This window comes from Cenococcum geophilum, assembly GCF_001692895.1.
Source record: "Cenococcum geophilum 1.58 unplaced genomic scaffold K441scaffold_66, whole genome shotgun sequence".
NCBI lineage: Eukaryota > Fungi > Ascomycota > Dothideomycetes > Gloniales > Gloniaceae > Cenococcum > Cenococcum geophilum.
The window spans coordinates 733-72,821 of record NW_027137624.1 but is presented as its reverse complement, the minus strand read 5'-3'; the positions used below and the strand labels follow the sequence as shown (position 1 = coordinate 72,821).

Below are 72,089 nucleotides of genomic sequence, written 5' to 3'. Positions count from 1 at the left end.
CAAAATATAATATAAGGTTAAGTAAATAGGCGATACTAAGACTACTTAGAAACTACTAAAGAATCTAAAAAACGCTATAGAAAAGGTATAGGAGTATTAAAAAAGATTAGGTTAAGTAGTATTAATAAAAAAGGATTGCTAAAGAATAAGTTACCTAAGGGGGACCTAAAAAGAGCAGTTGCCAAGCTACTCGGATTTATTTCCTTCTCTATTAGAGGAGAATCCGTTTTTTTATTACTAAGTGTATAATTACAGCACCTGTCGTACCAAACGCGTGCCTACGCGTTCGGTACGCCAGGTACGCGTTTACGCGTTCGGCGCACCAACTACCCGCTTACGCGTCTGGTGCACAAGCACTGACTAATTAGGGGGGAAGGTCGCATCAGTATATAGACCACGTAGTCTGCTTTAATATAAGAGACAGTCACTATCCAAACAAGCATACAATACTACATGTATTTCGTGCCCGTGGATACGACTTACTCGTGCTATTAAGTTAGTACGAACACTGATTAGTGAGCGCGCACAGATCAGCAATCACTCAATACCTCCCCTAAGCGATACTCGACAGCAACCACCCGTTTAGACTCCTAGTACGACCTATTAGAAGGTCGGAAGTCGGGGATTACAGAACTATCACCAACTCTGTATACTTATTTAAGTCTTAGTACGGTTTACTAGAAGTATAATAGACGCAAATACAGACCTATATAGAACCCCTACCCTTAAACCTCAAACCCCTATTCCTACTATACCTCCCCCAACCTCTTTTTAGACCCCTTACGGAGACCTCTTACCCTTCTACAAACCGTTACGGACCCGTTAATTACCTTTACGGACCGTTATAAAACCTCTTACCCTTCCGCGAACTATTACGGACCTACCAACCGCCTTTACGGACCACTATAAGACCTCTCCTACCTACTATATACTACACTATATAATATAGTATAGCAGACCTAAGAAAGCAAGTTAATAAAGGTTAGAAAAAGTAGAGGTAGGGAGTTGACCTTACGTCTATACCTGACGTCAACAACTATATTAAATTTAAAGTTCTTAAATATAAATATTTTAAGCTTATAAACGTCGACCTATAAAAGCAATACTAGGAAGACTTCGCGGACTTTACGGAAGCTATCTTTAAAGTATATAACCCTACTACTATCCGTAACCTATAGACCCTCTTACGTAACTAAGGTGTATGGATTAAAAGGAATAAATAAGTTACTATTATATAGTCCTTATACAATATAATACACGAGAAGGACCAAATAGAATGGACTAAAGAGGAAATCCTAGACCAGTTCCAAGAAACTAAGGAACTCTTTACTTCTTCTAAACTTAATATAATCGCTAGCCTTATACCTAACCCACTTAACTAAATTTATCCTATAAACCTAAGCAGTCTTAGAATTAATCTTACTGGCTAAAGTATACCCAGTACCCAAATTATAGACCGTAATACCCCCGCAAACCAAAATACGGACTAAACCCCTTCCGTTATTTAAGTTACAAATCCGCAAGCTATATATCCGCAAACTATATATCTACAAGCTATATATCCGCAAGTTATAGATCCGCAACCTACCTAAGTAAAGACCTATAGCAAGGAGCTAGTAAACTTAACTAAGCTCTATACCAACGAATCTAAGTATAGCGGTAAAAACGATAACTTTAACTTTAAACTAACTATCTTTACGGACCTCTGCCAGAAGGCTAATATTCCTAAACAGGAATTTAGCCAAGCCTACTCTACTATGCTGCGCGGCCTAGCACTCAACTACTACTACACTAACCTTAAGAGTAACCCCCTTAGTGTTCCCTTTAATAAGCTATATAAAGCTACCCGTAACTACTTTAAAGGACCAGAATATAAGCGTAATATCCTTACCTAATAGAATGCGACTAAGCTACAGACTGTAATCAATAAGAATACTAAAAAATTGACTATAGAGTGCCTGCAAATTCTTATTAAAGACCTCCAGTACCTATAGCACGGCCTTAACGCTAAGCTTTAAATAGATAACTTCCTACATAATAAACTTATTACGGCCTGCTAGGAAGTAGAGCCCTATAAGTACGCCTACTATAAGCCTACAGATACCTTAGCTGGCCTTATTAATAATCTACGCTCCTCTATTATAATGTATAAAGTCTTAAACCTACTAGGCAGCACTTAAGCCTTTATTACGGATATTTAATATCCGTAAACAGACTTAGACGTCTACTTTACGGACCGCCGCTACCGCTAGCAGCACCTGTACCGACTAAGTCTAACCCATAACCCCTATAGCAACCCCTATATAAAAGCATACCCCCGCAGACAAACCAGCTAGAAGTGCTTTATATATAGTAAGGAAGGATGTTGGTCTATAAGGTATACCTAGGAAGAACGTAATAAGTCTAAAAAAAGACTTAATAGCCGTATTAACTAGTTTATTTTAGAATATAAAGGAGAGAAAGTAGAAGAGCCCCCTAACAAGTTAATAGAAGCCCTTATAATTAACTTTAACTTAGACGCTTAGGAATAAGAGACCTTAGAGATATTCCTAACTACTTTTAGACCTTTTACAGACAGCTAAGCCTTTAATATTACGACCGCATTAGCCGACCGTTCCTTTATATACTTAGTTACGCCTAAAAACCATTCTATAAGTACCCCCGCTATAGATATTATAGATTATAAGTAGGACCTATTTGCATATATCACTATAGAGCGTTATACCTCTAAGGAATTCTACGGTGTTATAATCAACATAGGTGCCTCTAAGAAGTCTACCGTAGGCTACGGACAATACCTTATATATAGGACCACCATAAATAACAATACGGATATTAATATTACGTAAACTAGGGCCGTAAACGTCTAATTCGGCATCAGCTTAACCGCATTAATTAGATTAGTTAAAGTTAAGACTTTAATTGGCCTAGTTAACTTCCACATAGTAAAAGCGGACACCCCCTTCTTACTCTATCTTGTAGATATAGACAAGTTATAGGTATACTATAACAATGTCACGGACACCCTAATTGGCCCCATAACTACCCTAGGAAGTAAGCATATTACCTTACCAATTACACGACAATTTAGACACCCGTTCCTTATATAGGGAGAGACTTTATAGACCTATATTTAGGAATCTTTCGACTATAACCCATGCTACCTTACCAGTACGGAAATCCACCGCCTGTACCGCCGTTTCGGCCATCTGTTAGCTGAAAAGCTATATAGAGTCCTTAAACGCTTTAGATATAACAACGTTAATAAGAAGGCAGTTAACTACCTAACTAAATACTGCTCCTTCTGCTAGAAATACAGACGTTCCCTAGGCCGATTTAAGTTCACCCTTTATAAGGACCTTAACTTTAACCACTTAGTATACGTAGACATTATATACATTAACGGCAGCCTAGTATTACACATAATTAACGAGGTAACCCGCTATTAAGCCGCCCGTTAGTTACAAAATATATCTATAAAATATACTTAGGACATTTTATAGACCTGCTAGATTAACACATACGTTAGACCCCCTAAGTATATTACCCATAACGCTAGTAGGAACTTTATTAGTAAAGAATTCCAATAGTATACTATAGCTATGGCTATTTCAACAAAAGCCGTTCTAGTTAAGGCGCACTAGTCTATTAGGCTTATTAAGTAAGCTTACCTAGCTCTATAGAGAGCTTATTAGATTATTATAAACAAGTATAAGGATATCTAAAAGGAACTGGCTTTATAGATGGCCGTAAAAGCCGTTAACAACACCGCTGGCCCTAACGGACTAGTACTTACCCTCTTAGTTTACGGAGCCTACCCAAGGATAAGCAACCTAGGCCCTCCTACCCTATTTATTACGGAACGAGCAGCTGCAATATAGAAGGCAATGGCTAAAATAGTCAAATTACGGGCTAAACAAACTATTAATAACGCCCTACACCACCGTAACGGACCTAATACAACCTTAGTATACAACCTCCCGCTTAACTCTAAAGTCCTTATATAGCGTAAAAGCGGCAGCTAGAATAGACCCTATTGTCTACTAGCCGTAGAAAACGAGACGTGCTGCGTATAGCTTCCTAGCGGGCCAACTAGCTTTAGAAGCACGTCCATAAAATCCTACTTTTGGCCCGAAAACACCTATGACGTCAAGCTAAACGAACTAGAAGCAACCGCCAAACCAGATAAACTAGAAGCGACTGCCAAATTAAACAAACTAGAAGTACCCTTACCTACCCTAAAAGTCCCCTAGAAACCCATTAAACCTACTAAACCTACCATAAAGCGTGGCTAAGGACGCCCCCATAAGAACCCCGTAACAAAGAATTACCTAACCTCCGTAGGTATATCCGCAAGGTAATCTCCGCCTATAGATATATTAGTTCTAGTATAGGAAACCCCTTTTACGGACTTATAATATAAAGAGATTAACGGACTACTTAAAAAGGGCGTCTTTGCAGTTATAACGGAGAAAGACGTTCCGTAAGGCGTCTGTATATTTAACTCGCGCTTTATTAACGAAATTAAGCACCCTAGTACTAATAAAGCCTTTAAAAAGTTAAGGCTTGTTATATAAGCTTATAATAACTAGGGAAAGGACTTAGTCCTTACGCAATCGCCTATAATCCAATAAGTCAGCTAATAGATTATACTTGCACTTACGCCCGGCCTATAGTAAAGTAAACCCGTAGCTCTTTACCTACGGGATATCTTATAAGCCTATATACAGTCTAATACCTACCTAAGTAGGGATATCTTTATACAGCTACCCCCCGAGCTTAACCTATAACTAGGAATAATTTTATAGGTTGTAAAACCCCTATACAGAGTACCGGAAGCTAGAAACTATTAGTTTAAAATATACCACTAGTACCACGTTAGTAAACTTAAAATAAAACAGTCGACCTATAACCCCTACCTCCTATACAGCCCATTAAATAGCCTTAGTATTATTGGACTCTAAATAGATAATACCCTATTCCTAGCAGACTAGACCTTTACGGACGCTAAAAAAACTAAACTATAAAAGGCTAAGTTCTTAATAAAGCTATAAGAGTAGTTAACTAAGCAGAATCCAATTAAGTTTAATAGAGGCCTAATTATATAAAAGGGCAACCTAATTAAGCTAACTTAGGAACGCTAAGCTTAAAACCTAAAGCCCGTTATAGTAAAGCCTATAGACCTTACTAGTTCCCATAAAGAGACCCGCAAGACCGTAAATATAAAGGACTAATACGCTGCATAGCGTGTAAGAGGCGCCTATATTGCTATAGTCTGTTAACCTAAATCTGCCTATAACTTATCCTTTGCGGCCTAGGCAATAAACCCATAAAAAGAAAATATTAAGCAGCTTAATAAGCGCATTTAGTGGCAAATTAACAATGCAGTAAGGGGACTTACTTTCGTACCACTAGACCTAAGTTCCCTTAGCTTACTAGCATTTATAAACGCCTCCTTTACTAATAATAAAGACCTATTATCATAAATTAGCTTTATAATTATACTTACGGACTATAATAATAACGTAAATATACTATACTAGTCTTTAATTAAGTGCAAATGAGTAACCCGCAGTGTACTAGCTTCTAAACTATATGCACTAGCTTATGGCTTTAATATAGCAGCCGCAATTAAATTAACGGTCCAGAAGATTTTATAACTAGAGTAGTTACCCCTAGTTTTATGCACCAATTTAAAGTCCCTCTACGACTACCTAGTTAAACTAGGCACGACATAAGAGAAGAGGCTTATAGTTAACCTGATATGCTTACGTTAAGCCTATAAACGACGCAAGATTATAGAGGTTAAATAGATTAGCGGCGGAAACAACCTAGTAGACGCCATAACTAAGGCAAAGCCGTGTTAAGCCCTTAAAACCCTAATTAATACGAATAAGCTTAACCTAGAAGTTACAGAATGGGTAGAACGGGACTAACGACGCACCTATGGTACGTCTACGGCCCGTTAAAAGGCCGTACGGTTCATTTTACGGACCGCAAGCAGGACTTACGGCCAGCTTGGGGCACCGTTTGGAAGGCAGCCCAGAAGACACCTCGGGAGGAGTTTCCTATGTATTTTCTTTTGTGTTCTATAGTTTTATTAAAGCAACTACGGAGACTATACACAAGTAGTTTCATTTTTCAAGTACCGCTAGTGTATAATTACAGCACCTGTCGTACTAAACGCGTGCCTACGCGTTCGGTACGCCAGGTACGCGTTTACGCGTTCGGCGCACCAACCACCCGCTTACGCGTCTGGTGCACAAGCACTGACTAATCAGGGGGGAAGGTCGCATTAGTATATAGACTACGTAGTCTGCTTTAATATAAGAGACAGTTACCATCCAAACAAGTATACAATACTATATGTATTTCGTGCCCGTGGATACGACTCACTCGTGCTATTAAGTTAGTACGAACACTAAGTTTATATAAACCCTACTTTATAAGTTTCTACTTCTTAAAACGGACCTTTTTATAAACCTTCTTAAGACGGATTAACTAAGTAGACGCCGTAAGACGAGACTTAAGAGCCTGTTACTAAGCATTAGTAGCCTCCCATTCTATATTATAAGAATAGTATAACTCCACTAGAGTAATAAATAGTTTATTATCTAGCTGCGTAGTAGTAGATTAAATATAAAACCCTAAGACAAATTAATTAGGGAACTAGACGACTATTAAGAGTAATAGGTTACGTATATTTAGTATTAAAGATAGAGTGAACGTTATAGGACGAGCAAATATTCGCTTTAGTGCACTCTAAGTAAAAGGATAGTTATCGCGAAAATGGATTCGCTAACGTAATATAAACTAACCCCTTTTTTGTATAACGAGAATACGGAGACGGTATAATCTTACTAAGGGATAGTATCGCAGCAATAGTACGGACGCGATAAGCAGTCGAAGAGGAAGAAATTGCTTTAGGTATAATAAGTAACAATATTAACCAAATTAATTAGACGGATATTACACCTTTAGTAAATAACTTAGAGATATTAGGGATCTTTAAGGACGAAGATAAAGAGGAGGGAGATAGTGTTACGAACGCTTTAAGTACAATGTTATAACTACTTAGGGAAGAGTTAAAAGAAGCTAGTTAGTTAATTTAGGTACGGTCTAAGATGGAACCAATAGAACTATATAATAAGGAATAGTAACTAAGGTTATATAACGTAATCTGTATAATTTATAGGATCTATATAATCCGTAATAGAGTAGATAGAGTATACGTATATTATATATAAGAAGGATTTTATAGAAGTACGGTTATATATTTAAGGACCCTTAATCCCTACCTAGATAGTTCCTTCCTTATAGTAATTCTTAGAATATAATTAGAGTTAATCTATTGGGCAACTACTCCACTAGTTATTATTACGTTATTAACTTTAATTTGCATTACCTATATACCTAGCCCATTAATAAGCCTATTGTAGTTCCTGCTATAAGGTTCCGTTACATTAACGGCGGCAACTACTTTAAGGTTAGGTAACACTAGTATAGCAGATACTAACTTATAGTAACTTATAACGGTTAGGCAACTATAAGAGATAGTTAACTAGTTAACGGAAAATAATATAGTACTTAAAACTAGGATTAACGGGATAGGCGCAGTAAAGGTTAAGTTACTATTAATTAAAAGATTCTTGGGAGAGAGATTAAAGCTTAAAGGATTCCTTATATAAATACACTTTAAGGTCGCGTAAGAAGGAGCTAAGCTAGTAACACTTATAGATTAAATAGCGTACACAGGATTATTTTTAGCAGAAAGGGCACTTAAGTAGTTTAAGCCTTACCTTACGGAAATCTAGGCAAACGGAATAACAACTATAAACTAAGAGGTATAGTTTATATTCTTAAGCTAAAATAGATTTATAGAGCGATTTATGTAAATGTTTGGAGACCTAGAGGCAGTAACTATAGTAAAAAGAAAACTCTAAAATATTATGTAATGGACCTTAGCAATTAAGTATACGATGTAGTTTTAGACGCTAGTAATATAAGTTAAGTAAAATAATAGGGCGCTTATGGCATAGTATAAGTAAGGACTTAAGGCTAAAGTCTAGGATATAATTATTTTAATAAAAGATACGGACACCCTAAGGGAGTTAATAAATTAAGTAATTAAGATTAATAATTAGATCTACTAAAGGGAATAGGCTAAAAAAGGTTAGAATAGAGTTCTATAGTTATATAAGGCGCAGAGTACGCAACAACTAAAGCTAAGTTAAAAACTATAGTATGGCGTAGAGCTAATAGACCTAAGTGGTACTAAAGAAGCCTATAAGAGATAGAGTAAGAAACCGTAAAAACCTAAAGGTTAAGGATCTAGTAATTATAGAACTAAGAAGCAGAGGCTAAACCAGGGATCTTAGTAGTAGAAGACGTTTAGGCGGACTCTATAGTAAAGTTAATAGTTTAAAAATAAAGCTTATATAAATTGCGGGTGTTGGGAATAAAAGCAAATGGTCACTATATAAGGCATATTGCCGTCACATATGGTAAGTTGCCATTACGTACGGCAAGTTGCCATCACGTGCCGCCGCGGCACTAACGTGGTAAGGAACCTTAAGTTCCTTACCCCTTTCTTTAAGAAGAAAAACAGAACAATTATTATACTATCTACGAACCGTAGCTACGTGATATCCCCTTATGAGTCCAACACTAATTAGTGGTTAACTTCACTGTTATACTATAGAGCAGCTAGGTATTCCACTAAGAAGAGATAAGCCACTATACCAGTGCTACTTATGCTAAAGAAAGCTGTCTTTTAAGGTTAGAACTGGTCCTAAACCTTAAATAGAACTCTTCTATAAATCTAAGGATCTAAAGGCCAGAACTGGTCCTAAGCCTTTTTAAGATTATAGATTCTTGCGTCTATTACGTAGAATAATACGCTTTATAAGTCTTCGCGATTTAAGGCTAGAACTAGTCCTAAGCCCTATAATCGCAAATATATGTTACAAACGCGTACTAAACGACAATCCCTATACTACTAATATTCCCTTCCTTTAAAGATATAACTATAGCCACTCTAAACAACTAGAGAAACTTCTTACTACTAAGGGTAGCTATATACGCGAAACTTATTAATAAAGATTAGGACGTATTTACCTTTAATATAATAACCTATACCACAAAATAAGTTAACGGCTTTCTCCTATACTATATTCTATTCTACTAAGATAGCTACTACGCCAATTTACAGTTATGGGAATACTTTAGGGAGGATTTTATAGGATGGACCGCTGATACCTAAGCACTTAGCAATGTTAATATTATTTAGGGTTTTTAAGACTCCCTCTAAAGGAATAGGGTGTATATTACTGAGAATGGTAACCTAATTACTAGTAATATTTACGCTATTCTTACTAGTATAGAAGAACTAGTATAGACGGAAGCTAAGATTATATATTAACTACAGAAACCTAAAACCAACCTATATTCTTCGGAAGGCAACTTTAATTCAGAACGAAACCCCTAGAACGCTACTCTCCTACCTAGAGGTGCTTTTCTACCTAGAGGTGCTCTTCCTCTACCTCTACTACCTCTAACTCCTTTATCCTAGCCAACCAATAAGCCTTTATTTTAAGAAGTCACGAATCTAATAAAGGTATATTTAGATGAAGAGAAGAAGTTTAGAGGAGAATTATACAATATACTTAGAGTAAAACTATAGGTCTTTTATAACTGCTATAATAAGGTTAGAATTTAATGCTACTAGTTCTATTATACTTTCTCTATTATATTAAAGGGACGGGCGGCAACGTTCTATTATAACTATATCGCAGGTAAAAACTATAGCTTTAATGTAATGCTTTAGCTTATTAGAGCCCACTTTAAAACTAATAAGAACTGCTAACTCTATATATCCGAATAGCGGGAGACTATATTTTAGAGAGTTATTACTTCTAACCCGATAACGACTTACCTAGAGTATCTTTAACTACTCTTTAATAAACTCTAGAAAATCTAATGTAGCCTTACCGAAACCTACTAAAATAAAAACAGTCTAAGGGACTAGGTTATCTTAGTATGCTATAGCGTTCCTAAGTATAACTTAGCGCTATATAAACCTATGGACACGTTTAAAGGAGTATATACTAAGCTACGCTCCGCCGTAGGTACTGCGATATGAATATAAGAATCTTAATAGCTCTATACTAAAAGCCCTACCTAACTAAGCGTTCCTAACTAATACGATTATAACTAGACTAATCGAATATGTGGCGGCCGTGGTAGGGAATACGGTAAAGGGTATAATTAACGTTAACTATAAGGTAATTATGGAGGTCCTTATGGAGGTTCATTTTGAAGTAATTGCTAGAAGAAGTGCTATGTTTATAAGAAGCTAAATTGCTAGTTAACTAGATACTCCCTTAATAAGTGAAAAGAGGTATATAATAAGTTCCGTTAGAGTATAAGAAACGTTAAAAATTATAAGGTCACTATAGCCTACTTCTAAAGCTTCCTAGTTTAATATAAAGGCGTAGAAGACCTTAAGGGTGAGGTTAATAAGACCGAATAGCTCCTTATAGATATGGAAATTAAGGACTACTTACCTAACTAATACTTTACTAAGTATAGTAAGGTAAATAGTATACAAACCGTTGCTGTTCTTAATAACCAATCTACGCTCCATTTTATTATAAAGTTAGATATCTTTAACAAGCTAAAGGAGAGCTCTACGTTTTTCTTTAACAACAGATACTCGGCAAACGTCTTCTATAGTATTATGCCGGATACTAGAGCCGCAGGAGTATCTATAGTAGGAGAACCTTAAATTCGAGCCCTTTAGCAGCTTAATAGCTCTGTTTAGATTAACTATTTAACAGTAGGCCAACACATAATTCGTTTTAGCAAAGGTACTATAATCTCTCTCGGCACAATTAGGGTTTAAACCCCCTTAGGGTATATTACTTTTTACATTGTTCCCATAAATACCCCATTTTTATTTTATATTAGAGATATAGACAAACTAGGCGTTAAGCTTAATAACCTTAAGAATATGCTCGTGTAGGGAGATAATCGGGTGCCTATTATACGTAAGTAGGGTTACCCTTAGCTGCTCCTTTAATAACTAGAAAAGAGTGTTGCTTAAAGCTATTTAACTAAGTTAGAGTTACGCCAACTACACTATTGTTTTAGTTACCTATCAGTTTACTAATTACTTAGGGTTCTTTAGTAAGTAGGCTATAAAGTTAAGGTTAAGGCAATTAAGCATCTTATAAAATACTACTACTACTGCTAAATAAACCAGAGGTCCCCTGGCCGATTTAAGTTCACCCTTAAAGATAACTATAACTTTAACTTCTATATTATCGTCGACGTTATATACCTTAGCGGCAAGCCAATACTCCAAGTTATTAACTTCTTAACCTCCTTCTAAGCCGCACGATTCTTAAAGGATATGTTAGCTAGGAACGCATAGGATACCCTTTAGTTATGCTAGATTAATGTCTACCTAGGACCCCCTAATTAAATCGTCTATAACGTAGGAAAGAACTTCTTATCTATAGAGTTCTGATAATAAATAAAGGCAATAGCAATTAAGGTTAAGGAAGTCCCTATTAAGGCACATAATAGTATTAGAAAAGTAGAGTAATATTATACGCTATTACGTCGCGTATATAAGATTATCTCTTTAGAACTAAAGGACGCTAGCGAAGAACTTACCTTATAAATGGCTGTTAAAGCTATTAATAATTCCGCTGGCCTGGATAAACTTATACCTATATTACTAGTCTTTAGCGCCTACCTATGAATAACTAACAATTCTCTACTATCTCCCTCTATTATATAATAAGCTAAGGTAATTCGCAAGGCAATAAAGGAGGTGCGACGCCTCTATGCTATACGCCAGGTTAATAACGCACTAGGAATAAGAAATGGCCTAAACACCTTAACTACACTTAATCTGCTACTCTAGTTTAAAGTACGCGTATAGCGTAAAAGGGGAGGATAGTTAGGCCTATATTAACTTATTATAATTAATGGTTAAACTTATACTATTTAGATGCCTTATAGACCCACCTAATTCCATTTAACTATTATTAAGCCTTACTATAAAGATAACAATTCTAAGCCTTTATAGGATGCCCTAAAAGATGCCTTAGAAGAAAACCATAATTAATATGCTCTAGAAGGCGACTACGATCCCAATATAATTATAGTAGATGCGCTATAACTATAATGCGGTAGAGGTCGCCTAAAGGGATTATAAAATTGCTAACACCTTATTAATTTTAAAGAACAATTTGTTACCGCCATTAAGAATAAAGTTAAGTTATTAATGGCCTTTATAACAGCCAAAGAGAAGGCTAACTTTAAGCTCGCAAAATAGCTCTAAAAGGAAGGTCATATTATAACCCTAGGAGCTCCTTTCTAAGCATCTAATAAGTAGGAGATCAACGGTCTTATCGTAAGAGGAGTCTTTAAATTTAAGAAATATAACCCTACTAAGTTCGATAGAGTTCGTATCTTTAAGTTAAGAATAGTTAACGAGATTAAGGGCAAAGCTACTAACGCCCTATTTAAGAAATTAAGGCTTATTATCTAAGGTTATAACAATAATAGTAAAGAGATAATTTTTATATAATCTCCTATAATTTAACGAGCTAGTTAGCAAGTTATTATTGTATTAGCTCCCTCCTTAATAAAGAATAGAATAGCAGTTTATTTATAAGATATTATTTAAGCCTATACCTAATTAGAGACGCACCTTCAGCGCTTAATATTAGCATACCTTCTGGAGTAAATTCGCCACCAGTATTCTGAAGATATAATTATAGTTATGCTTAAGCCATTATATAGAATCGCAGAGGTAGGAACTTACTAGTAGGCTACCTACAGCAAGCACCATAAAGAGAAGCTTTTAATAACTACTTTTATATTTAATCTCTGCTTCCTTATTATAACTACAGAAACCCTATTTAAAATCGTTGGTATATAAACTAATAATATAATTATCTTAGGAGACGACCAATTCTTAGCTCTTAAAGAGGATAAGCTAGTAAAGATAAATCTTATAGCAAAGCCAAAGGAAAAGCTTAACTTAATAACACTATTACTCTTTAATAGATATATCCTCTCCCTAAACGAGGATTCTATTGCTTTACGCTAGAAGGGTTAAAGTAAGAAGATTAACGTTATTAATATTAATTCCCTAAAGTAAGGATATATGGAGTAACGCGCTTACAGAGCTTATATTACTTCTATCTATTAACCTAAGGCTTTATTTAATTTCTCTGTTACCGCCTAATACTAGGAACTAACTAAGGATAACGTTCTTACCCTAAATAAATGTCTTTTCTGGCAAATAAACTATCTTAATTGGGGACTACTCTATATGCCTATTAATCTTCCTACCGCTAAGCTCTTTGTATTTATTAATGGATTGTTTATAAATAATAAAGATTTTAGCTCCTAGTTGGGATATAAGATTATTATTACGAATGAATTTACTAGAGAGAATAACTTTATAATCTATAGCAATCTTATCTATTAGAGCTTAACTAAGAGCAAGCGCATTACCTAAAGTGTTTTGGCGTTAGAGATATATAGAATAGTTAGCGGAGTTAATATAGCAATTATAATTAGAACTACCCTAAAGATAATTATAGATCGACTTGAACTTCCTATTATCCCTACAATTGTGTACACCGATTTATTTTCCCTCTATAAGTGTTTAGTCAAGCTTGGTACCATAAAGGAAAAACGCCTTATAATTAATATTATGGCACTTTAGCAATCCTATAAGCGTTAAAAACTCTTTAAGATTTAATAGATTAATGGCTAAGATAACCTAGTAGATATAATAACGAAGGCGAACCCAAATAAGGCACTAAAGACGTTTGTTAACATAAATACTCTATATATATGAGTTAAAGGTTAGGTTAAAAGGGAGTCCCTAGAAATTTCTTAGTTATGTAAAGTCTTAAGATATCTAGGAACTTTAACTAGCGGTTAAAGTTATCTAATTAGTTAGATTCTGCAGACCCTAACTTAAACTAGCCAATTAGGATTTTCTATCCCCAGGATGGAAAATCGCTATTGGCTCGCTTACCGCTAGCGCCTTAGCGGCCCTACTAATAAGATACCTACCTATAACTTATAAGCAAGAAAGCACCACGTACTAAGAGGCAAATTTTAGGACAGCGAGACTTATATTACAATGGCAATAGTAAGTAAGGAGGATTAATTTTTGTTCCGCTAGTTAAGCGGTATATATATATAGATAGCAACTACAAAAAAAGAGTTACTAGTGTTGGGAATAAAGGCAAATGGTCACCATATAAGGCATATTGCCGTCACGTGTGGCAAGTTACCGTTACGTGCGGCAAGTTGCCATCACGTGCCGCCGCGGCACTAACGTGGTAAGGAACCTTAAGTTCCTTACCCCTTTCTTTAAGAAGAAAAACAGAACAATTATCATACTATCTACGAACCGTAGCTACGTGATATCCCCTTATAAGTCCAACAGCGGGAAACAAGGTCACTTCGCGAGGGATTATAAAAATAGTTAGAGTTACTATATAATAAAGGGAACTAGACTAATAGTAGAAAACATATATATATAGATAAATAATAGTGTACTACGAGGAACAAAGAAATGTTTAATCAGAAGTTTCGCGTTTTATTACAATAACGCATACTAAATTTATAAAGACGCTAAGTATAGCGTAAGCTACTAGCTATAGGAGCCAAAATCTATAAAGTATAGAGGAACCAATAAACTAGTTTATAGATTGGATATTAAGAACAATAAATTTAATATAGGCGAAACATTCTATAACAATAAGGCAATAAGGGCGGGTTACTAGAAATACGTAGACCTTAGAGATATTATATAAGAGGTAGAGGATAATTCTACTATAGAATAGGGAATATTAGTAGGGATTAAGACCCTACTAAATACGATATCTATTACTTTATAAGACGCAAGAGAAGTAAGGCAGCGAACTACTTTAGCACTCGGTAAGGGTAAAAGGCTAAAGACTTAAGATTCTTAAGATAAGATAAGAGATAACTAAGATTCTCAAGATAAGATAAAGTAAGCTTAAGGACCTATAATAGACAATAACCAATAGAGTAGAGTAGTGGCTTAGTTTAAAGATATAAGAATAAGCTTGGGATAGAGTTTCCCATAGGTATAAAACTCTTAAGACGAGATAAGAATACCTAAGCTTAGCTAAACTAAGGTAGGAGCTAAGCTTAAGTTAAAAGTAGGCTTAGGATTAAAGAATTTAAGGGACTAGGAATTCGGAATATAAATAAAGACACCTATAAGTAAAAGACAAGCAGTGTCTTTATAAATTAGAAAATCTATAATATAAATAGCAGTTAGATTAAGAGATAGATATATAGACCCAGAAGACTTACTAGGGGAATATAGTGTTTAGCCTAAAGGCTAAAGAGGTAATATTAAGATTAAGAAGTAAAAAGACTTTAAGAATCTATTTATAAAACGCAAACTAAGAGAAACCATAGAAGAATTTAGATAAAGAATTATCGCATAGCAAGAACAGAAACTAGATAAGAGATCTAGCATATTAGGACGTATAAGGGATAGAGCACTAGTATAAAGAATTACTAATAGGCCTAGGGCAGGTATACTAAGAGCTAAGTAGCTTACTAAACTAGAAAATAAAGAGGATTTAGAAATTCCTACTAGGTTTAAGGAACAACATACTAAAGGCTATTATAATATAGTAATAAAAAGATACTTCCTTATGGACAAGCCGTATACACTTTAGCAGCTATACTAAAAGTGGCATAAACAGAGGCATAATGATAAGTAGGAAGATTTCTATATATAGTTAGACGAAAAAGTTATCTAAGACCACCCGATTACGGAAAAGGCTATAAACCACATTAAAGGAGCCTTAATTATAATATTAAAAGATCTAAAGAAACGTTTAGAGGATTAGAGAAGCGAAAGACGTATCTTAATACCTGTAAGTAAAGTTATAACGCTTAAATTAACATAAGAAAGGTTTAAACTTAAGGATAAAGATAAGCTAAGAGTTAACCTAAGACACTAAGTACACTATATATTGGCATAGATCGCATATATAGATAATGCGTATAATATACATAAAGCACCGGAAATACCCTATAAGAATATATTAGTTAGTAGAAAAATAAAGATATAAAAACGCTAAATATATATATAGTTAGCATCTAGTAGAAGTTTAAGAGTTAGGAGACTTAATACTTTAGCTAGAAAGATTCCTTACGGAAGAATACCTAGATAGATAATAGTAGTAGAAATGCCTAGAGAATACGTATCTATAGTATATAGAAAAGAAAAAGCGAACTAAGTATTAGCCTAAGTTAGACTAAATATAAACAGAATTAAGCAGTTAATAGTTAGGAAAAGTAAAGGCCTACAAAACCAGAGGGAACTAGTAGTAGAGCCTTAGACCCTTAAAGGAATTTAAGAATAATACCTAAATTTACGAGTTAAGTGGCAAGATTAATAGTTTAAGGCATTAATAGATAGTAGAGCAATAAAAAACCATATCTTGCTAATAGCAGTTAAAAGAATAGGATTACCGTATAAGAAGAAGGAGCACCCTTATCTATTAGTGACGATTTTAGGAGATCCAATAGCCTATAGAGGAGGTATTATTAATCTCAAAATAGGACCTATTTAGTTAACCATTAAAGGGAGATAAATTGAGATGTCTTTTAATATATTACTATTAGGGAATAGTAAGGCAGTACTAGAAATGCCTTAGTTATAAAAATATAATCTAAAAATTAATTAGGTTATAGGTTAGGTTAATATAAGAGATACTTAACGCCGCAAGATGCGATAATAAGCTAGGTTAGTATAATACTAAGTAAAAGCAACCTATAAAGAGACAGAAAAAGGATTAAGTTATATACTAAAGAGATACTATAAATACGGCAAGAAACTATGGTCACCAGAAAGTAAAAAGCTATTAGAGTATATAGTATAGGACTATAAAATAGAATTAGAACCAGGAATAAGTTTAAAGTTCTTTCCAATTTATAAGCTTACCGAAGAAGATGGTAGAGCACTTAAAGAGTTTATCTAGGAAAACCTATAAAAGGGATATATTAGACTATTGCAGTCATTAGCAGGTTATCTAGTACTATTTATACTAAAGAAAAATAGCAAACTAAGGCTGTATATTAACTATAGATAGTTAAACAGCATTACTAGGAAGGATAAGTATCCTTTACCCTTAATTAGCGAAATCTAAGATAGGATAGGTAACGTATAAATCTTTACAAAGATAGATCTAAGATAGGCGTACTACCAGATTAGAATTAAGGAAGGCGACAAATAAAAGGTAGCCTTTAGGTTAAAGAAAGGGCTATATAAGCCATTAGTTATACAATTTAGGCTTATAAACGCACTAGCAACGTTCTAAAAACGTATTAATAATATATTAGGAGAACACTTAGATAAATTTATTATAGTATATCTTAATAATATTATTATCTACTTAATAACTAAGGAAGAATATAGAGAACATGTTAAATGGGTTTTAAAAAGACTATAAGAAGAACAGATACTAGTAGCAATTAAGAAATACGAGTTCTTTACTAGGAAGACCGATTTCGTTAGATTTATTATTAAACTAAGCTAACTTAGTATAGATCTAAAGAAGATTGGGGCTATAGTAAATTAGTAAGAACTAGAGAACATTATATAGTTAAGATTGTTCCTAGGGTTTTGCAATTACTGCAGAAGGTTTATAGCGTAATAGTTAAAGAATATTAAACCATTCACGCGATTAACAAAAAAAGAAGAACTATAGGTATAGGGAAAGGAATAATAAAAACTCTTTAAGAAAGTTATGGAGTTATTTACCTAAGAGCTAGTTTTTAAAATCTATTAACTAGGATTAGAGACGGTTATAGAAATAGATATATTAGACTATATACTAGAGGCGTACTTTATATAAAGATATTAAAATAAATGGCATCTAGTAACATACTATAGTCGGAAAATAATACCACTAGAGTTAAACTATAACATCTATAATAAGGAGTTATTAGGTATAGTTACAGTATTAAAGGAATAGAGATCATTCTTATAAGGTATAAAGAAACTATTTATAGTTAAGGGATCGTTCGGTTGCACCTCCGTTACGAATATGGAGGCTCCATATTGTAACCGAAATGGAGCTCAAATCTGAATATGAGGTGATCGTTCGGTAGATCTGACGACTTTTGAATATGGAGCTCCTCCATATCGGTAAGCGCGGCAAATTTGCAAGTTATACCGTATACAGTAGTTGAAATGGAGCTCTTGGCACCGTTTCAATATGGAGCCTCGAGCTCCTGCCCCATATTCCATATTGATTCTGGAGCTCTCGCATACACGACTTCTTATAATATAGCGACTCCACATGCCCCAATCGTAATACTGCTGTCGCATTTACAAGCCTTATATAATATTATTATCTTATTAACCTTTATAATCGCGATAAGCTTATTTCTGGGGCGTCGCGGGCGTTACAGGCATTGCAAGCGTCGCAGTAGCTCTTCTACAGCTCCTACGGGAGGTTGCCGCAGATATAGAAAAGGTCGACCGGCGAGAGGGTGTTAGCCGTGGAGGAAGCTCCATTGCTATACCAAAGCAGGGAGTCGCGATAGAGGCCTGGTGGCAGAGGGGGTCACTTAAATTAACCACTAAAATCAATAACCCATTGTGCGGAGTCAAATATGGAGCCTCATCTGGAGGCTTACCGAACGATCGACTCATTTACGGATTCAACTGGGCTACGGTGGTAGCCGCCACTAATTACAAAACGGGCGACACTAAAAGACGCACAGATCGAACAGATTATGATGTGGACCTCATTTGCAACCGAACGATCCCTAAGATAAACTATAAAAACCTAATAGGATTCCTAATAATAAAGAAACTTAACTAAAGACAGGTTAGATAGGTAGAGATACTTATAAAATACTATTTTAAGATTTAGTATACTAAGGGTATAGATAATATAAGGGCAGACGCTCTAAGCTAAAAAGCTAAACTATAAAATAATAAAAAGCTATTAGGGGCGTTACTACAAAGAGATATAGACGGATTAATTAGGTATAATTATCCGAAAATTATAGCAACTTAGAAAGAACTAAAAAGAGTTTACAAGTTACTAAAGAGCTTTTAGGTATAAAGAATTCTAAAAGTATAGCTAGAAGATCTATAGACAGATATATATAAAAATTAAGAAGTAAAGTATATCCTAAGAAGCATAGCAGAGCAATTTATAGAAGATTTCTATAAGGGAATAACTTAAGGACATAATAGAGCCACGGGCTTAGTATTAAGACTTTAAGAGGAGTATATTATTAACGGAATCTAAAATATCGTAAGAAAAGTAATAAAAGAGTGTCTAAATTGCTAAAGGAATAAACTAATAAGGCATAAGCCGTATAAAAGGCTACAACCTATTAAAATACTAGAGAGACTGTAGGAGGTCATATTATAGGACTTTATTATTAAGTTACTAAAGTTAAAAGATCCTATTACCGGATAAGATTATAACGTAATCCTAGTAATAGTAGATAAGCTTATAAAGTAGGGATAATTTATAGTATATACAGAAGAAATATTACTAGAAGATATTACTAGAATCTATATTAAAGAAGTATTTATAAGATATAAAGTACTAAATAAGATTATATTGGATAGGGATCTAAGATTTATAGCAGTATTTTAGGAGGTATTCTTAGCGGAATAAGGAGTTAGAGTAGTAACTTCTACCATATACTATCCGCAGATAGATAGTTAAATAGAAAGACTAAACTAAATATTAGAGTAGTATCTAAGGCACTATATTAATTACGTGTAGAATAATTAGGTATTGTTATTACTAGTTATATAGTTTATATACAATATAACTCCACAAGAAGGAATAGGTATATTACTATTTAAGGCAAATTATAGATATAAGCTAAAAACATTGTTGTTACTATAGTAAGTAAAAAAAACAAGTAGTATAGCTAAAGAAAGAATAAAGACGTTAATAAATCTTTATATAAACCTTATAGAATTAGTAAAGAAAGTATAAAAGAGAATAAAAAGGTATTATAATGCTAAGAGATCTAAGGGACTAGATCTTAAGGAGGGAGATAAAGTATAGCTACTACACAAAAATTTCAAGAGTTAATAACTAAGTAAGATAAATAGCAAGTTTTAAAAATTATTAGCTATAAGGACATTAACAATAAAATATAGTATAAGGTTAAGTAGATAGGCTATACTAAGACTACCTAGGAACTACTAAAGAATTTAAAAAATGCTATAAAAAAGGTATAGGAGTATTAGAGGAGATTAGGTTAGGCAGTATTAATAAAAAAGGATCGCTAAAGAATAAGTTACCTAAGGGGGACCTAAGAAGAGCAGTTACTAAGCTACTTAGATTTATTTCCTTCTCTATTAAAGGAAAATCCGTTCTTTTATCACTAAGTTCCTATAGACCCTATTCTATAAGTTTCTACTCTTTAAAACGGACCTTTTTATAAACCTTCTTAAGATGGAGTAAATAAGTAAACGCCGCGATATAAGTATTTAGGGCCTTCTATTCTACCTTATAAGAATATTTTAGCTTAATAAGAGCCTAAGTTAGTTCACTATCTAGCTATATAGTAGCAGATTAAATATAAAACCCTAAGATAAATTAATTAGGGAATTAGACGACTATTAAAAGTAATAGGTTGCGTATATTTAGTATTAAAGGTAAAGCGAACGTCGCAGAACAAATAAATATTTGCTTTAGTGCACTTTAAGTAAGAGGACGGTTGTTACGAAGATGGGTTTGCTAATATAACGTAAACTAACCCTTTTTTCAAATAGCAAGAATACGGAGATAGTATAATCTCACTAAGAGATAATATTACAGCGATAGTATGAGCACGACGTTAGGCGTATAAAAAAGAAATTACTTTAGGTATAATAAGTAACAATATTAACTAAATTAATTAAACGGATATTATACCTCTAGTAAACAACTTAGAGATATTAGGAATCTTTAAGGACAAAAATAAAGAGAAGGGAGATAGTATTATGGACGCTTTAAGTATAATATTATAACTACTTAGGGAAGAGTTAAAAAAAAGCTAGTTAGTTAATTTAAGCATAGTTTAAAATAAAACTGGTAGAACTATATAACGGGGAATAGTAACTAAGGTTATATAATATACTACGTATTAAATAAAAGGAATAGGAGGAACTTATATACCTTATATATAAGACGTATATTACGTATAAGAAGGATTTTATAGAAGTACAGTTATATATTTAAGGACCCTTAGTTCCTTCCTTGTAGTAATTTTTAGAATATAATTAAAGTTAATCTGTTAGGCAACCACTCCACCAGTTGTTATTACGTTGTTGACTTCTATACTTGCATCACCTACATACCTAGCCCAATAACGAGCCCATCGTAGTTCCTGCTACAAGGTTCCGTTACAGATGGAGCAAATACGCCAACTTGATCAATGGTTCTATGCCAACATGTCAACAAATGAATAGGCGATTGTTTCGCTGATTCGTTTGGATTTTCCCTAAAGTAGACAGGCCGCAAACAAGACCTGATGGAGTACGCTGGTAAATCTGCCAATGCTAACTGGGGGATTTTTAAACGGATGGAAACAATGGAATCGTCTCGTATGCTGTGCAATCAGGACGTATCCAGACATATGGACTCCTTTTTGGCCCCATATGAGATCTTACACCCCACTCTTCGAAGTATTCATTATTTATGGCATGAATAACACACCCAAACCTCAAGCCACCAAGTTGCATTGTGTGGCGCAATGATTAATGGGCGCTAAAATGCGAAGCAGAGTAGGCAGCCATTTCTAGGTACGAACGTTTTCTTTGATCGCTTGAACCAGCTTAGGCTTTCCTCAGTTTGACGCGTACTCACCAGTAGTCCTTCGTTTGACTTTTTTTTGTCAAACCATCACCCTGACTCCAAAATCTAACTTTGGAGTCAGGCTCCACTGCAAGCAAAGAGCATTTGGCCCCCAATATGCCAGCTTTAAGACTTCAGCCTTCGGTCTGCCAACCCATCCGTGACACTCTCGGTATCCTTTGTGGATATAATACCTTTACTCTCTTCTATTGGAGACATTCCTCGAACGTCCGGTTGAGCATTCCAATCCTGATTTTTCGTTTTCGCACGTCTTTATCAGTGCATCAGCAAAATCAAAGGATCCCTCAAAACATTACTCCCTATGAGAGACTTTGGTATATTAGCATATTCTCCAGGAAGATATATAAGATTATGTTGCAGAATATTGAGTCATGTCAGAATCTGAAGAGCTCTGGGCGATTGATTCCGCAAAGGGATATCTTTCGGCTGTCTTGCAACACCGTTCATTGAAGGAAGAGGCTCTACCTTGGAGATCGGATACTCCCTCGCGCCATCGCCGCTCTTGCAGGCTGAGATAGCGGCCAGCTTCATTTCGACCCTGGAATCTGATCCCCAGAGGGATCTCAAATCCCTGCTAAACTATCCTGAAAGCAGCGTATGGGTGGGTCTCAGGCGAATTGCCTTCTCACGGCATTGAAACGGCGGCCATGCCTCATTCATGGGCCTCCGGGTAAATGATTATGTAGTTACGATTTGGTCAAAGCTCATTCGTACGAACAACCTAGGGACGTATAAATCACTTATAGCAGCGATCTTAACACATACGCTTCTGAAGTTATCAACAGAGACAATCTTTGTCATGTGCCAAACTCAGCACGCAGCGGACCTTTTCCTTGAAATGCTCAAAGAGCTTGCGCCGTCGAAGTTTGCTCGAGATTCCAAGTCCGTTCCATCATCGCGCTGGCCACATGGTGAATGCGTTATCTGCTGTACGACATCTACGGCGGCTGATCACATATAGTTATTCCTGTTTCTATTTAAGTTAATAATAAATACGTAATATAAGACTACCTTATAGATAGCGGCGCGACTCTAGGGTTTATTTCTTAATTACCAGTAAAAGAATTAGATTTAGACCTTAGCGGCTTATAGGTACGTACTATTTAAAGTATTAAAGGCTACCGGATTCCGTGCTTAGGGAGTAGACTTTTTCTATAGCTAGCTAGGACCGCGATGGTCTATAGAATATATAGGAGATATACTTCTACGCCGCAGAAATTAAGGGGTATAGCCTTATATTAGGATACTTATAGCTTTACCAAGTTAATCTAGATATTAATTAGCCTTTAGCCTTATCCTTATATTAATACCGGAAGTCTTAACCGCGTATTATTATTAATTCTATTTAACGTCTAATGCGGTCCCTATCTCGGTCTATATAGACTAATACCGTAATATAGGTATAAAAAACCTCTAAGGGAGATATAAGAGGTAATACAGTATATACCCCTCTAGGTAGCACCTATACTATATTAACGGGAGGAAAAATTACCGTTAGGTCGCCGCTTTAAGACTAGTCTTCTAAACTAAGACTTAGTCTTCTAAATACCTATCTTGCCCTATCTACCGCTTATGCTATACTTTTATTTAAATTATAATTGCTATAAGGTTAATTATATACCTACCTTTACTCCCTTAATTGCCCTATATATACGCCTATAGGCCTCCTACTTATATTATAAATCCAGTCCTATATAGCCTTCTACCTTAGTAAAGCAGTAAAATAAACTAGGTGTTTTAACCTAGGCCAACACCTAAGCCCCCTACTATATCTCCCAGCTAAAAGATATAGAGAAAGATAATTAAATCCGCGTATTTAGTAAATCTAGGCTATTGGGTAAGATAGTAAGGTAGGTAGTTAAGAGGCTTATTATAGGCCTCCTAAGGTATATACAGTTTATCTAATTACTATGCCGTATAGGTGCTATATACAATTATATACCGTATAAGAGGAAGGGGGGACGCCGGATATAGATATAATAATTTGAGTGTAGACCAATATATAGATGTAATAGTTGTCGTTGTAAAGCTTCCGTTGGGGCTCACCCTCGTAGTAAAAATCTTCGCACCACCACCACTACGTCGCAGCGCCCGCGCTATACTGCTATATACACGTCTCTACGTTTACTCTAGTAGTCTAATAGCACGATTCTAATAGAATACTAATAGCTATCTACTAAGTTCCTGGGCTCTACCATATAGAGGTATAAAGGCCGATTTTTATAGAGCCCTTAACCGCGTATTATAGTTAAAGATTAAAAGACTTTTTTAAGCTATATATAAGAAGAAGGGTGGGTATATACTATATATACTACTTATAATACTAAAAATAGGGATATAGGGTATTTATTTTCGGATATCCAGCTATATATAGTTAAGGAACTAGAGATTCTATAGAAGTATACGGACTTAGAGAAGGTTTTTAGTAAAGAGGCTGTATAACCCTTATCTAACCTTATATTAGTTAAGTATAAGATAGATATAGGGGATAAGTAACCCCCTTTTAGACTACTATATAATCTATTAGAAAATAAGCTAGCGGTATTATATTAATATATAGTAGATAATCTTTAGAAAGAATAGATTTGGCCTTCTATAAGCTTAGTAGCGGCACTAATTATATTTATACCTAAAAAGGACAGAACCCTGCGTCTCTATATTAACTATTAGGCGCTAAATAGAATTACTATAAAGAATTACTACCTTTTACCCCTAATAAGGGAGCTTATTAATAGACTGTTAGGCATAAAAATATTTATAAAATTAGATTTAAAAGATATTGTCTGAATAAGGTTCTGTAATACAGTAGACACGGTTACTTGTAACCAATTGGGTTAATCACGTGAGCTAAGCGAGCTCAGGAGGTCCATCAAACTCCACCTGTAGAAGTAGAGAGAAAAGAAAGAAAGAAATCAATTGAGACCAAAAACCCCCCTACCGTGATCCGAACAGATATATACTATTAAATCCAGATTAAAGCCGGCGATAAATAGAAAACGGCGTTTTAAATATGGTATAGCTACTTTAAGTAGCTAGTAATGCTATTTAGGCTTACTAATATACTAGTAATATTTTAGGCCTATATTAATAAGGTATTATTAGGCTTATTAGACATAATATATATAGTCTATCTTAACGGCATTATAGTCTACTTTAATAAGAATAAAGTATATATGTACTATATATAAATAATACTAGAAAGACTATGGGAATATAAGCTCTATATAAACAAGAAAATATACGTTCTATATTACTAGTATTAATTGTTTAGGCTTTATTATTAGTGTTAATAGAGTATTAATAGAGAAAAGCTAGGTAGACGCTATTAGGAAATAGCTCTACCCTATAATATTTGGAGAAGTATAGGTTTTCTTAAGTATGGCGAACTTCTATTAAACGTTTATTGTTTATTATACGCGAGTAGTATTCCTAATTACTAATTTGCTAAAGGGATCTAAAAATAATAAAAAGATAGAACCTTTTATATTTAAGGAAGCTACTAAGTAGGCTATAGACTGATTAAAAGATTTATTTATATTAGCGCTAATTCTAATACATTTCTACTAGGAGCTATATATATACCTTAAAACGAATATATTTGGCTTCACCCTAGGGGTAATTATATCTTAATTAAAAGACGGAAAATAGTATTCTATAGCGTTTTAGTTAAGGAAAATAACCCCTATAGAATAGTATTATATAATATATAACTAGGAGCTGCTTATAATAGTTATAGTAATAAAGCACTAATAATATTGTTATATGGAAAGTAATTATTCTATTAAAGTCCTTATAGACTATAATAACCTAAAATACTTTATAACTATAAAGGTATTAAGCGGCCGATAAGCTAGATAGGTAGAGGCATTATTATAGTATAACTTTAAAATTATATAGCGCTTAGGAAAGATAAATCCCACTAATAGGTTATTAAGATGTCTAAATTATAAGACTAGGAGAATCTAGGGGAAATAATCCCTATATTATAAAATTTACCTAAGAAAAAAGAAGATACTTTTTTTAAAACTATAGTAAACCCTCTTTAATACGATATGGAGCATATAATGATATCCCACCTTTCGAACTTATAACGTATCCGCCCCATAGACTATTTGCTTACGCTTATAGTCCTACGCAGCTTAATGGAATACCGAGCTTAACGGAACACGAGCCCTACCACATGATTTTAAAGCCGTAGATTTCTACATAGGCTATATATATATAGAAATCCTTAGTGGAGCACCTTAGGTAATAGCCTAGCTATAATCCTACCAAATATTACAAGTCTAAGGCCTCTATACATTGTGTAGCGTCCTCCTTTACCTGCTTCTTTACTATACGTATAGCCGCCCTACCTACCTTCTCTACTTTCTTTTAAACTCGTTATAATACTTTAAGCCGTCTATCTACTGTAGATATTAAGCCTCCCTATTAAATAACCTGTTAGTTAGTCCTTTAACGCTTTATATAGGCGCGTACTACTACCTGCATTAAATATAGGTCCTCCTTTACTAATAAGCGAAGTATAGTACTCTTTTTAGCGCTCTTATAAAGCATTAATAAAGGATTTCTTACCCTATTAGGCTGCTTAATAATAAAGCTATAAACCTAGTTTATCGTTATCTATAAGCTGCGCGGTATATTAGGTATTTATAGATTTTTAGGTTATAGCCGCGATGGTTATAGCCGCGATGGTTATAGTATTATAAGTAATGGTATAGATAGACGTACTATAGCTATTTAACGTTGTAATCTAGTTAATATAACCTTAGGATTATATAGAATAAGGCTAGTTTTTACCCATCCTAATAAAATAGATAAGGATTTAAATATAGCTATACGAATTTAGTACAGAGCGTAAAGGAATTTAATAGTATTAAAGTTTATACAGCCTATTTATACAGCTATCTTAATAGCCTCTTTATAGTAGTGCTTAAACGGCTAGAAGAGAACAATATTAAGCAGTTATAGAAAGTAGCTTATATAGGGTGGAATAAGCTAATAAATAGATGTTCTTCTCCTTATAATATTTTATAAATTCCTTTATAAGGTATAAACTATAGCTGTCTAGTAATAGTAGCTAATGCGCACCTATCTGTTAAGTAGTACTTTACTTATTAAAGTACTAAATCCAATTAAACGCGAGGTTATTATTTAAATAGCCTTTAGTTTAAGCGCCTAGTATATAGTTGCTAGGTATACTTATATTATTAAAGTATTAATATATAATTTATTAGCCCTTAATAATAACTGCTAGAGTAAGTATAACTCTATTACTAGATATAGCCTCTAATATTAACGCGAAATTGTAATTTGTCTTACTAGCTAAGTATATCCTCTTAGTATTTAACATATACGTAATTATCTACTAGCTGCCACCAATTCTAATATAAAATCTAGACTTATTAAAGTTATATTTATTATATAGTGGAATACTCTATTACCCCTTTATATATTTATATAAAGTATATTATTCCTATATCGCGGTAGGATTATTTATAGTAGCTTAATTAATCTTTATAGGCTTCTGCTTAACCTTATACACTATTAGGTTTTATTTAAGGAATCTCTAAGTCTAGTTATGTTTAAGAGTAGGTAGTTTAGTGCTATTAGGTTTATAGAGCTTAAGAATACGCTACGCGCAATTATGGACTTAGTAGAATAACACGCTAACTTTAAGGTAGTCTATTTAATTAATATAGAATAAAAGTATAACCTCCTAGTGTTAATTAAGCATTTTATTACTGCTAGGCCTTTATATCTTACTCTTAATGCCATTAATATAGTTATAGATACGTTTAAACGGCGCGTTATATAGGCGGGCTACTAATTAAATATTAGGTGTTTCTATGCGTAATAACTTACGAAGTACATCTTATACGCATATCTTAATAATTTTGGATTCTATTGGCATGGTTGTGGTAATTCAATTATATAAGGAAATAGGTAAGGCTTGATCTTAGGTACACGTTCAGTTAAGCTTGGTGTTCCGTTAAGCTGCGTAGGACTATAAGCGTAAGCGAATAGTCCGTGGGGCGGATAACTAACTACGTAACTTAGCTACCCCTTATCCCATAGCTTAATCGGTTCCAGCGCCTCCCGTACTATCTTGACTAACTCATTTATATCTCTTCTTAGTAGTTCTACTACTGCCGATATAAGGTCCATAATAAGCGCCTATAGAGCTCTCGCATTTTTATTACTAGCGGCCTTATATATGCTGCCGCCACTTAATTATAGTAATAAATACCTATATTAGCGATAATAATTAAGCTAAAGTAGTTACTTAGCTAGTTAGAAGGCTTTAAATCTCGTAGCAGTATTTATAAAAGGAAGTAGTATAGTAAGGCTGCCTTAGTCAATATATAGGGAGTAAAGGATTACATAGTAGAGCTTTAAGTAATTATCGCGCCTTATTTATAAAAGATATTTATAATATAGGTAAGATAGGTATTAGCGACTTAGTTAATCGAGACATAAGCACGGCAAAAGGGTCGCGTAAGCCTATATAATTGGATTGTCTATAAACGAGAATCTAAAGCTAGGGAAAGGAAAGGAGAAGAAGAGTAGCGCCGTTTAGTGTTTTATAAGATCTTCGCGTCACGTAATTGTAATATGCGGCAATCTATAGCAACTTGCCGGTGCGAAGTTCTGCTAAGTTCTGCTAAGTTCTGCCAGTTCTGCCAGTGCTGTAATATTACCCCCCCTCTAAAGAAGCCTGCCCTCAGGCTTTGTCGCTAAAAGTCTTGGCAAGAGAATCTGACTAATTAGATAACTTTAGCCGCTGGTTAAAGTTCCTAGATATCTTAACACCTTATATAATTAAGAAATTTCTAGGGTGTTTTTGTCCTTATATTCTTCTAGTAGCTTATTATCTTTATTATACTAGCATTCTATCTACTTATTTAGGTACTTTAGCGGTCCGGGTTTATTAGGGTAACGGCTATAGAACTCCTAAAGCTTATAGGGACTACCTATAAAGTTCTATATAGGGTACTAAGTGGGGTCTAGGTTATATCCTTTCCAACTAATATAATACTTTAACGTTCCCTTTATAAGTTTATAGGCCAGCACTTCTTTAATTTCCTATTTATTATCGCCATTAACTTAAATTAGTAGGGGAGGTTTATTCTTTTATCTAGGTAGTAGGTTATTTATAGCTTTCCGTAGCTTATCTAGTAAGAAAATAGGGTGAACTTTAATTAAGTCTAGGAGCTTAACCTTGTATAAGTTGCTTACTTTATTAAGAATCTTATATAGTCCTGCTATTTTATAGTCTAGCTTATAGCTAGGCCGTTTTATCTTTTAGTTCTTTGTTATAACCTAGATTATATCGCCTATAGTAAAGTTAGGCTCGCGCCTATACTTATTCGCTTATTATTTTATTAACTTCTAGGCCTTTTCTAGGGTTGTATAGGCTACTTTTTAGGCTTCTTCTAAGCGCTTAGCGTACTGCTAGGCTTCCTTATAAGATAGTTTTTCGCATATAGTCTGGGGCCCTTCTAGTCTTTTTTAGTTAAAGCTTGTATGGGGTAGGTAACCTATTTCTAGTTAAATAGGGGCAAATCCGGTAGAGTNNTGGGGTANGGTCGCTTNGGCGTAGTCTATTAAGGGNAATAGTTNGGCCNANTTATCNTAAAAGTAGTTAATAAAAGGCCAGAGTCTCTAGTCCAAGTATTAATTTATAATCTCCGTTTAACCGTCTATCTAGGGGTAATATACCGTAGAAAGCTTTAGCTTAATGCCTAAGATTTAGGTGAACTTATTTTAAAAGGCTAATATAAACTGCGGCCTATAGTTAGATATAATAGTATCTGGTAGTCCGTAAATTTAGTAGACGTAGTAGATATACAGCCAGGCTACCTCTTTAGTATTAATATTCTTATAACAGGGAATTAAGAATAGGTGCTTGCCGAAGCGGTTAACTAGGATTATAACCATATTATATTCGTTATGGTCTAAAGGTAGCTTATAAAAGTCTATAGAGATATATTACTAAGGGCGGTCGGGTATTAAGAGGGGTTTTAATAGTCCTGGGGTCTTATCTTGTAAAATTATAGACCTATGGTAGTTATTATAGTTCCGTATATAGCGGTTAATATCTATAATTATTTTGGGCTAGTAGTAGCGGTCGCTAATAATCCTACGGGTCTTATTTTTTCTAGGGTAGGCCGTAGAGACCTAGGTATATGCTTTGGCAATAAGCTAAGTCCGTAAGTTCTATTCCTTTACTACTACTAGCCATTTGCAGTGCTTAAGTAGTCCACTTTTAAGGGACTATGGGCTAGAAACGTTCTTTGCCTTTTCGCGGTACTCCTATAAAGAAGGGGCCGTACAGTTTACCTACAGTAGTTTATTAATAAGGTCTAGTTCTATGGAGTTAATAGGGTATATCTTGGCATTTAAAGAGTCTATATTTAGTTCTGCCCATATTTAGGAGTTAAGGTGCTCTAGTTATAGTAGCGCTTAGGTTTATAATAAGATCTTTACAGCTATCTAGTTATTTATATCCTATTTACGCCTTATAAAAACATCTACACGGTTAGTAGTGCCTAGCCTATATATAATTAGGAAGTTAAATTAAGATAGGGTATCTACCTAGCGCGCCTGTTAGGCTATAAGGGCCTTTATTATTATAAAATATTCTAAGGCCTTATAATTGGAAACTACCTAGATAGACTTAGGGGTGCCTTCTAGTTGGGCTCGCCAGTGCTAAAAGCTAAAGATAATAGCTAGTATTTCTTTATCGTGAATTGGGTAGTTTAGCTTAGTATCTACTATAGTCTTTAAATAGTAAGTAATAGGGTACTATTCTCCGTTTGTCTGCTTTTAGGAGTAAACGCCAGCTATAATACTATCTAAGGCATCGGTTTTTAGTATTAAGGGCCGTTCTAGGTTAAAGTAGGTAAGTAAGGGAGCAAAGACTAGTTATTTCTTAAGCTTGTTAAAGGCCTACCTATATACGGTATTAAAGTAAAAGGGCCGGTCCTTATAGGTAAGTAGGCTTAGTGGCTAGGTAATTTTGCTGTAGTTCTTAATAAAGCGTTAGTAGAAGTTATAGAACCCTAAGAATAACTACACCCCCTTTACGGTCCTTGGGGGTACCTATTAGTTAATTACGGCCGTTTTTTCTAGGTCTGCCTTAATTCCGTTTATACTGATAATAAACCCTAGGTACTTTATACGCTTAATACTAAATTCTAACTTCTTAATATTAGCTTAGAGGCTAGCTTTCTAAAGCCGTTATAGGACTTTATAGATATGCTCTTTATATTCTAGTTCGTTTTTAGAGTAGATTATAATATTATCTAGGTATACTGTATAGAAGTCGTTAAGGTAGTTAAATAGTACGTTATTTATATATTGTTGGTATATAGCCGGTCCGTTAGTTAGTTTAAAAGGCAGTACTTTATATTTATACGTTCCATAACGGGTCCGAAACGTAGTAAGGTTTTCTAATTTAGGGTTTATTCTAATCCGGTAAAAAGCCTAGCGGATATTAAGCTTTATAAAGATCTTAGCTCTACTTATTTAGGCTAAAGTCCTATTAAGTAAAGGTAGTAGGTAGCGATCTTTAAGGGTTAAATTATTAAGCTTATGGTAGTCGATATAGAAACAAAGTCCTCTATTTGGCTTTTTAGTAAAAAGAATAGGTAAGTTAAAAGGGGCTTAACTAGGCTTAATAAAGCCCTTATCTAGGTTATTAATAAGATACTACTTTATGGCCTATAATTTAGTAGTAGATTACTATCGGAGGGGGCTATAGCTAAGGGTAACCACCTTATCCGGCTTAATTTTAATCTTATAGTTGTGCGGTTAGTAAGGCGGGAGTATATTAGACGCTGCTTTAGAGAAGGTGTTTTTAAATTTCTAATATTAATAGGGCAGTTTTTGCTCTACTAGCTCCTTATCTATAAGCTCGCCTTTCTTTTAGGCTAGGGCTTCTTTCTCTTTAATTATTTAATTAATTTTATATAAGCTAGTTATAAAGGTAACGGTATTAGGCTAAACTAGGTTTTAGTAGAATTCTATAGCGCTAATATAGCAGATATTAACTAGTGGGAGGTCTATAGGTTTCTTTACGGATATTTATTAGGCCGTATTTTGTAGTATAGGGTTTATAGTTTTCCTTAGCTTATATTCCATTTTCCGCAAGTTATCCTTTTAGTTTATTAGTTTAGTATATCGTCTAATATCCCTAGCCTTTCTTTATAGCTGCGTAGGGCTTAAGTTCTCTATTAGGGACTTAGCTAGGCTACTACCAACTTTCTAAGTTTTTAGTGCGGGTGGTATAATATAGGTAGTCTAGGGGCGGCATAGTATACGGATCTGTTGCGGATTAAGCTGTATATCCTTTTTAAAAGCCTAGTCCCTACGCGTTACATTGGCCTAGTAAATAGTGTTTATCTACGGCCGTATAAGGTTTTCTATTATAATACTAATCTCTTTTATAAAGGAAGGCGTTAGGGGTATAGTTTCGGGCTAGATAAGCTGCCTATTCCGTACGTTAAGCTATAAGCCTAAATAGGCTAGCCATTTTCTCCCTAAGATTATATTATAGCTTCTAAGGTCTGTAATAAAGAAGGGGATATTATACTGCCTTTGTCCGTTAACGCGGAGGTAGATCCGCAAGATAGTTATAATAGGTAGTCTTATCCGTCCGTTATAACCGCAAATAGGGATTAGTTTAGGCAGTTCTTTAAGGGGTGTATTTAAAAAGTTAGCCAGTTTTATAGCGCACTTTATATTAATTAAGGTAAAGGTATTTACTCCTAAGTTAGCTAAAGCAGAGGTTAAAACTTAATATCTATTACGAAATAAAGTATAAGGGATAGTGCAGCTTCTTTTACTAACTAGCCGACCTAGATTAATATATAATATATTAATCCCTTTTAACCCTAGAGAGGAGTCTTCCTCTAAGGTTCCTCTTTTTCCGGCTCTATACTATCCTTCTAAATTAATAGGACCTTATTTGTCTTTACCTTTATTAGGTAGTTTCTTATAGGGTAGCCTATTTAACCGTATAAGAAGTAAGCTCCTTAATTGCTAAGGGCCTATATATAGGGGTCGCTGTATATAGGCCGGGTGTATACTAGGCCCGTAGTAGGGGTAGCTACGTAGCTAGCTACTGGGTTAACTATAGGAGTTGCCGATTATACTAGGGTACTATAGGCCGTACTTATAGTACTTATAGCCTAGTTTATAAGGTTTCTAGTTTTTAGCTAGTTGGTACGTGCCTTAATTTAATAGAGGCCTTAGTTAATAGCTAGGCAATAGTCTATAAGTTCCTTTAATATTTATACCGTAGTATAAGCTAGTAATACGGCCCGCTATAGGTCTAGGGTAAGCTTATTAAAGAGGTCTAGTAGTANGTCTTNTTANGGGATCTAGGCNTNTCNNNCTAGGTATANAAAGCGGGTTTAAAAGGCTAAAAAGGTCTCCGTTATTTTTATATTTAGGCTTTTATAGCTAAGGCGGGCGTTTTATACTTTAAAAGGGTCTTTATAAATAAAAGATAAGTGTTTAATTATTTCTTCTTTAGAGATAAAGGGGTTTATTAAGTCTTTAGTATATTACGGGCGTAAATACGTTTAGGCATCTCCGCTAGTACGGCCGAAAACATAGGCTATTCTAGCTTAGGCGTTAGGGAAGTAGTTTGCATTAACTTTAAGCTTATCCCGTAATTAAAGCTTCTAATTATTAAATATAGGGTTGGTTCCGTCTGTAAGTAGTAGGAAATCCGCAACCTTTACTAACCGCTTCGGTACTATATAGGCCTTAGTAGATCTACTAAGGCGCTAAAATAGGGCCTAAAGGACTATAGCAAGTCTTTAGTTGTTTAATAATGACTTATTATTAGATATAGGGGTATCTCTAGCTTTAAGCAGCTTTTATAGTTGTTTAATTTTAGTATTAGTAGCCGCAAGCTTCGCCTAGGGGGTTAAAACGTTAATTATTTCTTTGTCTAAAGTATTTAAGGGTCCTATAGCTGCTTTACCTACTACTATAGTTCGTGGTATAGTGATAGGGGTATTAGGTAATTCTAGGTAATTTCTTTAGGGGTTCTGGTCTATACGTATCTTATAGGTTCTTTCCCTAGGGTTTTATTCTTTTCTTTTAGGTCCTGTCCTTGTGGTCCTAGTGATATCCTTAGGGTCCTATTCTATGTTCTTATAGATATATTTAAGTTCCTTCTTAGGAAAAAAGAGTAGAGTAAGCTTTAGATAATATTAGCGACTTAGTTAATTAAGACATAAGCACGGCAAAAGGGTCGCGTAAGCCTGTACGATTAGATTGTCTATAAACGAGAATCTAAAGCTAGGGAAAGGAAAGGAGAAGAAAAGCAGCGCCGTTCGGTGTTTTATAAGATCTTCGCGTCACGTGATCGCAATATGCGGCAATCTGTGGCAACTTGCCGATGCGAGGTTCTGCCAAGTTCTGCCAAGTTCTGCCAGTTCTGCCAGTGCCGTAACAATAGGGCTACTTTAGAAGGCTATACTAGATACTATATTAGCTACTAAAGCTCTATTATAAACGAAGAAGTAAAAGGTATAAATCTCTTTAGGCAATTACTTTAATATAAATAGCTTATATAAGCTTCCTCTCCTTATAATTAGCTTATTACTAAAGCTACGTTACTTTACAGCTAATTATATTAATAGCCTTAATAAATATTATATGGAGGTATAATAAAAAGGCCTAAATAACAACAGTAATTATACTTAAGTGGCTTACCTAGTTTAATAAAGGATATATAGTAGGAAGATACTACTCTTAATTAACAGCTTTAGCGCCTATAAAGCAGCTATTTAAACACTTATTAAGAATGACTCTCTTAAAAATACGCGCGTGGAGTTCCCTTCTGCCAATTACACCTTATTATATTAGCCTCTTAATTAAGGGATAATTATAAAATTTAAGTAGCTTTACTGGCGATATTAGCTATAATTTATAGTAGAGCTTTTACTTTAAGATAAGGATCTAATTAAGTAGATATACGTCTTATAGGCAATCTAATAGTTAATTAAAGCTTAGAAGGAAGTTATACTATAGACAATTAAGAATTACTTTATTAAATATACACCAGAGGATCGATTCTCAATAGTGTGCGAAGTTGAAGGCGCGGGGAGTTACCCGTGTGGTGGAACGCTCGTAACGAGCACGGCAGATTTGGGAGAGGTGAGGGTGCGGAGAATAAGCAGGCAGAAGGGAGTAAGTAAGGTCTCCTATGAAGTTAAGAGGGTAGGAGCAGGAGAGTGAGGGGAAGCAAGATGTGCACAAGGGAAACGAGATTGCAACAGAGTTTTCGATATACAACTGCAAATCGTTGTTAGATATAGTAATTTTTATAGGCCGGGGGAATCGGGGGCTTTCGTGCTTCCATACAGAGAAGAAATCAGCTTTGGTGATAGCCCTGAAATTAAACTCAAGCTTTTCTCCACCTGGACCTAAGTACACATAAGCTAGGAACCCCTACAAATGGGGTCCCAAACCTGAGCACCAGTCAGATATAAAGGTAGAGTTAACACTAAGTCGGTTACAACAGCGGCGCGGTGGTAGTGCTCTAGATATGCAGCTGATCATCTGATAGTGCTGACTGTAGAGAAATTATGAGAGAAATCCTCCTACCGTATCCTCTTCCTCTTCCTATTCAAAATCACCATGGCTCACCCCACCTTAATCTTCACGCCCGGCGCCTGGCACCAGCCGAAATGCTTTGCTACAGTTATTGAAAGGCCTGAATCTGCAGGCTATGAGCGCCTCACGGTATCTATGCCATCAGCGGGACGCGATCCCCTAGTTCAATCACTTGATGACGACATTATGTCGATTGGAAGTCCGTGCGCAGACGTCAGGAAAGGAAAAACTCGTGTAAAGATTGATCTATGAAGGAAATGAGGCTATATATACATGAGGGTGACTGAGTCAAGGGGTCGGTGACCGAGTCAAGGCAGCAGGGGTCCGACTCAGGTCGACACACCTTCCCAGCTTTGAGCGTGCTTGCAGGTCAAAGCTATACCACCAGTCTTGGCGTGGTGTTGATCTTTTGTTCTTTCACCCAGACAGCGTTCCAACGTCCTTAGCAGTAAGGTGCCAGCGTCCATCCTTTTGTTCTTAGCAGTACGGTGCAAGCGTTTTGTCCTTTAGGCTGTGCTAAAGAGCCTAGTATTTGTACATGACCTCGAGCTGCCGTGTTCTATCTGCCGGAGCGAGGTGTTCTGTGTGCTTTTATAGGCGTATCGGTATAGTCGTTGGTATCCGAGATCATCGCCATCGTCGTCGGCGTCGGTATCCAAGGTCATTGCCATCGTCGTCAGTGTCGGAGCCTTAGGCTCGTTCAGGATTTCTGGCTTGCAAGAGACGTCGTTGTCTTCTTGGCCATCGTTGAGGATAACGAGTATACCGTGTATACCCGGACACGAGCTGTACAGGAGTGCTGCGGAGGCAGAGAAAAGATCGATCGATTTCACCGAATGTAAAGATCAGAGGCAGTACGGCGTGCAAACCGGGCTCATAACTGTCGATTGGAAGTCCGTGCGCAGACGTCAGGAAAGGAAAAACTCGTGTAAAGATTGATCTATGAAGGAAATGAGGCTATATATACATGAGGGTGACTGAGTCAAGGGGTCGGTGACCGAGTCAAGGCAGCAGGGGTCCGACTCAGGTCGACACATTAGCAGCGGTTCGAGAGGAGTTCTGAAAGAATTCGAAGTTGGTAAAGACATTATGTTTGTATCGCATAGCTGGAGCGGCCTCCTAGTTAGCAGCGCGTTGGTAGGGATGGGCAAGAAGGAAAGACTAATGGCGAGAAGGGTGGAGTTGTCAAGATCGCATACATTGCAGCATTCGTGGCTCCAAAGGGCACAAGCCTCCTAGATATGCTGAATCACAAGATTCTAGAATGGTGGATAATAAAAGTAAGTCCAGGCCCGACCATTTCCCGTTCCAAGTCTTCGGATTGGTCAGTGGTTCGCCGTTCGCAATTCATTGACCAATGTTTAGGATGACAAAATACTTGTCAAAGATCCAAGCGTTTTCTATAACGATATGGAACCTGCCGAGATCAATCACTGGGGTTCTCAATTACTACCGCATGCCTTTGCTACAAAGAAGGCCAAAAGCACTGGTGCCGCGTGGTTGGCTATTCCATGGTCTTATCTACTATGCGAATTGGATCAAGCAATTCCGATCTTCGCTCAAGAAGCGATGGTGGGTGCTGCACAGGAAACTGGTTCTAATATGGAGACGGAGAGAGTCAAAGCTTCTCACAGTCCATTTTTGTCAAAACCCGACGCTGTTGTAGCGTACCTGAGACGGATGGGCTTACAGAATGCGGGGTTGTAACAAATCGGACCCTGGCAGTGGAGAATCGGTGCGGGGATCTTCGGACTCGGCCCCAACAGCAATCCATCCAAAGACAACTCACAACGCATATTTAAGTAGTTCGTGGTCAAACAAGAACCCGAACATCCAAGTCCAATTCATCGCCGTCCAATATGGCCACCATAGCAGACTGGCGAACCCTAGCCGCCTCTAAACGCGAATCATTAGCCGCGAAGATCCCTACCAAATGGCGACTACCCAACTCTGTTCTCTCGCAAATCAGCCAGTCATCAAACGTCTCTGTTTTAGACATACCAAAAACATGCGGAATTCTCACAGAGCGCGAACTCGAGCTAACCGAGAAATATGACGCCACGGCGCTAGTTGAAATGATGGTTAAGAAGGAGGCTACTTCCCATGAGGTGACCATGGCGTTTTGTAAACGCGCCGCGATTGCTCAGCAGGTCACAAATTGCTGCACAGAGATAATGTTTGATGAGGCTCTTGAGAGGGCGAAGGAGTGTGATAGTTATCTAGCTACGAACGATATCCCTATGGGCCCAGTACATGGCCTACCAATCAGTCTAAAGGTGACTATTTTTATATTATTTACCATTATTAGATGGACTTTGTACCCCTTCGCTGTTTTATAATTCATTCTTTAGGGACCGTTTCAATCTATACAGTTGCCAGGGGTTGTGAGCAACGAGGAACGCTCGAACACGCCAATGCCTAAACACTAATATACTTCGCCGATAACCGACACTAACTATCCTTTCAGGACTCTTTCAATGTCAAAGGTACACAGACAACAATCGGCTATGTCTCATTTATCGCACATCCGCCAGCAGCTCAAAACTCCAATCTTGTTGATATCCTCTTCAAACAAGGAGCTGTTTTCTACGTTAAGACCAATCTTCCACAAACTATGATGGCAGCTGACTCTGACAACAATGTCTTCGGCCGCACATTGAACCCAAACAAGCTTTCTCTCACCGCGGGCGGCAGCACAGGTGGTGAAGCCGCTCTTCTCAGGATACGGGGATCGGTACTAGGAGTTGGGACAGACATTGCTGGGTCGATCCGCATTCCGGCGCTTTGCAATGGTATTTTGGGCTTCAAGCCTACCTCAGGGCGGATTCCATTTGGAAGGAAAGTTCCACCCGGGAGACTTGGAAGCCCGAGCAGCATTCTGCCGGTCATTGGGCCCGAAGGCCATTCTATCCGCGATATGGAACTCTTCATGAAAACTGTTATTGACACTGAGCCATGGGAGGTTGATGAAGGCACTATTGCTGTGCCCTGGAGAAGGGTCACTCCTAATTTGAGGCCACTAAGGTTTGGCTTGATCAGGGCAGACCCCAAGTTCCCTCTCCATCCACCTATACAGCGCACTATGCATATTGCAGCAACAGCGCTGAAAACTGCGGGTTACTCTATTACTCTCCTAGATGACCAAATCCCATCCATATACACCACTGCCGTACTAGCCTGGAAGTTCTTCCTCCTTGACCCCAAGAAGACTCCAGTCGATCATATCAATGCATCTGGCGAGCCGTGGGTTCCAGCCATTGCCTCATGCAGTTTTCCCGAACTGGCCGGTTGGCAACCCTCTCTTGATGAATTATTCGACATGAATGTGCAGCGACAGAAGATATTGAAGGTGTACCATGATTTGGTGGTTGAGAACCAACTCGACGCAATTCTAATGCCAACGTATCAGGCTACAGCTGTGCCGCATGATACGTATGGTGTACCAATCTATACGATATTGCCAAATTTGTTAGATGTAAGTTAACCTTTCGCACAATATCATAGAAAATGGCAAAGAGCGCCACAGCTAATGGTAACGGCAGTTCCCGGCTGCTACAATTCCGTTCTTGAAAGCATCTAGAGATTTAGATAAAGATTTCATCCAAAATGACGTAACTTATGTGCCTACTTGTAAGTTTTTCTTGCTAAATTTACAGCTCTATTGATAAGATATTCTGACGGGTGATGGCAGATGATCCGGAAGCGGTAGAAGGCGCCCCTTGCGCAATTCAACTTGTAGGAAAGCCTATGAAAGACGAAGAGTTGATCAGGATTATGGAGCTTGTTGCGGGTACCTTGAAGCTTTTACTATAGTTGACTAAGGGGTGCGTTCGGTTGCAGCTCTAGATTGAATATGGAGGCTTCAGAACCGAGCTGATCTGGAGCTCCTCCAGATCAGCAACCGCGTCAAATTCGCACGCTTTACGTATGTAGTAGTTGAACTGAAACTCTTGGCATTAGATCAATCGTCAAGTCGAATCCAGAGCTCTGCTCGTGCACCCGTCCGATTTCCCACCACGCCCCACCGCCCTTACCGACGTCGCTAATTTTGAGCCTTGTCTGAGGCCTTTTAGAACGATCAACCGAACAGTCGGCTTTATTTCAGATTGGGTACGACTACTAGATTAAGCGCCACTAATTATCTTCTAATTGATGCCGGTGAAAGCACGGATCAACGTCAATTGAAACATGTGCTAAAATTCCGATGCTTCGTCAGCATAGAATTCGACTTGAAGCATTTAATATTAATTGAAAAGCTCTCGTATGGTGTAGTCGCAAGGTTAATAGCAGTAAGGTAGTCTTTCAGATCAAAGCAAAAGCTTAAACCATACCGAAATAATTATAGGACTGGGGATGAAGTTTCACCAATTGTGGTAGGGTTCAAGTATCTATTGAAGCCAAATGGACCCATGTACTACAAGTTCTAATTTTCAGAAGGCCGTGGAGACCATGAAGGCTTGTCTCGATACTGACAAGGGAAAGAACCCATCGTTAAAGAGATCGTGGTGCCTTCTATGCTGAGCGCGGCCGAGGGAGGTAGGGAAGTGAAGGTTGACATGAGAGTAGAAATAAGAGATCATTTATCAAGAATCTAACGCCGCAGTTTAAGCTGCACTATTCCTGATACATTTCCAAATGTCAGGTTTTCATCACCCATTTATTCAGACTCCGCTCCATTCGGAGACAGATAATACGGTCCAGTAAAGCTAGAATCTCAAGAATGACCAGCAGGACACGTCACGAAAATTTGCTAAGCCGGAATAGTCATAAAGCCGGCGTTGGTTCGAGATACGACTAGTTCTGTTATCTTTTGCTTGTTTCTGACGAGACTGGCTTCGCTTCAATCGGATAACGAGGTGAAACACGTGGGAGTTGGGAGGTTGCTTGGATATTGTGTGGTTAGCTGGCTTTCCAACTCCAATAGCAAAATGAAAATGGCCAGTGACTCCCGCCTCAATGCTCATTGAGGGTGGCAAGGTGGATTACTACACTTTTCTCGGTGAAATAATCTATGCTTTTATTGATACCGGACCTACGACATCCAAGCAAAGACGCGTGAGCTCTGGGCAGCCAGCATACATCTTACTTAACAGCCTTCTTTACATTATTTGGAAGTTTTCCTGTCCTTACCACCTTCCCCTGCCCAAATCTTTCTAAAGGGGTGGAACAGAATTGACAGCGTAAAATACTGTAGTCGATCGAGCATCGTTCTAGGAATGATGGGCACCCTGAGGGTAAATCGAAGTTTAGTCATAGGTGTATCTAGTTTTCGAAGTCACACGCAATCGCCCAGTATTCAGGCTCCGAGGGATTGCGAAAGGCTTATAAAAAGACACGTGCCCTTCAACTCTTTACGGAAAGGTTTCACCTTGCACTAATATATTAAATCTCCCTCAAAACCGAATTATAAGGAGATGAAGTACCACCTGGTTCGCTAGCGGATGAAGTAGTGCATGGCTAGCTAGACTACTATCAAGGTTGTGGGTGTATATTCAGAGGGCCCTTCTATTTAAAACATCTCTGATCACAACTGGCGGCTACGTTAATAAGGGTAGGGGCAGGTAGAATGCTCCGGACCGGATTTTCACGGGATTAGTACTATATTGATATCAGCAATGGAGAAGATGAAAGTGATTTGTGTTACTAACTTGACGGTGAGAACTAACCAAACCGCAGCCACGAGCAATAATCAGCATTTCCCCGGTAGACGAAATTGGGGAGGCCGGCACGTTCTTTTCTCCAGGATACCCATACCAGTTCTTAGACAGATTGCTCAAGCTTGGGCGGTGAAGGCCAGTATTCTCGGGGTGGTCGCCATGTTATTAGCAGATATATTTTTAGACTGTGAACCGCGGAATATGACAAGCTTAGACTAGCGAGCTCTTATAAGAGATCAAGGTGCTTATTGGCCTGCGGTGTGGGATACAGTCACCAGTAAGGTCTTCATGGGCCTGAGAACATTCGGTTAGAGGTCCATTCTTCTATGGACCAACAATAATCCTGGGAACATGATCGATTCATTGGTTAGGTCACTCGCGGTTTTGTTCCTACCCTGACATGGAGAGAATCTGCTGAGATAAAAGACGTAAGCCCAGGCATACGCGGATATACTCATATATAGATACCATAGTACCATATCTGGCTGGCGGAGTGGAAATCACTGGTCCCTTACGTGACTAGTGGCCGCCGCGGCACGGCGCTTCGATATGCTCCAGAGATGAGGTATAACATGAGAGGGAGTGGGTGACAAAGGCATCTGTTGTCAAGTTAGCGGGCAGCTTCCAGTAATTGAAGACATTGCTCACCTTTGGTAAGTAGGCGGTAATCTATACATCACCAAGAGGAACCTGGGAGTCAGTCAAAAGGCAAAAACCTTTCTATTACTTTGTTTCAAATAAACTGGGCAAAAAAATCTGGTCGGATTCGCCAATTTTTACTTTTTTTTATTTTAAATAATTTTTTCTTGCTTTGGCACAACCAGAAATAAGAGGGACGTGGTATTATATGCAAATATTCCCGTCAAACGGAAATCACTCTACAAGCCAGAGCTCCGCCCATAAGTGACCATGCAGGTTATCCAATCCTTGCTCGCCATTCAGAAGAAACGCCACCATATAAAGGTGACCATGATAAAGATTAACGCACCGATCGGTCCATACTATACTAGGTGTCAGCTCATATATCATGACCGCTAGATTTTCCATTGTGTCTCGAGGTCCAGGAGAATTAAAAACGGAAGATTCAGCTTACCTGCTTCAGCAATAACTCCCAGTTTATTCTGACAGCGGCGCGCTTGTACTTCCTACTATCTTCCTTGAGCCTTCCACTCATCTCCCCCATTCGCTCCAAGCTGTCCCCCCGATAGAGCAAATCCTCGATATTCTTCGTCATGACTTTCGTCACGTCCTTTAACTCGTCATTGAGCTTATCCAGGTTCTGGGTCGCGCGACTATCTTGGTATGTCTTCTTCGTGCGCTGGATGAAGGTGTCGAATTCGACGAACGCGTACGGTCGACACCCTGCAGAGAGATACTGCGACGATGGGTAGGTGGTGGTGAACTCGGAGTGCAGGTCGGAGAGGTACGTGAAGGCAAGCTTGCGTGGGTAAGACTGGTCACAAATGCAGAGAAATACAAGTGATTCTTGGACGATATAACTGTGAGTATCCGAGCGTGTGACTTTAGTGGAACTTTGCTGATCGACGGGTGGGTATAGGTGATAATGGGTAATGACTTGTAGGGTAAAACAGTGAGGAGCTTTTACTAACTGGTATGTGTACTGCCCGCTCTCTATACTGGCCTGGGGTTCTGCATTACGATTCAGACGACGCAGAACTAGTTTCACTTTGCCTTTGACTTCGGTGAACTCGCTGTCTGACTGTTTGCTATGGAGTTAGTAATGCTGTTCCCAAAAAGCCCAGCAGGGAAAAACACCTCTCCATCATCAACCGAGGCTGCTAAGATCAGACCTATCACAATATCAGTATATATTGAAGCTCCATAACCGAACATGCATGGGCCAGACCGTCAAGTCGCGAAATCAACGTGTGCCGGATCATGGTGTTGGGTAATATTGTGAGTCCGCACGGTAAGAAGAAGCAACAAGGTAGAGAAATCCCTCAAGGGGATTGAGAGCTGTATTGAAAGTGACAGTTCAGGATACGTGTCGTGGTTGGCGAGATTACTGATTAGGTAGAATCTTGGTGATATGAAGCTTGGACACCAGCACAGGGCTCAAGAAATCTGGGCTCTCGCTAAGTTACGAACCTTTCAAGGCTATCGCCACTGTAGTTACGTCAACCGCCACTTGAGATTGGTCTTCTGTCATTCATCGTGCTGGAGACGTTTACTGGTTACCCCTTCAGCCTTTATATCTTTTTCCTCTTCTTGTGTCGTAAAAGCTCGTGCATCATGACATTCTTTCTCTCTGTGAAGCTCCCTCCATCTCATCGTTGGCAACAGACAGCTATTCTTCTTTCGCTTGGCCCTTCCTTCCAGTAGATGAGAGTGTTAGAGAGCACCGCCTCTGAATGCTAGTAGTAACCATTAGGACCAGCACCTTATGACTCACTACCGTACAATCTCGAGAAACTACCCTGCCACAGCATCTCGTGCGCTACACTCATCCAAACCACCTTCTACTTTTACCCTCCCCCCACATTCTTGCCAACACATAAATACCTAAGTATTTCCATCAAGCCGAAAAACTTTATTCCGCCTTTAGCCGCATACCAGAAGCTCCATATACTCCCCTGCAGCTGTAATGTTAGGAAAGGAACGGGCACTCAGCTTAAGATATCGACACTGCATTGAGGACCACTATCCGGGATCTTGTTCAGAGCCTTTATCCTTTATGCCATCTTGACCTGCTGAAGCTAGCTGCCTAAACTTTCTTATGTACAAGGGGAGGCGCATGGATTCCTAGTGGTACTTCTGCCGAACCTTTTATTACGTAGGCTACTCTGCACCGGCCTCTAGTCAATTGACATACCTATTCAAATACCTAAGTAAGTTTAGCATTTATTTCATCTGTTTTTGTTGTTGCAATGCTCACGGACAGATCCCGCACTTTTACTTAAACGCCATTCTTATTTCGTCATTGATGTTCCTTGAGTCATACTAGTTCGCCTAAGCTATTACATCGCTCCCCACAATGAACGATGCCAACATCGCAATGAAGGTCCTCACTGTTCCCTTTGAGCTCTGTTCCCATCACAGTACTAGTGTATTATCGATTCTGCTGCCTCAACTTTGAGCATGAGCAGTTTTTTATATTTATTTTAATTACCGAGCCATTCAATCGTCGATCACCCAATGTTCCCTTTCCGTATCATCACATGCGCAGCAAAACAAGGCCGAAGTTCTTCCGTTGGTATCATCACTTATCTATATGCCAAGACAATAGAGATTCAACCCCTCCCGAAGTACTCCCGATATCTATTGTCTTTCATATACATATCATCTAAAAAATATCACACAACAGGAAAAGTCTAATTGATATCTAGATACGGGTACGCAATTGAAGACCACATTCGCCCTCACACACATTTTACCTTGCCATCACCTCCCGTCACAGCCAAAAATTTTATCTCGAAAAAAGTTTTCCAGAACAAAACCGATTATCACTGCCATGTCGAATGACTCAAGATCATCATCCCCACTCTCAGACGTTCCATCTAACCTATCAGAGGCGGGGAACCCCTTGGCTGAGGATGGGTTCAAGGGGGAGACGGTCCTGCTAGCAGAGCCAGCATGGAATTTGAAACAAAAGCACAGCGACGTGCATAGCCCGCCAACTAAGAATCAGTCTTCACCACCCATTAAGCCAATTCCAGGGCCCAGTATTGCAAATAAAGATTCAAGAGTTCTCTTAGCGCGTTCCCAAGCGACCACGGACAGCGAACAAGATGACGTAGTTGAAAATGACAGTGACTTCAATAGCCTCGCTGCATATGCTCCTCCGCTTGAATATAAAAGCCATCGTACCCCTGGTCCCAGCAGTTATTCCGAAATATTCCATGATGATGTTGGGATTGATGGATTGAGTCTCATCAAGAAAAGTCACCCAGAAGGTACCAACGGTTCCGAATCGTCACGCAAGCGCCGCAAGTCGAATACTACGATTATCACGGAAGATTCATCAACAGAGATGGACAAGAAACGGAAAGACCCTCTTAGCAGCGCGCAGAAAAACCAGCCTACTTCGTCTCCTAGCCTTGAGGATCTTCGGGTGAACTCACGCCCAACTCGGAACCGGAAGGTACCATCCCGCCTTATCGATATGAATCCACAAACCCCACCAGCCAGGAAATCTGCAAGGGCTTCCAGGGCTTCGGCACGAAATCGCACTAATTGGGATCCCGAGCATCTAGTCACCAACCCTAAAAGCAAGTTAGCAGGCGCAAATCTATTAGTATGATCCTTCAAGTGTTGAGTGTAGCCCGAAACTAACTCGTCTAGTCTATCCTCACTGGAGATGCAGCTTGGGATGTCCTCAACGAGTCAGAGCAAGCAGTTCTGTATTCAATGTTGCCCGCCACCCCAACTAACGCTGCCCTTGCCGCCCTGAACCCTTTGCCCCGCCCAGACGATCTTTCAAAGCGTAACACGGCCTTCGTTACAGACATTCGTAAGTTTCAGGAGGATTTAGAAGCTGGTTTCTACGACCCACGTTGGCAGGAGGCTGCAGCTGAGGCGATGGAGTTGCGAGCCGCGGGAACCTTCGATGAATGGAAGGAGAAGGAAACCGAGGCATTCTGGGGCCAAAAGATGGAGAAAAGCTAGGTGATTACAAACCGAGGCGTTAACTACTCAATCCTGAACAACCTAACCCAGTTATCATAGTTCAAGGCTCATTTAAAACATCCCGATTGTGCCTTGCAATCATAGTACATTTAAGTACTTGAATGCAGCTGCAGCTGTCCATAAAATTAAACTTTTAGTTATTTTGTGGCCTTACACCACGCTCTCGTTGTAACAAAAATCTAAAATTTTAGTCAATTCAGTATGGGAGAAAGTTACTGTCAACTAAAAAGGGTTCTTGAGCTCAAGTTTCTTATATTTTATTATCTAGGGGATGGCACCTCCGGACATCGCCACGTATTTCTCTGAATATGATCCATGTCCGTCGAGTCCAATTATGAGCTTCATAAAGTGTATGAAACACGTTTCAAGTGTGGGAGATACTCGCAGAATCGGAAAGCGACCTTTCATGTAACACCGCAATGCCCCGGTCCTTAGCATTCCTAGCGTTGTTAGTGGGAATCACGCCCACCTGGATGGCTGCGAAACTGACACTACCAAATCAATTGTCATATCGAACTCTTATCGATTAGTGCGGGTACTGGCGCGTTGAGTCGAGAAATGTGAGGGGATATGGTAAGATACCAGGCAAGCAACAGGACTTAGGTAGGAATGTGGCTAGCCTTCTGCACACGATCAGTAACTAAATGCAATACAGATATACACTTTTCCTCCAACAATGGATCGCAGGATCCCTAAAACTCACCTATTATAATATCAAATTCCACTTACTATCGAACATTTGCATTTAAACATGCCAAAAATAACCTCGCATGCGAGATCTTTCGTCAATGCCACCCATCGCCATTACCGCCATATCCCGCAACAGCACTTATACAAACAAACTCTAGCTTCATCTTTCCCAGAAAGTAATTTTCTAGGATGTAGCAATCTTGCTCCTCATACTTCTCATGCTTCCCCAACACCCTTTCATCTCTCATGTCGTCGGACTCCCAAGTGCTTTGCTCTTTCGCCTCTTTAACTTCCCAACTTCTCCCACTTTCGCCTGGCTCCCCTTCCCGGCCCCTGCCACAACTTCGCCTGGAGGCTTCGGAGTTGGCGCAGCGGTACTGACTGCACTCTCCCTCTCAGTGCTCACCCTCCCTCCTACTCCTACTCCTGCTCCTGCTCCTGCTCCTGGTGCCCTGACCATTCCCATTCCCAGTCCACCCATTCCCATACCGCCCGGCGCAGCTGACAAGGCAGCTGACTGTGCCTTGAGCTGTGCTGCAGCTTGCGCCGCATTCTGCGCTGCAATGCGTTCATTGGTCGATGAAAACACAAATGATCCGGGCTCGCCTTGTAGTGGGTTCTCATCGGCAAATTCAGTTGCAAATCGGGCAGTGAGATTGAGCGAATGCATGAACAGGGTGTCGGAGAATTTGGCATCATGTATGGAGTTATTAGAAGTAACAGGCTGAGATGCAGAATGTTGGATTGTTTGCGAAGTGGCTTCTGTTGGGGCGAGGGAACCACCAGGGGTTGTGGCACGGCTGAGAGTGCCGTTTTGAGCAGATGTCGTAGAAGAGGAAGCTTTTGCGGGAACAGGAAAGTAGGTATGGCCCGTTGCAGGTGTGAAGAGAGAGAGAGTTGAGGCTACTCCAAGGAACGAGGTGAGGGCTGTCGTTGCAGAGAGCTGGTTCCTGCGTCAGCTCCTTTATGACTATCAGATAATATGATGGTGTATTTCAACGATGAGAAGACTTTGACGTTACGAAGAAGTGCATCGTACAATTTTACTACCCAGTATGTCCGCTACGCTGGGTGCCATAAATATCTTTTCTGCAACAACCCAATACGTCCCTAGCACTTCAACCTCATCTTCTAGTCCCTGCTGTACAATGCGTTGTTGCTTCTGTATGACCCATGGTCCATCATCATTCTCTGGCTCTCCAATAACCATGAACTGAAGGCCGCCGGACGTCATGTTGCGGACCGCATCTTCGAAGGCTTGGCGGCTATCGAGGAGATTTCTTTGTTCAACGAAACGGTTTGCTTGCTGTAATATTACGTTATTGTTTGACATGTGGTCGAAAAAGGTAGAGGCATAGAAATAGCGATGGACTGGAACAGAAGATTAGCGGACCGAACTACTAGAGAGATGGATGGTATTGCTTACCTGAATTTGTATGAATGCCACGCAGAAACTCAACCCAGACTTGATCGTACCAAACTGTCTCATCGAGGGGTGGCCGTGATTGTGCCATGCTGTGTTTCGTAGTAGGTGAGATGAAGTTAAAAGTAGGAGGGCACAATTGACAGAAGCAAAGGCTGTGTACCCTCCTAAGCTACTATGGATATATCGCACGGCCCAAAACACTGTGCCGGATTTGTTCTGGGCATTCGTTAGTACCTTAAATTCGCAGTCAGTCGCCGATCAATAATGGAAAGCGATTGTCCGTTTAGAGTTGCAAGGGAGTGTATTTCATGAGGCTCGGCGGTTCGCCCCGCCCTTGCATTCAACCACGGATCCACCCACTTCTTAACACAACCTCATCACATCTGCAGTTACTCTCAAGTCGTGCATTATGGATCTTTTACAAAGTGTACGTAAAGAAGGTAGCCGGTATAGTACCCCAACCAAAGGTCGCTAATAGATAACTGCTAACGAATATCACAGTGGCGGTCGCGCTGATTTCAAGTGGGAGGATGTCAAGCAAGATTCACAGCGGGAGAACTATCTTGGGCATTCCCTAATGGCACGTACGTTTAGCCTACCTTCCCACATTACCTGTGATTAGATTAATTGATTAACAAACTGTAGCCGTTGGCCGTTGGCAGAAAAACCGCGATCTGAACTGGTATGCCAAGCCCGATACTCCCGCCACACAATCCGCTGCAGAGTCACTTGCCGAGGAGAAACGTCGAATTAAAGAAGCAGAAGAAGATGCGATGCTAGCAGCTATGGGTCTTCCTGTGCCACAGCGCGTGTCCACGAATGTGAACCTAACTCCTCTTGGAGAAAAGTCAAGCCAAGCGGAGACCAAGAAAGCAAGCAAGGAGACTACCACGGATGAAGGTGACACTAGTGCAGGTAATTTAGTCAGATATAGAGGGTACGGCGGGCAGCTTAGTGCTGCTGGTGATCGAGAAGGCGATATGCTAAGTGGGGATGGGTTAGAAAACGAACGACCAAATGGCAGGAGTCACAGGGATGAAAGGGGTAGGCATGGACAGCAAGAGCGAATAAATAGAAGACGAAGGGAGTATGATGGTCGTGAGCGCAATGGGAGGAGGCAATCTAGGAGTCAGTCGAGGAGACGGCATCGAAGGTCACGCTCACGGTCGTCAGGAAGAGAGAGAGATAAAGATCTAGATAGCCAGAGGCAGAGGCAGAGGCACAGGTCAAGGAGTAATAGTCAGCGACGGGGAGAGGAACGGAGTAGGCGGAGAAGAAGTTATCTTGATAGAGATGATGAGGATCGCTCACGGGCACATTCGCAAAATAGGGCGAAGTACGAGAGATACCGAAGGAGAAGTCGGTCGCCTTTAGAAAGATCAGATGGGCATAGGCGGCGGTAACCATCATATAAAAGGCTTCTCCAGTCCCGGGCAGTATGTACAAAAGTGTTTAGCACTAGTATCTACTTTACGACTCTTCTTAAACTTTGACCCACCTACAATTCGACATTCCTCCGAGATCTCTTTCTTTTCAAAATAAGTACCAGCAGAAGTTGCAAGGCAGCATCCCTATTCTTTTACACTATCCATAAATTAAGAATCTCCTGCTACTGAAATAAAGCTCAACTGAGAATTTGTGTGCATCCAAGAATAGATATGTGATTATTGTTGCCTTTAGACCTCCAGCATTTGTATGCGATACTTAGGTGCCAAAGCCAGGGGGGTTTACTAGACATCTGCAAGACAACTATAAGACAGTGACAGATTACAAGACGGTAAGACAGTCACATGCGGCATCTAGGAAATCTTCGTGAAGTCTTCGGAACTTAGAACTATTCTAAACTACGCGGGTTACTGCAGCAACAACTTATAATAATCCTACGAACCCCAATTCCGCATATATAACATGCGGAACGTTGGTCCCCCAACGCAAATTTTGACCCGAGTGTAATAAGCCAATTAGTTAACCCAAAGCTTTAATTTAGAGCTTTATTATATAAACTTTAATTAATATATATAGAGATGAGGTTTTCCAGGGGGAGACCCCCTGGGACCCCCCTATATAGAGCTTTTGCTTAATTTAGAAGTAGTAGTAAGATTAAGGCGCCTTAGTTACTGCTAGGTAAGGATCTACTGCAGTAACCGAGGCGCCCTACTTGAGCCGGGCCTAAAGAATATATTGGTCACGAATATAGCACATATTTGGACTGCAGAGCTTTAATGCAGAGCCCTCTACGTAGGATATAATATAGTAGATTGTGATTCTAATTTAAAGCTTTATATACTAAATATTTTTAATGCCTAATAACTATTAACTACGTTATTGCCCACCTAGTTCGGACGTACGACGATACGATGGCTTAGTGACAATATAATAGCTTGGCGCCGAGTAATAGGAGGGAGGAGAGGAAGGGAAGGAGATTAGGGGTGGCTTAGCCACTGCAAGAAGGTTATAATATTAGTATGGTGTTAAACTTTAAAAATTATATCCTAGGAGCTTAATTAACAACCCCTATATAAAACGTTAACAACGTTTAATTATAGAGCTTTAAACCGGTAGATCTCTTAGGAATGCCTATTATAAGTAGCTCCAAGTATAAAATCTAGAATATTTAGTAGTGGTGTGAGTATAGGATAGGGTATATATTTGCATTCCTAAATGTCATTATATGACGCAATTTTTGGGTGACGAAAACTAGCTATTAACGTTGCTCAACTAACACCTACTAGAGGTTCCTCCGTCCTTCCTATCTTCTCTCTTACCTATCTCCTTATCCGATACTGTCTATATCGCCACGTTAACTAATAGATCCCTTAGTAGGGACTAAGGAGTATTAGAGCACCTCTAGCTCTTATAAGGAAGAAGAAAAGAAGAAAGGAAGGTATAAAGGAGGGAGTATTTATAGACGGGAGGAGGCCTATAAGTATAGGAGATTAGGCAGCTATAATATAGCCATTAACGTTACTTAACTGACACCTACTAGAGGCTCCTCCATTCTTCCTATCTTCTCTCTTGCCTATCTCCTCGTCCGATACTATCTATATCGCCACGTCAACTAATAGGTCCCTTAGTGGGGACTAAGGAGGAGTATTAGAGCACCTCTAGCTCTTATAAGGAAGAAGAAAAAAAAAAAGGAAGATATAAAGGAGGGAGTATTTATAGATGGGAGGAGGCCTATAAGTATAGGAGGTTAGGCAGCCATAATATAGCTATTAACGTTGCTCAACTAACACCTACTAGAGGCTCCTCCGTCCTTCCTATCTTCTCTCTCGCCCGTCTCCTCGTCTAATGCTATCTATATCACCACATCAACCAATAGGTCCCTTAGTGGGGACTAAGGAGGAGTATTAGAGCACCGCCAGCTCTTATAAGGAAGAAGAAAGGAAGAAAGAAAGGTATAAAAGGAGTATTTATAGACGGGAGGAGGCCCTGCAAGTATGTGATTTGGTAAGTACTAATAGCATAAGATTCTCGTATAAGATGGGCTTAATTACTTACTAAAATATAGGGTGTCTCTATTACTGCAGTGGCTACTATAGTAGTAGAGACGCCTTAAATATTTAATGTAACCGACTACTGAGGCTATTAATAAGTAAAAGGTAGGCTACCGATATAGTGCGAACGATATAGTTGTTAATATCGTTTATAGCCTATTTTTGCTTCTAGTATACGCGTAAATTGTCCTTATATTCGGCGTAGAGCTAGTTATAGGTAGTGAGCTAGTTTAGGTCTAGCTTTGCTATTAATATAGCCGTAGGTAGTATGTCCCTTAGTATAGGCCGACTTAGTAGTTCTAGCTTTAGAAGATTTGGAAGATTATCTTTCTTCTTAGATAGGTCGATATACTACTATACCTTATTAGTTTTAGCTGTGTCTTAGATAATAAAGAACTATTAAATCTAATCGGATGGCTTATTAAGGATAAGGTTGATTTTTAATTCGGTAGGGGTTGTCATTTTTAGAATTTAATAGGTTAGGAAGGGTCTAGGTTAGGGTCTAGCTAGCGTCTTAGCAGAACCTTATTTAGACGTTAATTTAATTCATTAGTTTGGATTACCAAAATCCAAAATTTTATCACGGGGAGCGCGATTAATAACCCCTACTAACAGCTCTAACCACGTCTAATTTTTAATTTATAAATTGGCAGATCTATAGGTAACAATTATTGTAAGCAGCTCTAGGTGCGGTATATATAAAATCTTAACTATAGGGTAGAGAAGTCGTAGCTGCTAATATGCGGTCCTAAGTAGCATATATTCTCGGAGGTCACGTGACTCCTTATATAAGCGACATTTCCGCCCTTTAAAAAAAACTTAAAAAATTCCAAAAATTAATTAACGCTATAGATAGCAGCAATATTGATCTAGTAAGACTGCCAATTCTCCCTATATACTATTGTATATATATCTAACAGCTCTAGAAGCGGTAAGAAGGTAGGATAGATAGGGGGGTTAAAATTTAGAAAATTAGATTTCGCGGTTAAGCTATTTAAAAATTAGGAAACTAAGACGAATGCTATATTCTCCGCTTACCTCCGAGCCAGTATATAATTTCCTATTTAGGAAAAGTCGTTTATAAGTAGTTACTGCTACCTCCGTACAAAATCTTCTTATTATACCTCTTTAGTCTTACTTGTAAATAACTAAAATCGTTTTATATTAAACCTACGTTCGAATATAAGCCCTAAAAGCTTCTTAACTCATAAGATTGCTACATAAGTTAGCCCGGCTATCTTATCCTTTTCCTTAATATTTAGAACCACCCGGTTAAGTGTTAGGCCCTAGCTTTTATATATAGTAAGAGCAAAAGCTAGAGTAATTAGAAATTAACGCCGTAAGTAAAAGCCTTTTATACCCTTTTACTTATAAAGTATGGAAAATATAGGGACAACTTTCTTATTATCCTGCCGAGTAAATAGGGCAGGTCCGTTATACCTATCTACTGCAATTAGTAGTAACTAAGGCTGATCCTTTTTAATATCCACGTGTCCCTTTTATACGATATCTTTAACTATACCAGTAGTACCGTTTACTAAGCCTAGTTTAACCCAGATATTCTATATTAGCATTACTTTCGCGCCAATATATAGGGCTAGATTCTCTATAGTATCGCACTAATTAGGAGTAACTTTCTGCGCACCTACACCAGTATTAACTAACTTAATAACCACTACTGGCTGTAAAAGGTCGCGAAGCTAAATAGTGTTATACTTACCTATAGCAGCGCGCGTGCTATATAGCCGAATTGCATTATTAAAGCTCGCAACTTTATTGGTGGATAGGCCCTACTTATACCTAGTTAAAAGAAGCTTCTAGGTCAAATTACTTATAGAATTACTACGTAGCTCCGTAAGGGCTGTCCTAAATACAAAGCTCTTAGCGTTATCACCGCCCTGCCGTATAACTTAATCTAGGACAGCTGTTCGGTTAATTACCTTATAGGCTTCCTTTTTATAGCTAGCGAGCTCTAATAGCCTAGCGGGTAAATTGCTATATAAGGCCGCCTAACCTATAGAGGGAAGTTAATGGAAATCGCCTACTAGCAAGATATTCAAGCCTTTAAAGTAGTCGTTATTATATATAGGGTAGATCTAACGGAGGCGGCGATTAATCTAGGCTAGATATAATTGCCTAATTATAGATTTCTTATTAAGGACGAGATAGTAAATATTCTTAAAAGCTTGCTATAGAGGCGTAAGATTGGTAGTAGGCAATTCCTTAAACGGGAAATTTACTAGCAACCTTAATAGATTATATATAGTTCTGCCGTTAATATTAAAGGCAGCTACCCTAGTAGGGGCCGCTCGAGCTAATAGTATCGGCTTACTATTAGCCCTTACTATATTATAGAGCGTAGTAGAGAGAACAGCAATAAGATATAATTTGCCGGTTCCTACCTCTCCATTAACATTAATCCGCAGTGGGGGGGGGCTAAGGCCCGCTTAGATCTGCCTATAGTAATTAACTATAATATTATAGATATAACGCTGACCTGGTTATAAGGAGGATAGAGTTACTATTTAAGATAGGCGGCTCTATAGTAGAGGCTGTAGCTATACTTCCTGCTAATAAGTCCTCTTATTAAGCTGCGGGTATGTACCCTAATATATACTCTAGTTGTAGTTATAATTAAGCTCCCTATTACCAAGCCTGTCAGAATCCTTAATTTTAACTCCGTTAGTATTTTAAACGCGGGCATATAGGGCCTTAAAGGACTAGTATAGCTCTAAGTCGTCTATAAAACCGCCATTAAACTTATTAATATTATTAGCAGTTTTACGGCCTTTCTCTAGTTTCCAATTATAGAAGTAGTTAGGTAGGTGCTAATAAGAGTTAACATAAGCCTAATAGGAAGCTATATAATTAGGGGCCCCGAATTTATTAGTATAAGTAGCTACTTCCTTATACTCCCTTTACGGGTAATAAAGAATAAGCTTTATACGGCAGAACTTAAAATACTACGGATAGAAATAATCGCCGTTATATCGCAGAAAGTACGATATAACTTAAGGCCTTACTCTTAGTCGACGCTTATAAGTAGAGTAATTAAAATAGAGTAGAAAATTAAGGAAAGTAATATCCTCTACCCTATTTAGGCGGCGCTTATATTTCTTATAGTTAGATAGTCCGCACCCTCTTAGTTGCCTATTATTAAGCTTATACATAGCACTTTAATTATCCTCCTAGCGGTAGTTTAAAGTTACTATATTCCTAGAGCCTTCACAAAGGGGAATATTAAGAAGTAGATAGTATACCTCCTGCGCTAACTAATTGCGTTTAGTAATAAGCTTATTTATAAACCTAGCCACGACCAAACTAAAGGTATAAAGGCTATTGGTATACGGCTGTACTAATTAGAGTAACTCCTAGTAGGAAGTTAACTTCTTCTCTTCCTTACTGCAATATTTGCCTATATAGTTAACTATTACTAATATACTCGTAGCAGGTGACGTATTAATATTCGCCATCCACGCTAATATTATAGCTGCATTATAACTATTAAGAAGCTTATCGTTACGCTATAGACAGAACGTCTAGTAATATAGATTTTAATCCTTTAATATAGCGGCCTTATTACGGAGAGAGCGTGGAAAATAGAAGCGGCACTCCTTTACTTTAGTGGAGCCTTTCTTTAATCTTAAGCAGTAAGATTCGGTACAATTACGGTGCCGTTAAAATCGATTAAGGTAGGCAGTAAAAAGCTTACTAGTATTAAGCTGTTCTTTATAGCTAAGAGTAAAAGGATATTAGAGATCGGGAGACCTAGATTAATTAGGATTAATTACAGATATAAAAGTAGCCCAGTACTTAGTAAAAGCCGCCCTTAAGTCACTAGCTGACGGATCTGGCCTTAGGGCTGTTAAACTTTATAAGAAGCTATGTATATAGCCGCTACCTTATACCTACTACTTATATTAAGACTAAAAGTTAGTGCTATTAAATAGGCCTATAAGTACGTGCTTTCTAAACAAATTAAAGCGGCGATATAGCTAGTAAGTAGTAATATGCGGATTATTATTAAGATTTTAAGAAGTAATCCGGTAGCGCTAAGCCTTATTAATAGCCTTATATTCGTTAAATAGAGGTATATAAGAGTATAGATTATGCTAATATAGATTAGTAGCGCTAAGTATAAAGAATAGAGACCCGCTTTTAATATTCTTAGTATAAGCCGTAAGCTTATTTCTCTTCTGCCTCTAGTAAGGTCTAATGCCCTTAAGGTTCCGTATATGCCATATAATCTTATTTAGCAACTAGCTACCCCTATTACTATTTATAAGATTACTAAGCTTATCTAAAGATAGACTATTTTTATTTAATTAGCCGCAAAGGAAGCGGGTAGCGTTAAGGGCTTACTCTCTTATAATCCGATTAAATATATAATAGCGAAATAAGGGGTAGCAGCTAAACCAACCGTCCTAATACTTAAGCATATGCTTAGTGTACGCAGCTAGGGTAACCGTACGGCTTCGTGGTATGTCAAAATTGGCTTTACCATAAGGAAACAGAGTAAAAAAGGCGCCGCGTATAATAAAGCTAGCTAATCGCTTAGAGAGAGGTGTCTATCGCATAGTGGGAACCTCTAGGCCCGCTTATAGGTCTTATTAGTATTAAACCTCGCAACCTAAAAGCTCTAATTTATTAAGGTTAGGTACTAAATTAGAAACTAAAGTATCCAGTATATCGTCATTAAATTCACCGTCTAGTATATTACTGCTAAGCTCGGCAGGTAGAGGATTAATAGCAGGAGGACGTTATATAGGAGTAGTAGGGTAAGCCGTTAGGCCACTAGAATTAGACTCTAACTTATTAATATAAGGTAGCTAATCTAATATAGAGCCATTTTCGGGTAAGCTAGTAAGCCAAGTGCTACATATTTCAACGTCACGATAATTAGGATAATTGGCCTTTAGAAAGTAAAGCCACTATACTATAGCAGAGCGCCTTATAGTATACCACTTAGTAAACCGCTAACCTAGGTATTCGCCACCCTCTACTACCGTAGGCCTTACGACCAGTATATCGAGTTTAGTAGGTAGCCGTAGTAGCTGCCTTTAAGTCTTTAGTATATTCTAGCCAAAGTAGCAGACATAGCTAGTATAGCGATATTACTGGCCGCGTACACGCACGACTTGTAGATAAACGTATACGCGCGCAATTAGAAGCTCCTCCACCGCGGTAAGTATAGGTAGGAAGCTAAGAATAGGCCCTAGATCGAGCCCGTTGCTTTTACCAAATAGGGGAGAAAGGGTTAGATATTTAAGGCTATCGGCGTCCTTAATGTAGGCTTTATATACACCTATATTGTCACCCTCCGTAGCTAGGCCCATTTGGAACCACCGCTCCTTACAATAACTGCACGTCTCTATCCCTTAACACGTCAACTTGGGCACCCGTGTTATCGATAAGAGCCTACCAATCAGATCAATAGAATTCAATGCCTGTGCTTAGGAATACAAAGCTTCTGATTTCATAGCGAAATAATATATAAGCTTATCTTTGGAGTTAAGTCACTTGATATAAAGTCTCTAGCGGCCGTACTTCTTGCAGAACGGTATTTTATAGATACTGCAGCTAAAATAAGTCCTTAAATGACGCTGCCACCTAGATAAACGCGTTGTTCAAGTTTTGGTGTTCGCGCACGGGCCTTCTCCTCTGGGTACCCTAACGTGTTAAGGGATACATTCAGCTTATAGTATACTCCTAAACTTCTTAATTCGCTCCTAATTAATAGCCAAAATAGGTAGTGATATAGCCGTAGTCGGAGCTTACCGCGAGAAAGGTGGTATTAGTGGTAGGGTAGGTATTAGCAGTAGAGCAGGCATAGGAGCTAGTTCCAGTAAGGACGTATTTAGGCCATCTAGGGTGCCTCTTCTACTGTATAGAGCTTTATCTGTAGTATATAGCGGAGGAGTAGGCGAGTAAGCTTTACCCCGCTAATTAAGAATACGGTACTCCCATTATATTGCCCTAATTGTCTTCCACCGTTAAGCTATTTTAGGGGTATCTTAACTGTTCTGGCCGCGAGGTAAGAAGACATCCTTAGTATTGGTTTTAGGTAAAGCATTTCGTTAGCGCTTTATAGGACGAGTCTTAGTAAAACCAAGCTCTACTTTCCGCCTATTTAAATCATATTTAGAGCCCTAGGAAAGTAAGTAAAAGTAGAAGAAATATATAGGGAAAACGTGCCTTTAACCGACACGATTAATATTGCTTTAAAAGCTTAGTAGATAGGCCGTTTTTAATAAAATTAATACGGGGTTGTATTAAACAGCACTTGTTACACTTAATTAGAGCAGGTTCTACTATAGTTAAGACGCGTATAGTAGTATTAATAGAGATGTCAACAAAAAGGTTAATTTGTCAATAGTGAGATCTTAAATATTTTAATATTCGTCACGTGTATTCTGCAGGTAGATACTGCCCGCGGTTTTTTTTTGGACTAATTAAAAGCCGGCTTAGCAAGGGTTTGAAATCCAGGACCCGAAAATATAGACCACTCGTACCTCGGGTCAATAAGGTCAAGTAGTCCGTGCAGAACACGTATAGCCTTATTCAGACCTGCGGAGGATATATTATCCTATCCGAGGATAGCCCGGATATTACCTCAGCAGGCTTAGACCTGATTCTGTTGGTGCGGATTTTCAATCGGTCCGCAAGCTGACTAACTACATTTAACGTGTTCCACCACTTACCTCAGCGAGCTCAGACGTGATTTTTTTTGGCTAGCGTCGGAATAACAGCTACGCCGTCTCCTTCTTGCAAAATCACGTCTGAGAGCCTTTGGCGAGATTTGTTAAAAACGTAAGCAAAATCCAATAAATAGAGATTATAGATATCTAATTTATTTATTTATACAACGCGCTATTATTACCAAAAGTTCATATATTATTTTTAAGGCTTAGTACTACTAGATAGTATAGATTTTATAATACGGCCATAGCCTAGTCCTAACATCAATTTTGTTAAAGTTAAAAAACGCGTTGTTAAAAGCGTAAGCANATATTATATCTTATTAAATNGTCTACTAATATAGANAAAACTATACAGATATATAGATATCTACTACTTAAAGCTATTGCAACACCTAGTAGGTGCTATAGTTGGGTCCTTCCTTAAAAATATCCTCCCTTGGCCCGGAGTGCCTCTACTACTACTAGGGGTAAGCTTTGGGCAGAGCCTCATGCAGAGCCTTAGTAGAGCTTCGTGCAAAGCCACGCGTAGAACTTCGTGCAGAGCTTCGTGCAGAACCACGTGCAGGCGTGCAGAGCTTCGTGCAGAGCTTCGTGCAGAGCTTCGTGCAGAGCTTCGTGTAGAGCTTCGTGCAGAGCTTCGTGCGGAGCTTAATGCAGAGCTTCGTGCGGAGCTTAATGCAGAGCTTCGTGCAGAGCCACGTGCAGGCGTGCAGACGTGTAGATGTGCAGACGTGCAGACATGCAGACGTGCAGACGTTCGTACGGGCGATCAATTGCAGAGATGTTTGTAGAGACGATTGTATAGGCAATTGATCAATTGATTGTATGGGCGTTCGTACGGGCGTTCGTACGGGCGATTATAGAACCTTCCTAGTATATTAGTGCTGCGTGTTAGTAGAGCTTTAGAGCTCTATATAGGGCTTTAAGTAGAGCTTTAAGTAGAGCTTTAAGTAGAGCTTTAAGCAGAGCTTCGAGCAGAGCTTCAAGCAGAGCTTCAAGCAGAACTTTTACGGAGCTTCGTGCGGAGCTTCGTGCAGAGCTTTTGCAGAGCTTTGGTAGAGCTCCGTGCAGATCTCTGTGCAGGTCTCCCCCTAAGCTTCGTTCCGCAGAGCTCTCGCAAAGCTCTACGGCTCTACGTAAACGCAGAGCTTGCAACTCTATTAGGGCCTACACTATAACCTATAAAGGGCTACAAAGTAAATAAATTAAATAGGTATATACCAGATAAAATACCTACTAGTTGCGAAGAGGGCTGGCAACGTAGGCGTAAGCGTTTAGCATTGGTGTTTACTGCGCGGCTTAGCGGTATAGAGGTAGAATTAGGGCCTCTACGGCAACAAATTCCTCTTAATATCGCGCGCATATAAGGGGCTAAAGATCTCATAACTTATAGAGTAGGCTTTTCTCTATAATTTGGTGTAATTTTTATATTAATAAGTATTATAGGAGGGCAGATCAATTTCGTTAAAATTAATAAGGTCTTCTCATATAAATAGGGTTTAGGTTTTCTACAAATCTCGCCAAAGGGCCTCAGACTAAGAAAACGATTACCGTCCTAAATCAGCTTAGCGGACGGTGCGGATATTCCTATATCCGTAATCAATTTCTTAGTCTGAGCTTCTGAGGTAATTCCACCACTCATCCGGCCACACCAGTCATCCGGCCACCCCACCAGCACCAAGACGCGTCTTCGTACCAAAACAATAATGTCATCAATTCAGAGCTCTAAATCACCCCAGAAAGAGGGTAGACTAGTTCTTGCTAAACAAACCGTTCAAAATAATAGAATTTCAAGTATTCGTAGGGCTGCAACGTGGTAGGGTGGCCGGATGACTGGTGTGGCCGGATGACTGGTGGAACACGTTATGCGAAACCACCAGAATCACGTCTAAGCCGCATTCATAACGTTTATTACGCGCTCCGACAATATCCGCATTACAGAGGTTGCGGATATTAAAATAACTTAATAGTAGTATTTTATATCCTTTCCTAAAGTTTATTAATTATATAACAGAACCTAGGCTTTCAGGCTATATCATTTTTATTACTTAGGTATTGTCGACCTGAATCAGGTTATCTTATCACCGACTCAGCAACCTCCCATTGACTCAGTCATTGACTCAATCATTGACTCGGTCATTGACTCGGTCACTTACCCCTTATTTCCATTGCCACCCCCTACCCCTATCTCGTTCTCATTTCCTACACCTTTCCTATGTATATATAGAGGCTCTTAGAGCCACATTTAATAGACAGAGTCATCATTCTTTTCTTACAATCGGTGCACGGACTACCGATCGACAGGTATTCTTAGGTCTTATGCTTATTTTTACTAAAAAAAAAAACGCGTTATTAAGGATTGTAGAACTCTATATAATTTTATTAAACGCTAGCTAATATATATAAAACCTATATAGATCTACAATAGGTACCTTAAGGCACCTACTATAGCTAGGTAGATATACAGCATCCGCGTTATACTAGATAATCTTACTCTAAACCCTACTACAAGCCGACTACTAAGTTACGGATATTTAAGTTAACCCACAGTATGCCGCCACAAAAACTTGTTAGAAGGAGAGGTAGAAGGTTAAATAAGATACTAAAACAGCCGCTACCGTATTGGGTGCCGGGTACTTAACCTTAAAGAGGTTGTGTGGTAGAGTGGGCGCGACGGCTATAGGACCTTTAAGATTAGCTTCTTATGCTTTACGGAAAGAGTAAGGCCCGGCAGCTAAGTAAGATTAATAAGGCTATTATATTTTTATATCTATATCGCGGACGTATAGAGCAGCTTAAAGTCCTTAGGTAGTTACTGTTTAAGGAAAAAGATATAATACTTATTATAAGAACCTTATTTAGCAAGAGTATAATAATATAAGTAATGCTATATCTTCTTCGGGCCTTAGTAGTAATTATTATCTTGCCACTTAATGCAATTGGTGCAGAGTAAAAGGTAAAGATTAAGGAGCTTCCTAAAATAAGGCCGGTTTACGTATATAAGGAGATAATATCCAAACGTCTTTTTAGGGGAAATCCGCATTAGAGTATATACCTATATTTTAATATCGCCAGAGCTATTAGCTAGGGAAAAGCTCTATAAGATTTTTATCTACCCTACTTTCCACACGTATATTAGCTTAGTGGTAATTAATAAGGTGCACCTTATAGTTAATTAGGGGGGTTTATTCCGGAGTTTATATATATAGCTATAAAAAGTGCGGTCGTTATTAGGGCGGAGGCCTTAGTTTACTTATACTATAACGCTTAATAATATAACGTTTAAGATTATATAAGAGTTAGCGGGCTTTTAAGATAATATTAATATAGTACGGACGTTAATTAACCGGCCAGATCTATTAATTATTAGAGAATACGTTAAGCGAGGGAGTAAGAAATCCTTTAAGAGCTTATACTTTATTATAGACCGCGCATATAAAGAAGCTCTAGAAGGGAATCTATTATCTATACTAATTAGAAGGGTATTTAGTTAGATATCCGCTATATCTGCCTATTAGAGGGTTAAATATATACTAACTCCTTACTAAATCCTAAAGACGATTGTCTTCTTTAATTTAAAGGATATAATATTATAATACAGAGACACAATTCGTTTGTGGTTAATATATTATAGGTACTGGGAAGTATAAACTAGAAAAGCAGTTTAGCTTTATTATATATCGTTAGCTACTATAGATAAGGATAGACTATATAAGGAGTTTAAAAAGCCTAACTCTAAAATCCGCATTCTAGTCTCCTTTAATGCGCTTACCTACGGCGCTAATATTCCTAATATTAATTATATTATATAGTATTGCATACCTAAAATAAAGTTAATTAATATAATATAGCAACGATTTAGGCGTGCTGCTTATAGTAGTAGTTAAATAGATATAGTAATATTCCTAATTAAGGATTAGTACAAAGGTCCGCGTAAGGATATTGCTAGGCTAGTTAAAGGTTGTAATTATACGGGTAAAGCTTTCCGATCCTAGCTAAGTTAACTTAGCCGCGAATATTATATTAAGCGAGAGATATTACAAGAGGTATTATAAGAAGACGGGGCTGCTAATTTTACTAGTAATATATCTTTAAGAGTGTCCGTATATAGTGATGCTAATTCTAATCCGTTCGCATCTAATATAGGGCAAAAGCTTAGTCTAAGTGGAATATCTATAGTTCTACCCGTAGATATCCTACTAAGGAAACTAGCGCGGCGCCTAAAGACTAAGGCTAAGAAAAGAGTAGAGCTCTTCTATTATATCTATACTCTTATAAATAAGGAAAAGGGCTGCTTATAAAAGATTATATTAGAGAACTATAAGGAATAGTCTCCGTCCGCTAGTAGCTAGGGTTATTACTCTAACTATAATCCTACTTTACAGGCTTTTAAAGAGTTTAATATCTACAAGCTATATACAGAGGGGATTCTAAGGAAAATACAATAAAAGGCCTTTACTATAAGTATAAAAAACTAGTTCTATAACTAGGTAGAGAAGAAATATTAGCACGCTATTTAGAATCCGACCTTAAGCTATATTATATCTAATAAACAAATTACCGCTCTCTATAGTTGCGCCTAGTATATAACCAGCTATAAGGCGCTTAAGAGAAACCTACCTAATTATAATTATAATTAGCTTAGTAATAATCTAGATAAGTTTATTACCTTTATTTAAGCGGAGGTAGAAAAGGCAAATTAGGTAAAAACCTAGCTATTAGCGTTAGTAAGTAAATTAAAAGATAGCGTAGAGTGGATATTACTACGGTTTAGGGTAGTAGAGAGGTGTATAATATTAGCAGCTTAAAGTCCATAAATATAAGTAGCCTAGCTATCTTAATTAATATCCGCCGAAAATCTACATATAGGCCTGTTAATACTATTACCTTTTTAGTCTATATCTAGTAGGAACGCGTAGCTAGCTAGCCTAAACTCTAGCTAGTAGAATACCTCTAGGCTAAATATACTAAAACCCTATAATGGATATTAATCCTAATAACGTAATAATCGGGTCCAGTTTTTAATATAAGGCGAATATTTAGGATCTTAAATTTAGGCCCGCTCTTAGGTTTAATATTACGGCGGGTATTAACAGCCTTAGGGTAATAATTAGCGTTAGTTATTGTCTAGTATTAGGTATCGGCCTCTCGGATATTAGGGTCTATACTATAATAATAAACGTTAACTCCCTATAGCTCCCGGATATCTAAGTCTATACTATAGTATTAGAAACCAGTCTCTGGGGTAGGCTAAGTATTATAGCTTATAAAGTAGCTCCGCATCTTAACTCTTAGAATAATCCGGATATTAGAGCTTATAGCGGAGTATTAAGTCTTAGCCTTTAGAGCAATCTAGATATTAAAGTTTATAACGCAGCATTAAATCTAAATCCTTAGGGCAGTCTAAGTATTAGAGCTTATAGTGTAATATTAAGTCTTAACTTTTAGATAAGCCTAAGGTTTAGTATTCGCAATATAGCACTAAATCTCCAATTACGAAAAATCCTAAAGTTTAAGATTTATACCGTAGCACTAGTTCCTAGGTAGTAGGAAATCCGGAAATTTAGAATTTGTAATATAGTATTAGATCTCCACTCCTAGAAAATCCCAAGGCTTAGGATTTAGGTTATAATACTAGATCTCCGCTCTTAGGAAACTCTAAGGCCTAGGGTTTATAGGCTAATACTTAATCTCCACCCTTTAAACTGGGCGTAGTTTAGAATTTGCGTACTAATGCTTAATCCCCGTCTTCTAAATTAGATGTAGCTTAGAATTTATAGCCTAATATTTAATCTCCGCTCTTTAAGCTAAGCGCAGCTTAGAACCTATAGCCTAGTACTTAATATTCGCCCTTAGTTTTAGATATAACGCAGCTATTAGGTCCGCCTCGCAGTAAGAGAAAACAAAAGGATATATCTACGTACTTTAAAAGTAAGAAATCTGCTTATTAAGTAAACCTAATATCCGCTTATAACCCTCCTCTATCACCTTAGCTAAGCAGTAATTTTATATTAATATTACTTTATAAGTTAACTAGACGGCACCTACTTACTTTAATTAGTAGTAACTTAACTATAAAGGATTTGCGCGTTACAAATAAGCGTATATAAGGTAGTTAATGTTTACTAAGGTAAGTTATAGCGGCGATTATTTATTAGCGAGCTAATTTAATAAAATCGGCAGCGTGGATATTTACCTTAATTAACCTCTATACCTCTTCTTCTACTAACCTTCTACCTTACAACACTGCATCGCAAACTTTACCGTTGTTGTTTTATCTACTATCTATTAGTATACCACTATCTATAATGCCTTTATTTATACCTCTAAATACGTTCAATAGCTATTTAGTTAAGGAATTTAATATACGCGATGTTAACGATAAAATAATTAAGGACACTTTTAAGGACGCTCTTTCTTTTACTAATCCTTTAAAATATTTACCTAAAGAGTAAGCTTTCTAATACTAAATTATACCTACAGCTAATATAATTTTAGGAAATATATACTAAAGCACTCTTTATCGGATATAGCAGAGCACTATAATAATGCTATTATAAAATCCGCTAGAAATCCACTTACCTCTTTACTACTTACCTCTTTGCCACCTACTTCTCTACCGCCTACCTCTTTGCCGCCTTTATTTAAGCCGCTTATTTCTCCGCCTACTACTTCTAAAAAGTTTAATCCTTATTATACTTCTACTTCTCTTAAGAGGTAGGCTAATAGAATTGCTATGTAAAATATTTAGTATAAGATAGCTTTTAAATTATATGTGTTAGCTATACTCTTTTAGTATTTTATTTACTAATTTACCTCTTATAGTAACCTAATAGAAATGTTAGAGATTTTAAATAACGATAAAGAGAGTAATCTTAATAACGCCGACTCTCCTAAAAGCCCTCCTCTATTATCTTATAATCTCCGTAGTCCTTGCAATCTCTACAGTACACAGACGGTCTAAGTTATAACGTTAGATATTAATACGAATAAGCGCCTTCCTATTTAGATGCCGTTAGTAAATAAATAATATACCCTAAAAGCTAGTGCTTGGGAGAATATAAAGGAAGCTCGCTAGTGGATATATACCCATGTCTAAAATATTAAGGGTAGCTCTAGTATATTGCGTAATCCGCTATACGCTCTATACGTTAAACAAGACTATAAATATTACGTTTATAAGCAGAACTTTAGCTATATTTTAGAGGTATATGCTTAAGATATCGCTTAAGTAGTAGGTTATATAAAAAGGTATATACTAATAGTATACTACTATTCTATCGGCTAACACGTATATAGGATAGTTTGCTAATACTAGAGCCGGTTATACCTTAGCGTAAAAAACGTACGTAATTAGCTTCTATTAGTAGTCCGGCTAGAATACCTACTAAGAAGGTATAATATCCGCATTTTAATAATACGGATATTGCTAATATCCGTATAGCTTTATTCTCGCACTATCCCCGCCCGCGCTACTATGCCCCCCCCCCACTAAGACCTCCCCCCTATTAAGACTCCCACTTGCAGCAGTATGCACAGCCGTAGAGGCACCCGCTCTACCGCTACTTCTCTAACTTTTTCGCTAATTACTAGCATGCCGGGTGCTGCTATTGCTACTACCGCTTTCGCTAGCATTAGGTTTATTAGGGTATATTTAATAATTACTATTTCTGCGTGTATTAATATAGTTTATAAACGGGTAACTAATATAGTAAAAGATGTTTAAGCTATAGACCGCCGGTTAAATAGGTTTAGAGATTCTCTAAGTAAGATAAAGGATAAGCTTGCGTTCCTAAGGCGTGGTGTTATTATACTTATATATAATGCTAGGCTACCAGATATTAAATAAGTAGATATAAGTTAGCTATTACTACGGGTTAGCTGTTATTGCGGGTTTATAATAATAAAATAGTAGCTCTTACCTTTTTGCTACTATATATATAGGAATTAAGTCTCCGCCTTATATTTAATAGATATACTTAATTAATATTATAATATCCGTATAAGCTAAGGTGAAGATATCTGCACCATAAAACAGCTAACTGCTACGTTATATACTACGCATTAAGAAGATTATACACCGGCTAGAATTAATATTAATAAAAAGAACTTGCTTAATATGTTAAGACAGAAACGTACTATAAGCCTAAGTATTTAAAAGTCCTCTAGCATATTATCTATAGCCTTATTAAATCTGTCTTTATAACTATTATATAGTAAACCACTAGGGCTCGATGAAATCGGCCTCTATACCTCCACGCGGTGGAGCCCGGGAACCTGGCAGCTATTATTGATATTCCATTTGGATCGTGTCAATAGACTACCAGAGCAAACGCAGAGACGTGTATACGGCTGCGCAGCGCCTGCGCAGCGACGTGGTGGTGGTAGTATGAAAATTTTTCACTGGGGGGTGAGCCCTAGCAAAAAGTTTGAATACAGCTACCACGTCTATCGTATACGTTCGGTTATTTAAATCGACAAGTAATCATCCCTCCGGCGTACCCCCTCCCTCCTACGAATACTATATACACCGTACAGCAACCATACATATACGTAAATAATCCGCGCCCTAAGCGTAGCAGAGGCCCCCCATTTTAACATTACCTGGTAATCTGGGTATCTAGTTATAGGGACTAGTCCCACCTATTTAGAGCGTCTTCCTATACCTCACAAATAGGTACAAGGGCCTAGGTTTGGGCCCTAGGGCAAAAGCGATACCAAGTTATATACACCCCATTATAGAAACCTTTTAATAAAGGAATGGATAAGAGACCTTAGCATGCAGGCCTAGGCGGAGCGCAAGCGTTATTATTAGGAGATATTTATAGGAGACTTAAAAAAGGAGCTAGGGATAGGCACACAACTTTATACAGGCAATATACAAACGCGGTAAAAATAGTTTAAGTAGTAGACGGGGCAAGATAGGCATTTTGGACACTCCTACGGAGTCTTAGAGCAGTAACCTAACGGTGTTTTTCCTCTCGTTAATATAGTACGGATGCTATCTGGAAGTATTACCTCTTACATTTCCCCTAGAGGTTTTTTGTATACCTAAAAAAAATGGGGTTTTTCTCAGATAAGAAGGTTTTTTCCTATAGGAATTAGTCTGTGTGGACCCATTAGGGGGACCAGGTTGGACGGTAAATTGAATTTATATAATATATATAGTAAACCACTAATATAGGATATCTGTATATTAAAATTAGAAACGCCGCCCTATAAAAGCCGCTTTAATCTAAGTTAAAGAATAGTAGGTGCCTTAAACCTAACGTCCTGTACACGCTGACATATAATTAAGTCCTTGGTAATTATATCCATAAGGGACTAAATATTAACCGCAGGAGACTTAATTATATAATTGGATATCGTCCGCTTACTAAACGCGTTTTTAAACTTAGTACGAAGAGGTCTAGTATAGCTTATAGTAAGAACACTTTACCTAAATAGAGAGTCTACTCTAAAGGTTAAGTTTCCGCGTAATTAGAGTAACTCCTTTAGCTAAAGATTTAGTAGTTTATTAAGTCGATTAGCTTTAAAAAAGCTATTTAGCTCTCTATAATTATTAACTAGCCTATTTGCCAGTATGGCCCGCTAAAGTACTAGATTACACACCTCCGTTATAATTAACCTCTAAAAGTATATTATTTTAAATATATAGTTATTACTCCTTGATTTAGTAAAGTAAAGGTAAAGGCAGGCAATTATACGCTTTAAAAGGCTAATATCCACATACTTAATAGCGTATTTTAATACTTTATATATTTTTACCATCTATAGATACTATAAGCTTTGCAGTACGAAGAATTAAATAAATGACTTGATTGTAAATGTAGCTCTAAAGTCTCTATATATACACGAAGAAGGTAGAGGTAATAAGACATAATGGGGTAATAGGTAACTGAAATGGGAATAGTGATCTGCAAGCAATATTAATCTACAATTAATATATAGGGTGGCGTTGACGCTGTCTTGGAGCCTTCCAAGCGGTGATCTTATGTCTTAGCATAGTGTCGGTAGTCGGTTACACCCCCCCCCCAGATTTAACGGTGTAGTCAAAGCTATAGAATATAAAATGAAGGCAGAAGCTATACTAAAATAGGAGATTTAGATACAATTTAAGAGTAGTAAGGGTAGGGTAATTAAAACGGCATATTGCAAATATTATAAATATTGCGGATATTGCGGATATTGCGAATAGAATTAATTGATCTAATATCGAATATCCGCCAAATTCAATTGCTTTATCCAAGCTTTGTGCTTTTGATGAGGTAGGATCTTAGTAAGGCCGTCGGCAGGCATCTTGTCTATAAGGACCCATTAGACGTCGATCTTTTTATCTTAGACTTCCTATCTTAGCTAGTGCTAATAGACGTTAATATGTCAAAGCTTAGTGTCAAGCTTTGGTGTATCCTATCTTAGGAGTTGTATAGTCTGCATATTGTTGCAGAGTACGGTAAAATCGCGTTCTAAGTTAAAGCCTATTGCCTTAAAGAATTATTACCACCAGATAATTTTAACGGCAGTAGTAGATAGGGAGAAAAGCTCCGCTTTGGTAGTTAAACGAGTAACTAATCGTTGTAAGGTAGCTTTCTAATTAATTAATCCTCTAAATAGCATAAATAGGTACCCCTAAGAGCTCCGTCTAGTCTCCTTATTATCCGCAAATGCTACATTAAATACTCCGTAAAAGGTGACGTCTTCTCCTTCTAGGTTTCTATAATAGACGTATACTCCAAAGGCTTCGCTAGAGTATTTAATAGCTATTAATTTTGTTCCAAGGTAGTAGGAAATGGCTTAGTTTACTACATTAAGGTGTTCTTAATTTGGATTAGTAAGGAATTCGGCCAGCTTAGAATGCGTCTTAGTAATATTAGGTCTTCTAAATACGGCTAGGTGTATAAAAGAACCAACCCGTTACTAATAGGCTAGTGTTCTTTAAGGGTTCATCTGCTAGTCAGACAGAATCAATTTAGTAGATAGTAGAGATTTAGGAAATCTTCCTGGTTAAATATTAAATCAATTAGCTATCCTTTTGATATAGGAATCTTAGCAAAGCCAGAGCTTTCAACTTAGTCAATCTCGTTCGATTTAAATTTCTAGGAACTACTATAGGTCTCCTAGTATACGGATCTCGTATTAGTGCAGCAATTTTACTTCAAATTCTTTAAGTCTTAAAAGGTCCTTCTTAGTAAATAGGACGGCAATATTATCTACATAGAAGAAGATAATAAGTCGTCCGTCAGTAAATAGACAGTTAGTGCCTAATACTGGTTCTAATCCGAATTTAGCCAGTATATTGGTAAGCTCTTTATACCAAAGTAGTAGTGAGATTTTCAATCTATATAGCGCCATAAGTAGCGTTAGGATATATTTGTTTTAATTAAATCCTTCTAGGCAGTAGCAGTATATTAGTTTACTAAGCTTGGCGTTTGTAAATGCGTTTACAGCGTTATACTATCGAATTTCTAGGTTAAATGCGGCTACTATAGCCATAAGAGCACGGAATATTCGAGCAGCTAGGGTTGCTATATAGGTCTCTTCCTCTGTAATTTACAGGTCTCCGCAGACGCATAGTCTAGCTTTAAGCTTCTATAGGTAGCCGTCGCTATTAAGCTTGTATTTAAAGACCTATTTTAATAAAAGGATCTGCTTATTACCTACTTCTGCTTTTAGTACAGTCTTAAATGTCCCTTAGCGTTTTAGGTCATTGTATTCTTTTTTTATAGCCTTTTAAAAGCCAGTGGTCAAAGGGTACTTTCTTAGATCTTTAAGATTCTTTAGTTTAGGAGGAAGGTTGTCCCGATATAGAGATAAGGATTTAGTTTAGTTAATATCCTTTACTAGTCCTATAGCAAATCTAGTATAGTAACTAGATAGGGTATATAGATTGGCTAGTGCTGCTGTATACGCTTAACGTTAAATTCATTTTAATCCTTCTAGTAGAATAAGGTCGGCAGAAGGTTTAGCTAAGACTTCGTTAGCTTATAGAGTTGTATTCAACGGTTCTAATAAACTACTTAATTAGGTAAAACCTTTTTTAATTACCTCTAAGATATCGCCTTAAAGTCCTCCTAGTAAGGTGTTTGTTTCTAATAAATTTAGAGATATTATTCTGCTAGGTGTCGGTAACTGCTCAATATCCTTTATACGAGGCTCTGCCGCATCATTCAATTTAGGTATAGTCATTTAATCTATATTTAAGGTAGGTCTAACGTAGTCGGCGGGCTAGTGGCCTACGCGGGCTAGTGGCCCACCTTAAAACTTACCAAATTTATACCTTAATATCTTAACAACCACTTAATAATAAATTCCAATAATTTAGATTTGGACTTTCATATACACCCTACAGCTTCTATTAAAGTTGCATAGTAATTAGGTTAGTGGTTTTTAAGATATTAAATTTTGGGGGCTAAAATAAGGCTAAATCACTATATCTTAAAAACCACTAAACTATTTACTATATAACTTTAATATAAGCTGTAAAGTATATATAAAAATCTAAATCTAAATTATTAGAATTTATTATTAAGTGGTTGTTAAGATATTAAGGTATAAATTTTCTAATTTTTGGTTGGGTTTTGAGGTGGGCCACTAGCCCGCGTGGGCCACTAGCCCGCCGACTACGTTATATAGGATAGATTTATCCTTAAATTTATCCTTAAGGAGAGGTTCTAATAGACTAATTATCTAAAGGGTATCTTCTAATACTTCCCTTAGCAGGTAGTTAATGTCTTAACCCTTAGGGTTATAGAATAAGGTTTCATTAAATGTAACGTCTTTAGTTTAAATAACCTTACGGAGACTCGGAATCCAGATTCAATAGATATTAGTTGAATTATAGCCGACTAGGTGTCCAATTAATGCATAAGGAGCTAGTTTATCTCCCCTTTTAACCCTTTTGTCTAGCGTATAGGTCTTGCAGCCATATATATGCATATAGGTAAGAGATAGCAGCTTGCCGTAGGCAACCTTATAGGGAGTTCTCCACCCTAGTTGCTTATTTAGAGTTCGATTAAGTGCATATTTAGCAGTAAGGAAAGCTTCTGGTCCTAGAGACGGAGGTAATAAAGCTTTTAGCTATATAGCCCTTAATCATTCCATAAGGGTTTGTCTAGATCGTTCTGCTCTACTATTTTATTCTTTAGTATACGGGGCTCAACACTTGAAGGTAATACCTTCGTCTGCGCACTATATCTGTAAGGTGTCTCCTATCTGTCCAAAAGCTCGTTTGTCATCACTCCAGAAGAAGATAACGTCTTAGTGGAATCGTATTTTAATTAGCTAGTAAGTCTTGCAAATAGTAGGTAGGATAGTAGCTTTATTCTTATTCTTGGCGGTGTATACGAAATTAAATTTAGAATACGTGTAATAGAAGTGTATTATATATCTATCGCCGTTATACCCTAGTTCTCCTAGGGTAATAATATCAAAAGCTAGCCGCTTAAATGGTCAAGTAGCTAGATATTTATGCTCTCGTCTTTAAGAGATCTGCTATATATGCTTTCTAATAAGCAGACTTCACATTCGATTTTAAGCGGTACTCGTTCATCGATTAGCTCTTTAAGCTCTGCGCCATTAACGTACTTAGGAAGCTGCTTAATAGCGTCAGGTCCTATATAGCCAAGTATTTTATACCATTTTATAGCTGTGGCTCCGACTAGTTTATAGGCCATTCTGCTTAGTTAATATCTTCTTATTAAGAAGGTCGATTAAGTTATCAAATCTAGGGTAAGCTCTCTATACATTAGTGCCTAGTGGCCCCTAGTTATTTCATATAGCATACTGTTTCGCCAGTTACTAGACGGTATAGTAAGTTTCGTCCTAAGTTAAAATGGATATCGTTATCTATAGCCCTTAATAGTGCTATAATATTTATAAATATAGTAGGTATTAATACTACA

The 72,089-nt window shown here is 37.7% G+C and overlaps 5 protein-coding genes across 5 annotated transcripts; 3 read left to right on the top strand and 2 right to left on the bottom strand.

Moving 5' to 3' along the window:
• Positions 1–37,429: 37,429 nt before the first annotated feature.
• K441DRAFT_700430 (amidase) lies at positions 37,430–39,641 on the top strand (the record flags this gene model as incomplete). The annotated part of the gene is made up of 4 exons (XM_067653250.1): positions 37,430–37,846; positions 38,038–39,045; positions 39,113–39,200; positions 39,262–39,641. The coding sequence occupies 4 exons, from the start codon at positions 37,430–37,432 to the stop codon at positions 39,381–39,383; spliced, it is 1,635 nt and encodes a 544-aa protein (XP_067498010.1). The 3' UTR covers positions 39,384–39,641.
• A 2,325-nt stretch (positions 39,642–41,966) lies between these two features.
• K441DRAFT_620994 (transport protein-like protein sec22) lies at positions 41,967–43,293 on the bottom strand. Its single transcript, XM_067645953.1, has 5 exons — positions 43,095–43,293; positions 43,004–43,038; positions 42,838–42,947; positions 42,321–42,726; positions 41,967–42,228 (listed from the first exon to the last, which is right to left on the bottom strand). Exons 1-5 carry the CDS (start codon positions 43,126–43,128, stop codon positions 42,166–42,168), a joined length of 648 nt encoding a protein of 215 aa, XP_067498009.1. The 5' UTR covers positions 43,129–43,293; the 3' UTR covers positions 41,967–42,165.
• Positions 43,294–45,218: 1,925 nt separating this feature from the next.
• K441DRAFT_588051 (uncharacterized protein) lies at positions 45,219–45,853 on the top strand (the record flags this gene model as incomplete). The annotated part of the gene is made up of 2 exons (XM_067644701.1): positions 45,219–45,482; positions 45,530–45,853. 2 exons carry the CDS (start codon positions 45,219–45,221, stop codon positions 45,851–45,853), a joined length of 588 nt encoding a protein of 195 aa, XP_067498008.1.
• Positions 45,854–46,808: 955 nt separating this feature from the next.
• K441DRAFT_681725 (MED6-domain-containing protein) lies at positions 46,809–48,078 on the bottom strand (the record flags this gene model as incomplete). The annotated part of the gene is made up of 3 exons (XM_067651500.1): positions 46,809–47,507; positions 47,604–47,935; positions 47,991–48,078. 3 exons carry the CDS (start codon positions 48,076–48,078, stop codon positions 46,809–46,811), a joined length of 1,119 nt encoding a protein of 372 aa, XP_067498007.1.
• Positions 48,079–48,340: 262 nt separating this feature from the next.
• K441DRAFT_620987 (uncharacterized protein) lies at positions 48,341–49,623 on the top strand. Its single transcript, XM_067645952.1, has 3 exons — positions 48,341–48,437; positions 48,492–48,574; positions 48,636–49,623. The coding sequence occupies exons 1-3, from the start codon at positions 48,400–48,402 to the stop codon at positions 49,391–49,393; spliced, it is 879 nt and encodes a 292-aa protein (XP_067498006.1). The 5' UTR covers positions 48,341–48,399; the 3' UTR covers positions 49,394–49,623.
• Positions 49,624–72,089: the final 22,466 nt, after the last annotated feature.

Bases quoted from the DNA above. Each gene is read 5' to 3' on its own strand.
- K441DRAFT_620994 (XM_067645953.1), bottom strand. From the start codon at position 43,128: ATGATCCGGCACACGTTGATTTCGCGACTTGACG. The intron at 43,039-43,094 runs GTCTGGCCCATG...ATATTGTGATAG, and splicing joins GTTGATTTCGCGACTTGACG to GTCTGATCTTAGCAGCCTCG. The intron at 42,948-43,003 runs GTGTTTTTCCCT...CATAGCAAACAG, and splicing joins CCTCGGTTGATGATGGAGAG to TCAGACAGCGAGTTCACCGA.
- K441DRAFT_620987 (XM_067645952.1), top strand. From the start codon at position 48,400: ATGGATCTTTTACAAAGTGTACGTAAAGAAGGTAGCCG. The intron at 48,438-48,491 runs GTATAGTACCCC...CGAATATCACAG, and splicing joins GTACGTAAAGAAGGTAGCCG to TGGCGGTCGCGCTGATTTCA. The intron at 48,575-48,635 runs GTACGTTTAGCC...AACAAACTGTAG, and splicing joins TGGGCATTCCCTAATGGCAC to CCGTTGGCCGTTGGCAGAAA.